The 66,284-nt window shown below is 38.0% G+C and overlaps 1 long non-coding RNA gene across 1 annotated transcript; it reads right to left on the bottom strand.

Annotated features, from left to right (window-relative positions):
• Positions 1–6,651: 6,651 nt before the first annotated feature.
• LOC112975743 lies at positions 6,652–44,668 on the bottom strand. Its single transcript, XR_003256733.1, has 3 exons — positions 44,600–44,668; positions 42,862–42,929; positions 6,652–6,964 (listed from the first exon to the last, which is right to left on the bottom strand). It is a non-coding gene; the product is annotated as an uncharacterized LOC112975743 (long non-coding RNA).
• Positions 44,669–66,284: the final 21,616 nt, after the last annotated feature.

The raw sequence follows: 66,284 nt of genomic DNA, 5'->3' as shown, positions 1-66,284 counted from the left end.
AGCCTCATTATCCCTGCTTACCATATTAAAAATCACGCCCTTTGCTGCATAACAATACGTAAATAAGGGGGGCATACCCCCAACAACCACGCAAATGGCAATCTGGCCAATGAAGTATGTCTGCCGCGCTTCCACATCCCACCTTCAGCAACTATAAAAGAGAGAACAGCTCACTAAAGTTTTTGGAAGGGAAGAAAATTGAACCGCCGACCTGTTCACCGGAGATTGCTGACGAGTGAGCCTCCTTCTCCCCTCCCCCAAACAGGGACACCTCTTTGGTAAGACTTGCGCCTCCGACAAACGTTGGACGTTACCCGGGAAAATATATTATTATTGAAAGCGCTTAATTGTTAGTTTGAGCTCATAGACAGAAAATTTGTAGCAGCAAGTGCATTTATCAACAGCAATTCCGAACCTGTTGTATCTGTCGCTTTAATAAAATCTTATTCTTTTCACTTTGTGAAACTGTCTCAGGGAAAGTCCTCAAACAGGGGGGCTCTGGCAGGCAAACGTAAATTATAAAGATAAGGAAGGGCCTTCCGTCCCTCCCTTTCACGTGACACCTCCTTTGGTAAAATCATTTATTTTTGGATGAAGGGAATGTACATCTAAATAATAGAGGCTTTAGTAAAGCATTGGATGCAGCACTATATGAAAAAATAGTAATGTAACTGGAAAAGAGAAAGGGCTACATCAAGCACTGCCAAATATATTAAAAACAAACAAAAGTATGAAGGGGATATTGTCTGACACTGCTTTGGAAAGCAAGCCACAAAGGAATTTGCTCATTGACTGATTTTGCTCAAAATTTTATAATCTGTTTTATTTTAATTATTTTCATTAATTTATTCAACACAAAAAATAAATGAATTAAGAAACTGGTCAATACTATAAAGCTGGGAAGATAATCAGTTCAAGAGATACTTGGAATATCACCTAGGAAGAACTAGATGACCTTGAGGCATGAAGAAACAGAAATAAAACAGTAAAATAAAATGCAAGGTCATAAATTGAAGAAACGACAGGAATTTCTACCATAAGTTGTAAGTTCATCAACTAGAACTGAAAGAGGAGACGAACATACATAGATTAGCTGATTGCAGCAATACCAATAATCAACAATGAGAAGCAGGTATAGAAAATGTAATTAAAAGATGTTTCATCCAAGCTTTTTCTAGTTGAACTAGAGAGATATAAATGCCATGTGTTCACCATAACGTGAAGCCTAATTTAAAATATGGCTCTTACCACTCATGTTTAGATACAATGAACTCCGACTAGAACAGATGCAGAGAATAAGCACTGGTATGCTGTGAGCAATGAGTAGCCCATCATGTGAGACCAGACTTGATGCTTTTAGTCAAGTAAAATGAAGACTAAGATGAAGCTGTTATCTATAAGTCTGGGGTAAACAACAGGGGAAAAAATGTTTTAACTTAGAGTATGACAATCATGTAATAGGATGGAAATTGTAATTAATAGATCAGGAAAATTCTAGTTTCTAGCCTGTCAGGTAGAGAGGTCTGGAACAGCTTTTTTAGAGGGGAGAGATTCTCAGACTTCAGTTTTGACCGAGTTGAAGCTGAATCCCATTAGCACACACTACTGTTACTAAATTACAGACAATCATGGGCTTACAGAAATCAAGAGGCAAAGTTACTTTATTGGTAGAAGTCACTGATTTCTTGTTTACCTTCAGTCATTCTGGCAGAAGCAGGATGATGCGAGTCCATCGAGTTGCCCCAGAACATACCTGTGACACTTCGACCTCCATCCATCTGCTCCCGTAAGGCGAGTTGTTTGGCACCATTTAGATGAAGCAAAATCTGTCATAGCAAGTGTATTCTTATGTACAACTACTAAAATGCATTTTCCCCCTAATGTTTACCAAAAACTGTAGAACACAGAAAAAATTCGTTATGTGTAGAGAACCAATGAAAAGTAGATAACCATTCGTGGATGAGGCAAAGTAGCAAATAAAAGAGGACCCCACTCCAGCTAAGCTGCATCAGGACTGATAAAAAACAACCCGTGCAATGGCTCACAGAGTGATGGGATGTGTACAGATAGCCTGCCATACAGCTCAGTGGGACTAATGGATATTTTAATGCAGGCGCAATGAGATCTGAACATCGGAAAAGCTCAAACTCTGGATGGTAACTTCTCCCTACTTCCTTAAATAAAGTGCTATTCCTTGTACTTAGGAGCCTGGTCTGTTCAGATCAGTCCACTTGCAACAACAGACATCATTTTGGAGAAACTTTTAAAGAAACATCCTTCCCATCCTTATTTTATCTATCTGACATTATATAATTTTGTAGTCATCAGTTAATGTTAAGATACATTTTTTGTTAGCTACACGTTACTTTTGTCACCCTTATATCAATGCTTTCTACCATATTACTATGGTTACATTATTATTATATTTCAATATTCTACTTCATTTTTACTTAAAAGCAACCTGAGTAAACAATATAAACAACTCAAACCTGATATGACTTTATTCTCCTTTTTAGCCAACAAATAAGATCACTCCCCCTTCAGCTGAGTGGGTTAATTTCTATGTGTCAACATAGCTACTATATAACTCATAATAACTTGTTAAAGAGATATGGAGCACTGACAAAATGAAGGGGGTTCAGTGAGCAGCCAATGAGCACTACAGGTTCATACAGCTGTTCAGCTACCACACTCATTTACAGTCCTTGCCTCCAAAAGGGCGTAAGTGGAAGCTTTATCCATCCTGAAATAATGTAGTGACACTTCAGTGAAAAGAATCATTAAACTAAGAGGGGTTAAAAAAATAAGGATCATAGGCTTAAAAGAAATACATTTTGCCGATGAACATGATTGCTTTAAGATGTGCAAAATTAGTTCCTGGAGAAATCATACAAGAAGCAATATATTTTGAAGTCAGCGAGTGTTTGATCTGTCTCAATATCTTAAAAAGTTGATTCCTATGGACTTGGGTAGTAATAACATCATGTGAATTAAAAATAGCTAAAAGAACATGACAAATAGGAATGATTAAAAGAAATGTATCAATTTGTGATAGTTCAGCATAATTGCTCACATAGAGAAGATTAGATCAGTATCTTAGACTGATAGATAGAAATACCAAACCATCAAAGGGGAGATGCAGCTGGTGACAACGGAATATTTAGACCAGTGCAACATCACTTGAACAAATCAGTGTCCTAATCTGCTTTCTGGGTACAGCCCAGACAATCTAGAATTACCCAGAATAGGTCAGCCTATTTGAACTGACATCTACATCTGCATCAGACTCCCAGAAGAATATGCTCTAGGGCATCTCAAACAGTGCTGACATCAGGTGGATAGGATACATCACTGTGCAGTTTCTGTCCTTCTTGCACGTAAATACAATTCCCAAATAATTCTGGTAGTGGAAAAGAGGATAATACTGGTCATTAAAGGTCACTGATGGTCAAAAAAATGCTATTGAAGAACTAATGTATGTATTGAAACAAAACATACCTTGCAATTTTTTTCCCTTTTGGTTGGATGAAAGTAATGTTGCTTATTTATACAGCAATAATCATATGTTCTCTTCTGTTAACTTTGATAATAAATACATAGAAAATAAATAATGTAACAAGGGCCTTTATGATATTTGTTTTGTATTTCATAATGCATCTCTTATGTTTTCATTAGTATTACTCTCTTGTTATGAACCATGAAAGTTCCTTGGTGGAGACAGATGGACTTATTTTATTTAGATAAAATAGTTAAGATATAAATGATAATGCTCAGGCTCATTCTACAGTTTTCCTTTGGTGCCAAAGATTATGTGCTATAAACATAAAAACAAAGTCAATCCTCACCGGTATCAGCAAGTATTCCTCTAAAATGTCCATGTATCAGGAAATGGGATGTTCACTGAGGTCTGTTCTGCTGGTGACAGAACAATTCCAGCAACAGAACTGACAATGTATTGTTTTGTATAGTGGGACCGATGCTGCTGCTACAAGCGCTGAATAGCTCCTTACCGATTCATATAGTCACATTGGCTTAGAGAAGATTAGTTTCTGGAAGGAAGCATACTCCAAGGTAGATCAGTCTTACGCCTAGAGGCAATACTTGAAAATAATATCAGATAGACAGATTAGAAGTCAAAGTGAAAGGCAACACAGCTTAAAGTTTCCCAAATTACTAGTTACTTTGATCGTTAAGCTTCAGATTCCTCTGTGCACCCCTCCTAAGWACATCAGATCTTTTCTCCTGAGAAATTTACAGAGCAGGGAGTAGTAATTTGACTCTAGCCCACTGTTAGCCCAGCCTTGTGTACTGCTCACTCCGTCTCACGTGTCTTCCAGCTGGGAGCAACCGTACTGCCAGAACCCCAAAACATTATAACTACTTCTGCTTTCTATATTTTGATTTTTTTCCATATACTGACTCTTCTTTGTATAACATGCAACATAAAAAAAAGTGCAATTTTGGTACTGTCCAACTTTCACACCATGAAAGTTGGCTGTCCCTTTTGCCACATATCCTTCTGCTTCATATGTTATTCACTCTCAAAAGAAACTTTAAAAGAAAACATAAAATCCTCTATTTCCCACCAAGCATTTCAACAAATGTAATGACAGGAAGCTATAGAGAAAGTGAAGGACTAAGTAGTTCCATGGCCTTATACATTGGAATAAGATCTTGTTTGAATGCAAAATTCCAGTTCTGTAAAAATTTCTAAAAAATAAAGAATTTTTGTTAGAGCTCATTCCCCTTTTCAAATTAGATTGTTACACCATGCTTAGAGAAAAAGAAACAAAATAGCCTTTTATAGTGATTTAATTGTTTTGTTTTGATAAAGAGTTTTGATTTTACTTTGTCCACGCAACTTCAATACAACCCAACAGAATATATATTACCATGTTGTGTTATATAAAATATAATTGCCTATGTATATAGTTACACTGTACATGTTTCAATGGGAAATTACAAGCTACAAACAGGCAGCACTAATTTACAAGCTAATTAAAATGTAATTGAAAAATTGCCAGTTAAAACATTAGGGAAAACTTGGAAAGCTTTTAACAGTGAGAAATCCAAGATTTTGGAAGTCTAGATAGCCCTTTTGCTTCTGGTTATCTGGTGGGAATAGCTATTCACTCCTCCCACCTGAAAGATACATTTACTGATTCTAATGAAATCAACTTCTTTTAGTAAAAAAATCTTTCTGCCAGGTCTGATAAAAAGCAATAGTGGTTGATGTAACCTGAAAATACTGTAAAAAATAGAAAATATGAGACATTAAAAGAAAAAAAATCCCCAGAACTTAGACTATTTAGAATACATATTTCCAAGTCCAATATAATACTAGCAACTTTGTTGTGAGTACTCACCTGAATGTGAAAGCAGAACTAAAGACCAGAAGGTACATACTGTGTGAGGGCAGTCTAAGAGATTTGTTAGTTAGTTAAAAGACTAATATTTTAAGAATTTTCAAGAATGAGAAACAAAATTTCCTAAAAACTGCATAATTTTTACTCTTGCTACATTCAGTGTTAAAAATTGGTTTTATACCAAATTTATAATTTTCTAGTGGGTGATTTGTCTAAACACCAAAAGAAGTTACACTTATGTCAGTACGACCATCCTCACTTATCCTAATCTTGCTGCATCACTAAAAGCAATAAGCGATAAAAGACTAAGACTGCAACCTATAGATGAATTTTGACATAGAAAACATTATTCTTGTCCTCCTTTTAGTCTCGGTCATACCTGCCTTGCTCCCCTTATTCTCCAAAAGTGAAATATTACCTCTGAGGTTATATTTGTCACCTTTGTAGAATTATTTATGAAGAAATGACAGATCATACTTTTTGCTCTCTTCTAGATCTCTGCTACCTTGTATCTACTCCAATGGGTCTGAGAATCCACCATGGAAATCCAGTAGCATTATTAAGGTCCTATGACACTCCATTGTGCCTCTCGGTCTCCTTTCTTTTTGTGGTCAAAACCTCACTTTCAAGAAGTGTTTTCTTTACGGATGGCTGGTTTTCAGGGAAGAAGCTTAATTGCTTATACATCAAGTGTGAAGGCTCCCTCTGTCATCTGAGTAAAGAGACAAACACATCCACAGCTGATTTGCCCCATCTGAAAATAGGATGGGATGAATCACCATGTGAAGGTGCCACTATCTTCAGTGGTTGCTAGAATTTACACAGCCAGCTTTGCCTGGCAGCTAAGGTTAGATGAGATAAATGTCATCCTTAGTAACATCCTTACTCAATTCCCAGTGCCTGTACAGGGGCCAGTAACACCTATGAGTTTGTAGATAGACTGTAGTTGCTGTAAATTTTCTGGCACTTTCCTAAAGAGAAAAAATACACAGTGTTTCCTAACCATGGTCAGAGACTAGATTCACCTCTGGAAAATTGTTGTRTATCTCATTCACACTACTAAGAAACCAAGAACAAATTAGATGAATTTATTTCAGCTACTTTGTACTTCTCCAGGTGGAAATGACAACACAAAAATCAGCCAATGAAAGAATATCATTTCCCCAAATTATTCTTAAAATGACTGTGGATAATATTTATACATCTGCCAGATTTCCTCTCCTCAGTGAAACAGAGCTCTCTAGCTAACAAGAAAGCTTCCAAAAGTTTTGCATTTATTTTCAGTTTAGATAAGCACATTGAATTTCAAACATTCTTATAAAAATTTATGTAACCCTTCGAAGGCTGGATTTAGATCTCGTTTACACAGATTTGATCTGTGTCACTCTACTGAATTCAGTAGCAGTACTTCTAAGCTACATTGCAATAAATGAGATTCAGACCTCTGAAGTTTGCGGATTGGAGCGGATTCAATGCAAGAATTGCCTGTCTTTCAAGGTTCCCAACACTTCTGATTCCAGCTGGAAACTTCTCAATAGCAGCCTCTCTCAAGGTATCTTGGCATTTCTAGTGCTGGCCAGCTCCCAGAAATTCAAGGGCTATAAAAATGAGAAAGAGAAAATATATTGAAACATTTCAGAATCTCCATGAAATCTGTATCACATCTGGAAATGGGACCATTTTTGCATAGGAAGGAAAGTCAAAGTGAACAGAGCTGTTTAAATTCCAGACCCATTCCCTGTCCTTACCCAAATTTTCCTCCAATCTATTGCTGAGTGCAAAATAATGTTTCATTTCAAGATGCATAGTGACTCAAATACCAGAGTTCAGTTCCTTGCTTTCAAAAGTGCTTTTATGCAATGAAGAAATGAAAGGTACTAAGATAAAATCATGTTACATTCTTTAAATCTGTCCACATGTATTATGTTGAGGACTTGACCAGTCCTTCACATGTCTAAGAGAAGACAACAAGAGGAAGGAGGTTCCTATATACCACAGAAGCTCAGCTGTGTTGAACTTCTCAGCAGAGATTCAGTTAAATTCTTGTCAAGTATTTATGTAAAGATAGCACATGCATTTGTGCTTATCAACCAAATTTTTAACCTTATTCTTGAGTTTACACACTATGTTTCTCAGTCAATTATCTCTACTAAACAGATAAACTTTATCTGTTGAGCAATATATTTTTCTCCCAATGGTACTTGCAATGCAAAAACAGCTGATTATAATGATAGAATCAAAAATGGGGGAGGAGAGAACAGTGTTTTCCCCAATTTGTGCATGAAACTCATGATTAATTAACTCAATTTTCTTTGGGTTTTCTTTACATACTTGATGTTCTTTATGTCCATCATTGAACTGTGAAATCTGACCCAAACTTTAATGCTTCGGAGTTGAGTTTACAGTTGAAAGCAATATCTCATTGGTGAAAGCAGCTTGAATAAATACATCTTCCCTTCCTTAAGCATTTGGAAACAAAAATTGTGGAATTTGTTCACTGCTTTAAAGAGCATTTCTAAAGCCTCTCCCCAGCCAATTTAAGTTCTGCCTACTCTTTCACTCCCAGCTGCACATTCCCACCTCCTCCTTTGGCTTAGAATTGGAGCTCATCTGGCCACATAACCAGCCAGTTCAAGGTGCTGGTTTGGTTGAAAGCCACCTGAAAATATACATTTATTTATATAAATATATATTCCAACCAGATCAACTAGAAAATCCAACATTAATTAAGAAAGCAAATTTGATTTTAAACCTTTTTTCAGCTTTACTTAACAACAAAATTACCTGTAACTGACTTAACTTTGGCATCACTAGAAAAATGGAGAAAAGACATTCTTTCATACATTGCCTTTTTTAGGAACTCATTTCACAGAGAGAAAAATATCATTCTCCCAGCCAGAGTGTACTGGCTGAAAAGATTTAGAGGACCAGATTTAAAGTTACTCAGGGAGAGATAAGTCAATATAAAAGCTAAGAGGGAAGAAGCTGTTGTGTTTCTGTAGGACAAAGACTGAAATGTTTAAGCTTGAGTCCTGATAGAAAAATGAGTGGACAAGGAATATTTTTTTAAGAAACATTCTTTTTTTATTTAAAGAGCACTAACGTATCACTACTAACATATCAAGCTTGAAAACTTGGGGAGAAATGTATTAGTTGGGATGAAAATTACTTAGTACTTTTTTTTTTAAATGAACAAAAATGACAGACGTAAAAGCAAACTAAGCCCCAAATTGCTGATGATTTGGTTTAAAACAGGAACTTGAACCTGCTTGTTCAGTTTCCTGCTAAGGTAATGTTCTGCATTGTCTTTTTCTCTCATGAAAACAAAACAATAAAATCTGAAATTATGTTGTAGGCAGGGAAAAATTTTCTGTCTAAGTCTAGAAGAAACAAAATAGAAAGAGATCATTAGGCACTTAACCCCATTCCCCCACCCCAAATCTGTACTCTTAACCTGGTCTCTGGCTGTGTGCAGGCAATAGCCCCACTTGCATACAAGCTATGTATATGCCTCCCACCCTTTCTGTACTAGCCACTTCAACTTGGGTAACTTCAGTCACAGAATAAAGAATCAATACATAACTAAAGGAAATTATTTCAGTATTGCTAAATTCAGACAAAAACTCTGAGCCAAGTCCTCAAACCGAAGAGATCTGAGCATGGGGCTTTATTTGCCATTTGCATTTTGAGCCTATAGAGCGGCAAGCTTTCCTCCAAAAGCAGAACAGTAAGAGAACAAATGTTACGTAGAGAGAGGACATACAATATATAATCACACAGCTTCAGACAACAGAGCTGTAAGACCTACAAAGTCCAGATGTAGTGGATGTCTGTTCTAGCATTTCCAATTTTTCATTTGTCTTGCCTTCCTGGAGCTGTTATCACCTGAGGCTTCACCCTCTCTAAGAGAGTAGCAGTCTGCTGTGTGTATTAGCTCTGTTTGCAAGAAACTGGCAAAAGGGAATCAGACTTTCCATGGGTCTTTAGAGCTGTTGCAGACAGGACACAGAAAATACACACAGTTAAACTAGGGTAAAGGAAGGACCAAGGTGGAGGTGCACAGTTTTGAGAGCAAGGGGGATATTTTTTCTCATTGTCTGAAAATTTCTGTTCATTAAAGGGAGGACAGGTGCAAGCCTTGTGTTGATAGCCATTTAAAAGAAAAGAAACTTTGCTCTACCTATGAAAGCATCATAGTTCAACCACAAGGACAGGGTTCCTATTTATCTTTTAGCTTCAGTTAAGCAGTGCTTGCTAAAGCCTCTCCTGCTTTAAAACATTAATGAGAAGAGCTGMACAGTGACTTCAGTAGCTTGAACTGCCAATGAAGGGATGCGGAATAATCCCTTACAAATTATGGGCTTAAACACACGAGTTAACAAGTGTGCTTGCCCACAGAAACGTCACATTACAACAGAGATTTTCACTTAAGCCATGACTGACAGGAGACTTGGGATGACTCCCTGTCATGATGGAAAACCACTCCTCAATCCCGAATAATATTTCCCAATGTTCTCTGGTAATAAAATTACAGTTTAAAGGGCAACATGTCACAGGCTGCTTTCCTAACTGTGAAAAGAGGGTGGACATGTCTCTACCTAACTAACGGCTTCAGCTCCATGACAAGGATCTCAGTTCTTAACACATCTTACTTAAAACCCCACCCCAGGGATCTATTTTTTAGCTCATGTAGCCACAGAAAAAGTTTGCAAACATTTATAGACTCCAACTTTAGAAAGAAAAAAATGTAAATAAAATAAACATGCTGGTTTTAAAAAAATCAGGATTTGGGGGGACATAGCTCTTGATACTTCCAGCTTGCAATATTGATGTTACCCCCTCCCTTTTCATTTTGTCTAGCATTATTAGCCATAAGCAGTCCATTTGTCTACAGCTTTGTGACTTTGCTATGATCAGGGGTAGGGGAGCAATCCCTGGATGTCCTGCTCTCTTCCTCCCATGCAGTCATCACAAGGCACCAGGTGAAACAACTGCTAACAGCTTTGGGCAGAGGAAAAATCAGCAGTAGCCATATACTGCAAACAATAGGCTTTGCTGTATTGTTTGCATATATCTGTGTTGCACTAGGAGAATGTTAGAGGGAGTCACAGAAAGTACCTGGCTCCATATAAACCCATACCTTGCAACATGGTACTGCAAGGCAGCAAACACCCAGCATAAATGAAGAAGGAATAAGAGACAGGAGTTGTCCTTGACCACCCCTAATCCCCCAGGAAAAAAATTATTCTCAAATCTACTCATTTCATGCTTCCCCATCACTTTATTTTGTCTACAAAGCTGGCAAGCTTTGAGTCAACTCTTCAACAGTCAACAGTTTGATATACATTTATACGGTATCTTGATCCAGTTAGGAGTGAAGGAATATTGCAATAAAAATTAACAAGAAAACTGAACAGATCAGCAATCCCAAGAGATAACACTTAGGTAAGAAAGGAAAGAGACAATGTCAAAATTATCTCAGCTGACGGTAGGTTTCTACAAAAAGAATTCTCAATGCTGGCAAAATCAGTACAAAAGAAAAACAGCAAGTTCGTTCACACTGAATTTCACATGAAGCTGAAAAGTAGCAGTTTTTCAAAACACTAAGTCCTGTATTAGTGTCCAAGAGAAAAATATCTTGAGAATTTTCCCCATGAAACATATAGGAAGATTGGATTCAAAAAGAACCACATTTCCACACAAACAAAAAAACAAACAAACTTCCTTGCTTTGCTTCATTTGTAGGAACCCGCAAAACTCTGGTGGACTTTAGGGCATATTCCTGACCAGCGACGTAACATACTTCAAATCACAGTACCGAACTAAACATTAATAAACTCTGGTTTTCTGTTTTGTTATTTTTCTAGCTGATCACTGTTCACAGGAAAGAAGCTATTGGCAGGTACCTTTAACATTTTATTTATTTAAACATTAACTTACCAAAAAAAAGACATAAAATATTATCCTAGTGCAAATTTTGTTCAGTTTTCAAATTAGCTCGTCATTTTCAAAAAATAAAAATGTAAGTGGCAAAATATTTCTCCATAATAAATTTATAGAAAAAACTATAAAAATACCAGCTGTTCCTGACAAAACCTTGAAGCAAAATTAACACTTCTGCACAATTTTAGCAGCTGCAACCTCTAGGCAGTATCTGAGTTGATGACCAAAAATAGCTATTATGCACATCTGATATTGACTGAAATAAGGAGGCTTCTGACACTATACTGCAGTCTGATTGGAAAGTAAGATGGCACACAGAGGTCAGCTTTTCTGAAGGCAAGAAAAGTCAGTCTTGCAGGCAACGTTAGTATGAATTCAATAGAAATAATATTTAGCCCAACAGTCTCGATCAAGGTGCTGCCCTGCTAGCACTGCATTTTTTGTAGGAATGAATTAGGGGTCACTGAGCCAGGCTGCTGAGGTTGTGCTAGTTGTCACCAAGGAAAAAATTTCACAAACAAAGAAACTCGGTGAACTTAAATTTCACACTAAGGCAGACACAAAGCACTCTAGAAATAAGTCACTAAAGTACTGACTTGGGGCTGAATATAGAATTAGAAGTGCTATATTTAACCTACCTATGTTTTTAAATTGACACTCACATTCAGAATAAGATACACTGTGCTTGTGTCTATTCTGGAGTTCAGCCAACATCTGCTTTGACACTAGGTTCCCCTAATGAAGGGTTGTCATCAACATTTACTTTTGACTGCATTGGAGAACTACCAATCATAACTAGTAGCAAGAGCTGGGTTCATCCTGTTATCTAGGGTTTCTTCTAAATGAAGCATGAACTTCAGCTGAAGTCATACTGAAACGTCTTGACAGGGGAAACTGAAGTCCAGTTATGTTCATACTTTTCAAAGATACTTGCTTTTCCTTCCTTTCTTCCAGCTCAACAAATGACCTGGGAACATGAGCAATTCTGTCTGGGAAAACACTGTAATCAGCCAAATGGGATAATTTCTCACACAAATACCACATTACCACTCTGCTAGTGGTTCCTTGGTCTATAACTGCAGCTCCTATCCGACTCACTGGAAGCACAGCACCAAGTCAGGCACAGCCTGCAGCTCTAAGCCAGGTGACCAGGACAATCCAAAGATGAATTATTACAGCCTCTTGCAGACCCCCAAAAACAATCCTTCACTATTACCACTCTCTCCTTCCCTTGCCTGCCTAACCTAGGCCTAGTAAAGTCTCAGAATACCCAATTTCCACTTCCACAAGACTAAAATGCTTGTGGGCATAGGTTTTCAAATGACTGCAGGTGCATAGCCTCCACTCCATATAACACAGGAAATCTGCGATAACAATTTCTTTGCAAATGTCAGCAAACAGAATTTCCCCTCGACTTTTCCCTTTTATTCAGAGCAGGATCCAGAAAGAAGAAATCAGTGATTTAACCTGATAGCAGAAAGAACTATATTATCAATTGCCTTATTTACTCTAGAGGGAATCAATCAGCATCTGTTCCGTCAATTTTGCTAGTCAGCATTTCTCCCTCCATCCCAGTCTGTTTCATTTTAACCCTGTCTAATACTCTGTTCAGTTATGAAGTACTAGATCCTCACATTTATTTAGATTCTTAGTTTCCTGTGAAAACAAATGGCAAGCTGGTACTTAATATCTTCAAGGGGCTGGCTCCTGAAGTCTGAATGCCCATTTCCTAACAAATCAGAGAAATATAAGCAGGCATGCCAATGGAGATGAGCAAATATTTAGCAGCAAACAAAAGAATGATGTGTTCTAGGTAGATTTCTCCTCCTAATCAAGTGATATTGAGTTTGTTTTTTTCATTTCATAGTACCTAAACAAGCAGAACCAAGCACCCTTTTTATCATAATGAATTCAGTTATGCAGGCAGCCATTTACAGACAGATAGCTTTGGGGGAAAAAAGGCTCGAAAAATACTTTAAAGAGTCAAGCAAAAGACAATTCAACCAGTGCAAAACAGTTTAGTTAATTTCTCTTAGGCCTATTCTACAAAAAAAAAAAAAAAAAAAAAAAAGCAGTTTTATTGCTCAGAATCTATCATAACAACTTACTGAGGCAGCAGTGAAGGAGAACTTACCTTCCCTCCTTGATCCTCTGATGCCCTCTCAAAACAGTGACCAGGGAGGAAAGAAGAATGGCTGAATCTACAAACCACTTTTAATACAGATTTACATTGTTATGTGGTAAGTCAGTCATTGGCATCCCACTAAGAAATGCCATCAACAAATTTCACCAAACAGGATATATTTTCTTGAAAGTAGTAACTCTGACATGGCCACCAAAGAGACCGCTACCCAATAAATTTTCTCACACAGAATAGATCACCTTAACTAAAAGCCCAGAAAAGCAAAACAAAAGCCTTACAAATGGCTTTAAAATGGTTTCTTAAGGCAGAAGAAACTAGATGCTCATTAAACACACTACCAAATAATATCCATCTAGGATTATGGCCTATGGTCCTCTAAATGTAAACAATATCACAGAGGAAGTCCCCATTCCTTGTTCTGCTGTTTCACATTTTATTTGAACAAACACATGCTAAGGCAATTGCATCTTCAAAATAATATACCACCTATCAATCAATAACTCTATTGAAATATCACATACCAAAAGCCACGGTAACTTCAACAATTTGTTGCTGGGCTTTGCAAGCATGCCACATTCACCTGACTGCATATTAGGGAGAAAAAAGTATACATTCAATTAATCCACAAAATGATTTACAGGAAATAACCACAAATAAAAAAAAATACACATACATCATTTGAAAAAAGAAATGCCAAGATGGTGTCAATACATTTAATACCCCAAAAGTTGCTAGAATAGCAAAAACCATGCATGAATAAAGAGGGGAATATGCTACAGGGAAAAGCAATAGGTTCATTTTGTCCTTAGGCCAGTGGAATCTAATCAAGAGTCTGTGCTACTTTTGCACATTTTAGAGAACATCACCAGAGAATTTAGGTTGTAAGAGGTCTGCACAGTACAGGAAAGAAATTAAATAGATGTTGTTTTTATACTCACTCACAGTTAAATAAATGACTTCTCTGTCAGGCTTGACAAAGTAGATAGTGTAAATAATTCCCAAAGATAACTTGCTAACACATAGCTAGTTGGGTTGATTCAGCAATTGGCAATGATAACTCAGTCTGATCTTCAGGGTATGGTTTAAGTCCCACTACAGAAGATTGTGACCTATTGTAAGAACTGATCATTTACCATGGTAACATATATTACCAGTGCAGACATTGCAGAATCTCACAATGGCTATTTGTATCACTGTATCAGAATGGGAAGATCTATATAGAACATAATGGAGAAAAAGAAGCCATAACATCAGTCCAGAACATCCCAAAGAAAACAAAACCACAAAATATATCTCTCTTATAAATCCTAATTATAACCTCATGGACCTGATGTTGGGATCTAATTTAAATATATTATATGGACAAAACTTTGCTATTTGCTGTCTTATTGCCTATTACTTGTATTAAAGCAGCAGCTCAGAGTCACGGAAAAAATCCTTCTGAATGTGAAAGTGTGAAGATTACCACTGCTACAACTCAGACAACAATTTGTTTGGCCAAAGGAGATCGCTGCTGCACAGCACCAGCTCCAAAGTATTTTGTGCATTTTCTGCCACGTGTTTGATTTCTGCCCTATTATCTTTAGCCACCTGTCATTCTCTCCATTTTGAAACTCAAATAGCCCCTGCTGCTGCTCTAAACTGCTTTATCTAGCATGGCCAATAAGCATGAGGGTGATAAATGGCACCCTGACAGCTGGGCATGCCTCAGGGAGAAGAAAGACCAGAATAAATGGAATCAAGCTTGTTTAGTGCCAGTCTTGTTGATAACTCTCAGCATAAAAGCCTGAAGTTCATATTCATCGCTGACTACTTCACAGCAACCCTTCCTATACTAAAGGCTAGCTGAATCACAACCTCTCAAAGGTATCCAGCAGCAGCGGATGTAAATACTTCTATCAATACTGTATTTTCTTCTAAAAAAGGGCTAGAGAGATTTAACACCTGCAAGCAGAATGTGAAAAATCAACCACCTGCTGCACAATAACCCACTTTTCCTCCCATTGACAATGAGAGGAGGGAAGGTCCCAAAAGCAGTCAGAGAGAGGCACGAGCCCAGTGCGTGACCCTACAGCACCTGGTACAAAGGTCCCCCGGCAGCACTGCTAGCAGAAGAAACATTTTGCAGCATCCTCTGTGAGGCTTAATATCTCAACCACAGGAGTATCACAAAGACTTTAAAGTAGCCAGGGACAATAGATCCGGTGACTCAGCCCAAACACTCACGTCAGTGCAGTCTCCTTCCCAACCAACTGATGCAACACCATAAAAAAGGGAGGGAGAGACGATATTCGAACGGTGCTGCTGAAATTCTCAAAGCTCTGATTCACGCATAGCCCTTGTTGCTGAATGTACTTTAGGGGATAAAGCAGCTTGAATTTCACTTTTCAGAACTGAGAAACAGTTATACATAAAGAAGAGATTTAGAACATAAACAAAAGTTTTGATGGGCAGCAAAAAGCTTGATCTTATTTTCCTTTTAGACTTTTTCTGCCTTCCTTCTCCTAATGCTTTGGGGGGGGGGGGGGGGGGGTGGTATCCCTCTTTTTATTCAAGAAAAAGTTATAAGTGCTACCTTGAACAAGTCAGGGAAAATGAATTATGCATTTTTTTCTATGCATACATGTGTGTATATATAAATACATATATGTATATATTAATAAGATAAAACCTTTACCCAAGGAATACACTATACTTCACATGATATTCACCCCATGAGGAAAGGGTGAAAGAGAAGATGATACATAACAGATGCTACAATCTTCCCTTAGTGTAAGGTCCTCAGCTCCTAAGGTAATAAAGGTAGTAAAAAAAAATATAGAGAGAATAACGTAACATAGAAGTCTATAAAGTCTATAAAGTAGCAGAAGTCTATAACATGGAATGAGAAGCAGTTAGTTATGAAAACAGCCAGACCTTGGTGATACAGATGGCAGAGCTGCTGCTGCTGCTAAACACAATCCATATTAGGTGTAAAATTTAAGAGTATTATTTTCACAATTTGCAAAAGCATATCGGATGCTTTCCAGGACAAATAGAAAGACATGGGCTATGACCTCAAGGGTTTTCAGAGACTTGACATGACAAGTGAGGATCACAAACAATATCAAGGGGATAAAGTGAAGAATGCTAATGGAATATTACAGCTGAGGTATTAGGCATCACAAAAGGCAAGAGATTTAAGATGTAAGCTTTCCGCAGCTATGTGGCAGCTCTGCCATGTTGCACAGCCTGCATGTATCACATTAACCACAGCTTGTTAGCATCTACATTTCATAAAGAAAAAAAATTCAAATACTGCTTTTGCCCACTGTAGGTTTCTACATCAGGTGCAATTCAGGTATCCAGTGCTATGAATTTTAGTTCTGTGGGTAGTGCATTTGAGAAGTAAGCACCCAGCAAGCAGGTGATTGAGAGCCTCTGTGGCAGCAGTTTCACCAACACCAAAACACATCATGTAAGTATCTCCCCTTCTATCCAATCATCTTCCGACATCAACCAGAAGCCACTTTGTCTCCAGAAACATCTCCATGAAAAAAATTTTGTTAGATGAACACCTCAGCAGAAAATCAGATGACAGATTTGCTGTCAGAGGAGACTTTTCAGCCACTACCCACCAATTTGGACTAAATAAAAAACAGCAGAAACGAAATGAAAGGCTTCAGCTACCAATTTCTTGAGTGCTATCCACTGGAGGTAACTTTAAATGAGTATGGTGGAGACACACAAACAAAGCAGCGGAAGTAGAACCTTCTAAGTCTATATTTTAGAACATTTAAAACACCAACAGCACCAATGGATTTAGCCTTTAGTATGGTCTTCGTGACAGCTATTACAACACAATGTGCACAAATGGCTTCAAACAGCAGTCATTAATATTTCAGAAATTCAAGAGAAGAAAAAGACTATCACAAGGACAAAGTTACAAAATAATGAGGTTATTAAAGGAAGACTGCAATCACAGGGATAAACAAAGTACAGCTGACTGAAGCAGGTTCAACAGCAAAGGCATTAGAAGAAATTTGCTATAATCTGGCTATAAAGGCTGGTTAAAATACTACAAGAGTATTTGAATACCTTAAATTCCACCTAAAGGAGATTACTGCTATGCTATTGTACTTACAGAAGGAACTGGCTTTTCTAATAACCCACAGAAACCCATTTCACAACAGGTGAACAGAATTATATAAAAGCCTTTCCATCTATGAGGGTAAAAAGCTTTATAAGCAAAATACAGAGATTAGAAGGAGAAGACAGGATTGAGAACAGAAGAGAAGAAAAAACAACTTTAATTTCTGCCACAGGAAATAAAAAGCACATCCAGCTACTGCACAAAATAGCTGACTGCAATTTGCATAAATAAATAACTTAGTATTTCATGCCAGCTCTTTTCATTTATCTCATTTTATTCACAACCTCCAGCTCACCTGACCTCTATATGCTTCAACTACACTTAGATGCAAAATCCACTTCCGTATAAATTAGCTTCCCCATTACAATATTCCCAAGCACGTTTATGCACTTGTAGAAAAATAGTACATTGGAGCGTTAGGGCACTCATAACTTTTCCCTCAAACAATAATAACAATAACAAACAATCATAATAAGAATACCAGCAGTAGCAACTATTTGGTCAAGATCACAACTCAGCAAATGTTTCATTTTTTGATTCAGCACCCTAAACAGGAAGTGGGCAGGGAAAATTTAGAGTAGAATGTGACTGTATGCCACTTCAGGTATCTATAGCAGAAGGAAGCAATGGATATGGGGAGGATGAGGGCACTGTTTGCAAAACCAGGTCGGTTGGTGCCAGTAGAGCGTTTGATTTGGACACTCACCTTGTTCTGCTGAAAAAACAGCTTGTATTTTCTCTCTTGCGTGAAACAGTTTAAGTCCACATCATCACACATGAGAGACAGGGTTTTCACTGTCTCCTGCTGAATACGTTCCAAGATACTTTGTACAAGATACTTAAATATCCACTGAGCCATAGGAAGGAATGACAGTATTATCTAGTGGTTGTAGCAATGCAGAACACTCACGTTCTAGTCCCTGCTCCATGAATATTAAGTGCATTATGAAGTGGAACAGAGTCAACAGAAAATACTGAGAGCAGCCTGTCCATGCATACAGTACAAGACGGTGCTTAGGGTGCTGTCTGCAATGGTGGATTTGGACTGAGATCTCTCACTTCTCTAGAAATTTGCCCAACTATAGCATCTCTCGTTAGATGAATGAGTATTTAAATATCTGATACGAAGTGAAGCAGCACCCAAATAAAATAAAAAAACAACACCCCTTCAGTCACACATAGTCTGTAGCGTGACACTTGGAACATTCTCATGGAAGAGGAGGATTCAAATCCCTCATCTACTTGGCAAAAAAGGGGAGTGCCACTAGATGGAAATATTTGCTAAATTCCAAACAAATCCAGGAATAATTTAAGGCAGTTTAACTACTCAGAAGCATTTAGCTCCATTCTGATCTAAATCTGCATTACAATTTCTGTTATTCTTGGACATCCCATAAAATAAACCACTTAAGTATAGAATACAAATAATTAAGTTAACTTAAGGATTCTTCACAATTTCAAATTTCCAGTAATAATACAATGTGATGATATATGTTATGTAAATTTAACTGCTGTAATAAAGGTTTTATTATATTCTTAGTGTTAATTACCTTATTTTAGACAAAAAGAAATAAAATGCAGTATACAGTTAGTTTTTACATACAGTTTTATTATGCTTACCAAAGTCTATGGGCTTTAGTGCAGCTCTCTGCTGTGAAAGAGAATTTTATAGGGCTTCCCCACCTTTTTTTTCTTTAAACTTAGTCATACACTTTAAAAAATAAGCTTTTAAAAATCAAGCAGATTAAATAGTTGAAGGAAAATTCTGTTATCAGTTTTGTTTCTTTTTCGTCTTCCAAAAGTGGAAAGTGATCATCTGTTCCACAATAGTTAAAGCCACAATTGTCTTTTATGTCCCTGCCTCCTCTCTTCAGGTTCTGCTTTTCCTCTTTCCCAACTTTGAACCTTTTCCTTCTCTCAGTTCCTCATTCTCTTCTCCTCCATCTATTATTTTTTAAATTCTATTGTCATTTGAATAGGGCTTATCACTTAAATAGGCCTTAATTGTTCCTGCAGAATGAACTCAGGGAAGAGGAAAGAGAGGGCAGGGATGAGAAAGGAAGTAGTGCCTCGGCAATTGCAATTGTCTAACTGAATTCTACATCTTGTCCTTGATTCACTGAAACTCTTTTGTACTTTTACAGGCCATTTCATAGCAGATGGTAACTACTGTCACTTCCAGTAGCCACAGACCCCACAAATACACTTATACATTTAAATGTATAAATACATTTATATGGGCTCAAGATGGTATGAAGCATTCAAGCGGAGAAAACATGAATTGTAAGGATAATTTTATCATATCCTATAACTTGTTTAGAGTTGTTGTTCTTATTATTTACACGATGTCATTGACGTGGTCACATCCCTCAGCAGGTAGTGTAGCTAGGGTACAACCACACAAAGGATATACATGTCCAGGGCAGACATAGAAATGGTCTGTAAGTTAAGCTCACAGCATCACCTTTTCAGCCTTCACATTCTTTAAATGAACGAATAACAGGTTTCATTTTCTGTGGTGCTTTTCGGAAAAGGTATAATTAATTTTACTCAAAGACACAAATAGTCCCTCCTTCTGAAAAACACAGATAGAATGAAAAAGAATGAACCGGAGCCAACATAATTGTCCATCCCACTGTCATGCAAACAAACTGATGTCTGTGCAGCAAGCATGAGTGTTTCAGCCTTGCTTCTGCCAATGAGTATTATTGGGCCTCCACAGTGAGCATTAAAGGAGGAAAGAGCTATAGCAAACGGAATTAAGGAGAAAGAAAATGGACAAAAAGAAACAATCACATTAGTCATTCTTTAATTCCTTATAATGTTGACGCTAAGTCATTCCTTCATGTGGTCATTTAATAGAAAATCCAGAAGATTAGGATCTTGATGTGTTATTTCTAACTCCTTTCAAAAGGGAGATGGTCAAGTTTAGAAAGGTTCTCTCTGCAACCTGCAACTCTGCAACTTGTTTCTAGTGCGCTAATACAATTACTGTAGGAACAAGTCTAAATGGTAAACTTGCAAAGGTTCCAAAAGAAGGAACACATTTAGAGAAGCATAAAATAACAAATGATTCGCCTTGCCTTCTTGCCACTGTTAATGATGCACTTACGTTCCCATGGGTTCTCATGATTTTAAAATAAAACAAAGGCCCTTTTAGTTTTTCAGGAACATTATTTCATGGGGAATTAAATATTTTTTAAGTGTTAGAATTATGCCTATGCACATTACATTCAGGGAAACAGATTAAGTCAGATTAAAAGACAACAAAGGCAAGGTCCTAATCTGTTCCTCAAACTCAGCTTTTCAGAAGATTTATAAATAGTAAAATGTTATTATTTTTCAAGTTTTAGAATGCCTACAAATTATGAAAGATGGCCTACTGAAAAAAATCTGGCTATTCTTGTGGCAATTTCTATGTGTTTCTGGATACAAGACTATTTAAAGAATCACCAAAAGATCCTGTATTCTACAGTTTTCAAACCACTCTTCTCATACCAGTGTCAGTGAGCTCTAGCTGTAACGGAAGTTCAATTTATAACATATTTTCCAAGTTACTGGGAAATTCATTCCCGAGCAAAACAGCATTTGTTTCAGAACTGCAGAGCTCATACCACTCTTTGTGAACTTAAATTTTGAATTGTAAAAGGAAGAAAGAAGCAAATAAAATAATAGAAATTTGTGGAGTTGGGGCATGTATCCACTAGAGTATTGAAAATTTTACATAATAATAATGACAGAATTTAGGACCTATTTAAAAAGAAAAAAAAAGGGGAAAAAAAGGAAAAAAAGGAAAAAAAAGGAAAAAAGAAAAAAAAGAAAAAAAGAAACAAGGTTTTAACTTGGCTATTCAGTAGGACAATTCCCTTTAAAACCAAACTTGTTCATATTCACATACACCATGAAGGTTTTGAAATACCTGAATCAGTTTAGGAAGTGGACTTGACCGTCGCTGTGAAAAGTTAATTTCTTCAGTAAATGTGCAATTAGGGTCAACTCAGGGAAATGAGTTACTTTATGAAGTGGGGGAGAACATCTTGGAAATTATTACAATACGTTTTCTATAAATCAGTAGTGTAGTTCCACCTGGATTAATATATAGCCTATTCCAAACAGAACAATGCAGAATTAGATGGCATTCAAAGAAAGGTAGTAAGAATTATCAACCTGGAGAAACTCTGATGAAGAGACACCAAAAAGACAGGTAGGTCTCTATTCAAGAATAAATTACAATAAGGAAATGGTAGCATTTATTAAAATGAGCAATACGGAGAAGATAGCTTAGCAGCTTCTCTCACAAGAACACAGAATATTCAACTGAATTAAATGAATCTATTTCAAAACCAATTTTAAAACTTTTTCACAATTTAATTAAACATTCTGAAAATCATTTACACAAGAATGTATGGACATCCAGTATTTAGCAAGATTCAAGAAATACCTGCAATTCATATAGGCAACGACAGCAGTCAGTGTTGTTAGATAACATCTTTGCTTTTGGAGAGGTTATGAAGCCTAATGTTCCCAAGCTTAAGTCAGTCTATTTACAAAATACAGACTGACAATGAGTAGGATGACAAATTACCCTATACTGGCTACCGGCAGTTCTTACACTGTCAAAACACCTTTTGGCACTAATTATTGTTGAAAGCAGCAGAACATGCAAGGCAAACCTTGGCCCAATTAAGTCTGTCAATTCTTATATTCTTTGGTAAAACTCATCTTTCTTTCTGAGTTCTTTTACTTTAATCAATATGTCTTTATTTATAACCCAGAAAGGATATGGCATTATATGAGCTGTTAAAGCAAGTAGAATGGCCACCTCCCTGAATGCAAAAAGCAGTAACTACTTACAGAAGGTTTCATGCTTTTTACTAGTTCATTATTCAGAGTGGCAACTACAGGGGAAAAAAAAATCTGCTCTTAAAAATGCTGGATTCTTTTGGATTTCTCCTGAATGGTGTGGAGCCAGTATGGCAATATAACTTGAGACTACATTAACTACAGCAGATCAGATCCTCTGTAAAAGCAAATACAGCTAGTCAGAAACATCTTTTCCAATCCACAGACAGCTACCATTGCAGCAAGGTTCTCTGGAAGGAAAGACACAAGAGACTAACCAAAGAAACTAGAAATGATTTTTAAGGCTCAAAAGCATTGAAGTAAAGGAGTTGCTTTCCCATTCTCCCTCCCTACAAAATGTTATTAGGAAAAAGTAAATAGGTATTACTTGCTCTTGCCAGAGTAGGTTGAAAAATCTCTCTTCTTTTCTCTCCTGATAACATATGCTAATATTCACATAGCAAGAGAAGTGAGAAGATCCATGTCAACTTTGGTTGATAAAACCACCAATATGAGTATATATGTAAAAAACATAAAAAATATATATATAAACTGAGACCTAATTAGAACAAACCACTAAAAGAGGTATAAACATCATGAAAGAGGGAAAAAATCCAGATGTCCGCAGAAAGTAGGAAAAAAGATCCTTGAGTAAAGCCATTTTATAATCAACAACTACTGTACTTTATGCTATACCAGCATATTTTTAAACCTGCTTCTATTTAGAGGTAATCCAGAGTTCACTACAGTTGCAGCACTCGCTCCATTTTAAGTACTTGGTGAGAAAGAAGACAGATGTAGAAAGCAGTATATGACTGGGTCTGATCACCTTTATGTTGTGATTAGTCCATGCTAACATCTCAAATGCTGTAAATAAGCATAAAAGAATTCTACACTGCAGCAGAATGAAATAAATTTTGAATATTTCTGGCTCCTATTTTTACACTTTCCCCGCAAGCAAACGAATTCAGTAGTTTGTTCGGGTTACTCTTCCTAATTTTGATGTTACATAAATGCTGTACATGTGTGATACCACATAAGCAGTTCACAGTGAGGAACTAGGAAACACTAACCTCAAAGTCTCAAGTAAACAACCTGCACAACAAACATTTTGTTCCAACTTTCTCTGCTCTTGTTCCAGCTGTCAGTTTCCAGTCCTTGCTGGAAAGCTGCAATAGGAGTAGCTAAATAAACAAATCTTATAAATCAAAAGTAAAAGACAGAGTGGGAGACACACTGAAGAAAAATCTTTGTCACACATATGGTTCTTGTATATGTTTATAATTCAGTATTTCTTGGCTTTGTTTAAACAAACAAGTGGCTTTCAGAGATTCATGGGATCAGAAGAGCGCTCAAAAAGTCATCTGTTTAGCTCCCTGCCCGAATTACTTAAGTCATTCCTGACATATTTTTGTTTTATAGACCCTTCATAAAAGAGGTGCAATAATAGAGACCACACAACTTCCAAAGGCACTGTAATTCAATTGTATTAGAGAAACTTGAATTTTCCAATGCTACAGTGTAAGCCTGTTATTATTACAATCCATCAGCAATACAGAAGAGAATTTATTATTCTTCCTCTTCCAGGTCTTCATATGTGACCTTAGCCCCCTTAGTCTTCTCTTCAAGTCAAACAATGCTGTCTTTTACGCTTTCCCCCCAAATCATGTTCCTCTGACCTCTGAATATTGTCTGCTAGATTCTCTTCAGCTGGTCTACATCTTTCTGTACCAAAAAGATGCTTTATGCTACCTAATGCCTTACAATTGCAGAACAGAGTAAAAAGGATTACACAGCTCATCCTGAGGCTATATTCCCATATATTTATTCTGGCTTAGCATTTCCAAGTTTTGCAGCAGCAGGATGTTAACTTCTGTTGGCCTTATGATCCACAACTGATCTTTTTGCACAGTACCGCTACCTAATTAAGGGTATTTGYGCTATTTTAAGATCATATGTCTAAAGTAGTTTGGAATAAATAACGTGGATGTGCTTTCTCAGCTTTTGTCATATGGTGACAAAATTTGTCTTGTAATTCAGTGAGATATTACCATAGGTCTCCAATACGCAAGTATCACACATAAAGACTGTGAAGGGAAGAGGTTATTTTATTAATTTCAGAGCAGAACAGCTCTTGCAGAAATGTTAATAATATAGATACATAATAATAGTTGTAAGGTTCCTTTATATACCTCAGGACCAAAACAGCAAAAAGAAGTAATTAACTGTGAGATGAAAGTGAAGATGGTGAAGGCAAGGGTCTCATAAGGGAAAGACTACTGAAAGAAAGTCAAGGATAGCCTTTTTTTTTTTCCTTCTGAGTACACTGCAGGGCAGGAGACACAAACTGAAACAATAGGGGCATTCAATCTTTGTCCTGATAGATATGTAACTTACACTCTGCAATAGGTTATTTTATTACTGGACATGCCAAGAAACTCTCAGACTGCTGTTCCAGCCTGCAGTTCTTAATGTATGCTGTTTTGGCTGAATCTGAAAAAATAAACAAACATGACAGCAGCATCCATAATTTAATCATCACAGTTTCTCAGGGTTTTCCAATTTCCAGCACACTGAAAAGATCTCATGTCACATACGCTTTCAAGGGAGCCATCTGAACTTGGATCAGGAGCAAAAGCTCTAACCTAGCATAATGAATTTCATTACCTGTTAATTAGCAAGCAAGAACATCTGAAAAAGGATCTGAAGTAAGTTATATATTGAAAGTTAGTGAAAAAGAGATGGGAAAACTGGACAATATTTACATTTGAATTATGTATCCTACAACAACACTAGAAACGGGTATTAAATCTAAGAAATGGACTGTTAAAGGATTAGCATTAAAAAATCTAGYGTCACCATGCTCATACTATTGAGACTGAGGGAAAAATAGTGGGTCAAAGCTGTTATTCTATGCATACTAGATTATACCTAGATACATACTAGATTATACCCTTGATGATTATACTCAAACCTTCATGCCCATAACAGGAATGCCCAAAACACATAATTTGATCAACATTGGTAAAAAATAATTTAGAATTTAGTAAACCAAGTTCAGGATTAGTCTGAAACAATATACATGAGCTGTCACCAATGGAGGGGAAGTGCATTTCTGATACACAAGTTCACTAATAGGTGTAGTCTGTATGACCGTAACACATGACCACAGTATACAGATCTCCATTTCTAGAAAGCTTTCAGATGGTATTCCATACACTAAAGACTAAAAAGAAGAGGATAAGTAGAGAGGCGAAGGAAGAAAACACCATGTTGAAGTTAACCTTCCTCTGTGTTGAAGGCCAAATTACAGTCTCTTATGAACGCATTGATACATAACCTATTTTCAGGTTGCTCTATGCCAGAAAGCACCAGTAAGAGTATCAACTCCACAGGAAAGCTGGTGCAAATCAAGTGTGATACATAATGTTGACCAGCACAAAAGTCAGTGATTAGGCAGAGAAAAAAAGTCATCTACAATAATCCCATCATGGTAACATTGGAAAAGTATTTGCTGGGGAAAAGGGTGGATGGGGGTGGGGGGAAGAAATAAACAAGCTGAAAAAGAAAAGTCCAGCTGGTCTCCTTCTTAAAAATCCAAGATGCTTTTAAGGGACCTTGTCCTCTCTCAGAACATATATAAGGTCTATCTTCTCCCTGGTCCCCTATTGCCACAGAACCTGCAGGGATAATTCTGTCTATTGGAGTTCTGCAGCAAATGTGAATTACATTAGCCAGTGGGTTCAAAAACTTAAAAGCAAAAGAACAGACATGCGCGCACGCGCGTACACACACACACACACACACACACACACAAACAGAAGTACATGTATACACACATACACATTTTGTTTCCTTAGAAGAAGAAGCAGTAATGCTCAGTGCTCCTCAATTTCAGAAAGAGAAATCTTCTCAATGTACTGTACCAAATTTGCACTCTAGAGGTAGGTTGGGGAAGAGGAGGATTGGCATTTGGCCGGAGGTGGGGGAGTTGTTGTTGTTGTTGTTGTTCTTCCAGAAGTATATTTGTTTCTCTCTATTACCAATAAACATTCACCTAAAGATTTTGGCATTTAGTTTTGGAATTTCCACAGTGTAAGAAGAACCTTTGCTGTCTCCCCTTCTTGTGCTCCTAACAGCATCAACTGCAAATTAAGTAGGCTTCAAGCACAACCTACACTCATACCCAAGGCTGTTTTCATCTTTTGAAGCAGACTTAAAAATGAAATTCAGCATTCTACTATCTTAATATTCTGTTCACTGAGACTGACTAATTTATTTGCTTTAAAGACTCCAGAAAGCCCTCCTGTAATTGAGGACTGAAGTAAACATCTTTGTAATTCTGAGACGCTATCCTTCTGTGAGGTTGTAGTTATTTCATGATAACATCCTTCTGGATCCCCACAGAGGTGTCAGCAAAAATGTTAGTTGATGCATACTAACTGCAATGTAAGATACAGAGCCTCCTAGAAATATAGGCAAAAAGTCCATACCTTCTGGTCTTACCTGTTATCATTTCTATTTTGTACATTTTGTGTATTTCAGTATATCCTAGACATAAATAAACCTTATGAGTTAATATCAAAATATGGTTTGCAGTTGGCGCAAATATAGTTGCTCTATTATTTCCATTTGTTTTTAACAAAAATCTGACCATTTTCTTTTGTTCTGAAAGAACTACCTCATCCTATAAATGTTCACTTCAACGGAATGTTTCATAACATATCTGTAATAATGCCTAGAAAATTACAGAACTTTGAAATATAAACTGCAAGTTTAGCAAGAGTGTGTGTTGAAAGTTAAGATGTCAGTCAAGTACATCTCCATACCAGCACACAGCAAATAAGTGAAAGAAATGGATTCTTTTCTGATGCAGACAAACTGTATCAGTATCATATCAACCACTCTAGAGTTTCAGCACAATTTCCTTCCCACCCCCATCAACTCTATCTAGCTCTGCTTCACTGAATCAGCCTCTAAAGGAGAAATGTCAAATTAAAATCTAGTGAGGAGAAGAAATGAATTTGTGTACTGTTTATATAGCAATATATTCAGCAGCATATTGTGGGATGTTATGACCTAAAGCTGTAGAATGCAAGCAACAAAGAACTTCCAGCAGGCTCCAGGGAAACTCATAATTATAAAGTCTTCTTAGACAAGGATAATAAAAACATAGTTAGAGTAAACAGACTTAGGATAAAACACAAGGAGAAAAATAGAAATAATGACTGCAAGACCACAGTACAGACATTATTTGTAGAGAATGCAGAGGAATTAGCAGTGAGATAATAGAAATGTCATAGCAATAGAATTAGAGGTCATTAAGACCTTTCCTGATACTGCATGCATTTGTGAAATGTCATATACAAACTTAAGAGAGATGTATGGGAGTTCGATCTTTATTTTACGCAGACCATTTCTCAAGCAACTTTTATATAACTTTGTTAATGATGACAGTAAAATACTCCTAGGCTTCTATAATTAAAGGTATATTGCTTTTTCTCATTACTTCCTCGAAGCTGTTGGCTGCAAATTCAGACAGCGTGGACATCTCAGCCTGATCAGGCAATGCATCTTAAAACATATTTAGATTGTGATTTATGGGTAGAGAGGTTAGCTAGCTAAAAGTTAGAAGGAGCAGATTTAAAAAATTATTTCAGTAAGGAGACCCCTGATAGCCTTTAAGAGAATATCCAACCTATTTACCTTTTGTTTATGGTGTGTGTGTTAATTATATATAATTACATATATTAAAAGCTGTATGTAAACATCTCACTGATCTTCTTTCAGTGCTTTGGAGCTATTTTATCTATTCTTTACTGTAATCCAGAAACCTTCAAAATACAAACTCAGTCTTCTAAAAATATACTTTGCTCCCCTTTATCTTTTTATTTATAAATGGAGAAAGAAGGGAACAAAAATAGGTAATAATGATAATAAAACTATGATAAAAATACTCCATTAGCGATAAGATGTCCTGTTCATGTTCCAATAAGTATTTTAGTGACTTTATTTTTAAAGGAGTTAAGATGGATTTAAATATTTGATATAATCCCAGTTAAAACTCTTAAAAGCAAGGCTATGGAAGTCATTGGACTCATCTTGGATGTAAGACCACATTACTAACACACATCTCAATCATGGCTTCCTTCCATTGCCTTCCAAGGATTCCTCATGCAGAATACCTGCTAAAAGTGAGAAAGCATCCACCTACAACTATATTGCCATTTCTTACAAATCCTGAATTATCTGAGCAACATTAGAGAGCACTACTTTTTGATACAGCAGCACAAGTAAAGTGAAATAGGTAGTCACAATTAAGATTTGCCTTATGAAGGGTTCTGTTCAAAGAGCTCAAAGGTCAATACTATTTACAGAGGTTCCTTTTTTTTTTTTTTACCTCATTCATAACCTACAGAATATGAAGCCTTCTCTATAGACATAATCCATTTTAACATAACTAAGTTTTAATAAATTGATGGTCACTTTACTGTAGTTTAGTTCTATTATGCCAAACAGGAAACAATAAATAGGATCAGGAAATCAAACTATGTCCATGCAGAAACTACCCATCCAGCTGTTTGCTAGGTTAAGGAAATAGAAAAGCTTAGAAAATGCAAAGAATGCTGCTTGAAGCAATCATTTTTATTTATGTTTAAAATCAATAAATAAAGTTTACTAGAAAATCCTTATACAACTCAGTCCTGATTCATAAACTACATACCACAAATCTGAATCAGATATACTGTATTCTACATATAACATTAAAGTTTAAAAGCTGGCCTTAAGTGAGAGAGTGATTTTATCATTAAATACTGCATTTCTGGATTCTGGAGTTATAGTCTTGTTGCTAACAACCAAACTACTGGACCATGAGGCCAAACAGAATTTCAGGGCCAACAAACACTGGATTATTCTCAGTCCATTAAAACTGCAGAAACACCTGTGCTTACCATTGTTCCATGCCTGTAAATCAGTCGGCTAAAAGGACAGTCTTTCTGATTCTGTGTAAGTATATAGGCACAAGCAGCCAAACTAATGCTTATATTGACTTTTCCTCCTACCAGAACTTTTAGTTTTCATATGCATTGCTTCAGTTTGGAAAGGAATTGGATCCTGTGGGCCTTCATTTTCTCCAGTCTTACCCACCCCCCCCACGCCCCGGGAGCTAAATTTCTTCTTCTGACACCATGTAACATAACATCTAAGTACTGATAAAAGCTTTTATTTCCCAGTAATTCACATAACCAGCATTTAAGTGGGAGGCATGGCTCTCCATTTTCTCCAAAGCTATCAGAAATTTTTTTTTGTGTTTTATGGGGGAGATGTACTGTACAATCTGCCAGTCCTTCCGCCTCCCCTAAAAAAAGACAAGACCCACTGGAAGGAATTCACATCCAAGATTTACCAAGTCAAAATGASAGATCGGTTCTTCAATTCCAAAACATTCTAGTCACAGCTAAGTAGCAACGTGATTTTCCTTTAACACTGTTCTCATCATTTGGATTCATTATAGAGTAACACAGTTACAGCATTTTAGAAGCAATGACTTTTTTTTCTCTCTCTCTTTGCTTTTAAATGAACAGAGAGAAAATATTGCTTTGAAAACATATTAGGCCAGACTTTGCCCAAGGTTACAACTGGTGCAGGCTTTTGATTGAAGTTTGCACACAGCATTTGCATGTGACATCCCTCTTTGCTTTATTCCAATTCATTCAAAAAGAGCTGCTTAACTTCCCTTAATCATCCTGCATTTCTGATGTTTCAAAGCAGTTTGGCCTTAGCCAAATATAAACCTCCAGCTCTGACAAATCAGGCACGGGAACTGCCTGTCCCACTCCCGCACTGTTATTAGGACAGTCCTGAATCGTTGCTGGGAGTGCTGACAGCAGCCCACAGCCACACCAGCAAGCGTGAAGTGCTGCACTGGAAGAGGGAGCTGCCTACTAATAAAAATAACATTTGTTTTCTTTTTCTTGTGACAGCTGCCAGAGCATAAATCTAAGTATTTTACACTTCTTTTTTTCAACTAAATTAAGCAAGACAGGTGCCTCATACACCATGGGAATTGAGGAACAAATCCAGACAAACAATAGTAGGAGCTAGTCTTTCCAAAGGTACAATACAAAGGGACAGCAATAAAAAAAAAAATACTGTAACAGTGAATTCTCTAGAAGAGCTCCCTATCCTGGTTACATGCCACACCATAGATTCAGTAGCTACTGAACTGTAAAATACCACATATTTTTCTTAGTCTTCATGTTTTTGGATAGAGATCCACTGCATCTTTATTATACTCATATTAATGAAAAATAAATATTTTGTGGGTGACAAAGGCAGTACGCAGGTCTCTCTAGAGTTTCAGGATAAATTTTTTCTTTGCATCTACCATACAGCCTCAATGACACTGACTCAGCTTTGTAAACAGGACCTTAAATTCCACTGTCCTTAAGGAATAAATGGATTTAGATACCTCCAGATGAGCAATAAATTTAAAACCATCTTGCAAACTATTATGAGTTACAGTAATCTTTAAAAAGGCAAGGTAAATATTTCAGAACGGTTACTGAAGTGCATGACTGCTTCCTTACCTGAAATGCAACCTGTCAGTCAGTGTACAAGGGAAGAGTAAACTTTGAAAGTCTTTCAGAAGCTAGAAATACATTTACAGAAGATGTGCAAATGCTCTTGCCTCGCTGCCCTTGTAACAAACCTCTGATCCTACTGTTTGTTTGCTTCTTGTTTGATTTTTCCATGCTGCCTCACACCTCACATTAGTCATGTGCATCAGAGCAAAACAAGTGCAAACAGTTATTATGGTCTGCTACACCTATTTTGTACAAGCATAAGTGGCTATACAAAACATCGAGGCCTTGGAGAAGTAGGCACTGTAGACGTCTCAAGTGGTCGAAGGGACCTGGGCACCTAACTCCAAGGCGTATATTAGGTACACAGGTATGATTCAGCCCCCAGGAATCATAATGATCTGAAGAAACTTCTAAGATAACATACCTTCTGGGTCATACAAATGAATACATAAACAAAACTGAAATTAATAGAGAAGAGAAAACTACATAAGTTTTGCTTGTATAATGCATATAGAGTTTACAGCAGTTGTGTTTTGTATTTGTTGCTATTAATGCAGTTTTTGTCCATATATAAGCAGCCATATCTTACATATGGTACATATGGTAATCTTTAGCTCTGGGTTGGCTGGCCTACTAAACAAAATATATTGCAGTTTTAAGTAACATAACTCCTCCACTCCTACTGTGACCCATCTGCAGCTTAGACATTAGTTCCCCTTGTGGTAACCCTCACTGAGGCATAGCTAACACAGCTTTGCACACCTTCTGCCTCTGGAAACTATAGCTGCACGGTAAAACGCACAAAGGGAATAGTCATGCCATCTTAACTTTAGCTGCCAAACTGAGGAGTCTAATCAACTTCATTTTCACTACATTCAACGGAGAAAAGGTAGCACCTGTACTCTGCATGGACTATACAGCGAGTCTAGGTTTCTAAAGTTTGTGAGCGTGAATTCCCCTCTTTATCACATTATCTCAGAGCAATTGTATTTTTATTCGGTTTTTGATTTTTCAGAAGTGCGTTTCCATATCAAAAAGAGTAAAACATCACAAGAAACAAGCGCTGCAATGCTGCTGGGCCAGTCTATAATCTAGGATGTTGCATAAAAACTAGTGGTGCTTAGCCACCCCTTGAGGTGCTAGAAGCCTAAAAATATCCCAACTCTTGTTTGGTGTGATGAACTACTAAGGGGAATTTAGGCATTTATTCAAATGTGAATTGCTGTAAGAGCTCAATAAATTTCCCTTAACCCCACAATTGTCTTTGGAACCCCAAAAAAGATTCAAGGTGGACCTTTGACTTTTATTCAATTAGAGAATCTTTATAGATTTTACTCCAGTCATTTGGTGGGTAAAAGTGAAAGCAAGCTTAGAAAACTTTGGCTTCTATTAAGCCAGGTTTGCTAAGGAAATGAAAAACAGCTAAGTCAGTTAATCATTGGCTAAGTAGCAGCTCCACTTTGGAGTCAGGAGATTGGTTAGGTAAGAAGCAAGCAGAAGGTCAGATATGTTTGCCTTTCTGCTTACTGCTGGAAGATAACATTTAATGGGGTGGAAGCACAAAATGCAGCTACAGACAGATTTTGCTTATTGCTTGTGATGCCATGAGGAAAAGAACCGTTAGAGGTCCTGCTCTGAAAAGGCAGACCCAAGAGGAAGTTTGAAGAGAAAGAACATCAAAAGGGATCAGGGTATTTGTTTAAATGCAGTTCACTGGGGCTCCAGGCAGCAACAACGATGCCAGGACTTTTTCCAGCATCAGACTATAAATCAGTGCCTGGCAGGCTGGCGGATAAAAGCGTGTCTCAGAGGGACACTGTCAACACAGAACCAGAAGATCTCCAGGAGAAAGGCAATATCTGGCATTTAGCTAATGGCCTCACTGTAAGAGATCGCTACTTGTGCATACTCTCCTGAACCAGAGCTTTGCAGGGGTTTTATTTAGCTAGGAAAAGCTGGGTTTTTTAGTGTTTATTTCCATGCCCTGAAGGTTACTCAAGCTGGGTTCGGTTGAACTGCCAAGGAAACCCTCTTTGCAGAGAGACCCTTAGCTCTCACCAAGGAGCGCTCAGACTTAGGAGCAGATGAATTAAACCCTTCCAACACATTTTAACTGCTTCCTACATGTCAGCAGGGGAGGCAGCCTGCCACAGCCAGGTCACGGGCCACTCTCTCCTGTACAGAGAAAAACCTTTTAGCAAGAGTGGAAAGGAAGCAGCAAGACAGTACCCAGGAGTCATGCCTGAGGGTCCTCTCTCTAGGTACTAACCAAATGGCTTTCACGGACATCAGAAAGTCATGAAACAAAACCAAAAAGTGACTGCCTACTGAACCTATTTGAACAAGAATTATCCATTAGCTTTAACAGTTCTTCARCCTCCTTTACTTTCATTTCCATCCCAAAACAGATCTAAGAACTGCCACCATATGCTGTTAGCATTTATTCATTTACACATTAGTGCTTCCTTCTACCGACACAGATGCCACTGCCATTTGCAGAACTCGCGAGTTCTCACTTTCTTTCTTTTCCTACCATATATTAAACTAAAACCGATAGTCCAGAATTCAGCAACTGGTGCTGTGGATGCTGCAACATCTAATTACAAGAAACCAGAATCTGAATTTCGGTATTAGAATTTTCCATATATCCAGAATAAATTCCTGTTGTTAAATATATTAACAAATTAAAAGAGAGAGGAGCACATTGCAGTTTACAATAAAAGATTATTTAACACCTCCTTCCTTTCACCTCCCCCCACAGAAATTGTCAGAGCAGTAGCTGCTCTCGCATTTTTGAAAAGCAATATCAGCCAGCAAGTCTACATTTTAAAAGAGCATTAACTAGAGAAAAGTAGATAAAGCAACACCAGAAATGTTTTAAGTGTTAATATACTTTATAAGGCACTAGTAAAACCTCATCCCTAATACTGTGTACAGTCCTCATCTCCCAGGAGGAATAAAAATTAATTCAGACTGGAACAGGTACAGGGAAAGGTTTCTGAGATGATCAAGGGAATTGAGAACTGATTTTAGTATAGAAGACTTAAAGAAGGCTGGTTCATTCATTCAGTGAAATGAAGGCTGAGAGTGGATATTCAAGCTCTCTATAAATACATCAAAAGGTAAACACAAGGGAGGGAAAAGGAACTATTCAAACTTAAGGACAACGCTGGCACAGAAGCAAATGGATATGAAGTGACCATGAATAAATTTTAGCTAGAGGTGAGAAGAACGTTTCTAAACATCAAAGGAACAGAGCTTTGGAAGGTTCTTTGAGTGCCAGTAGAGAGGGAAAACACCTTAATTAAGTCTAAGACGGAGCTCAATAAATTTATCAAGTAATAGCAGCAAGTCAGATTAAATGACGGTGGCCTTTTGTTTTGCATCCCCATTTTTTCAGAATTGAAGCTGAGGGTATTTGTAAATATTTGCACATATGGTATACAAGAACTAAGGTAAGCCTCAAATATATACAGCTCTTTTTCACTTCCATGAGAGCAGTAATTCACATTACCTTCAGAAGACATCGTGGTAAACTACAAAGTCAAGACAACATGAGGCACAGAGCTAGTTTACTCAAAAATCACCAGATTAAGTCCACCTGCAACGGGTGGCAGTTCTCAGGGAATGCAAAGTTTTAGCTCTTGGACCTATATGGACCATCTAAGCACATGGCCAAACTCCTCAGATTGAAAGGATAAAGGATTCCTGTTTGATTCAGCCTGGAGAGATTAATGTGCAATTGGTCAATAATCCTTTCTCTCATTTGATTTCATGTGGTTTTTTTTAAATGCTGCTGCACTGCTGAGATTGGTGAAAACATGTTCCAACATCTGTGAATCACTGATAATCTCAAGGTAACTCCGGGCTATTTATATATCCAGTCAGAAATCCAGACATAAATAAGGCATTTTGGAGACAGCCTGAATATTCAGTGGAAAAGGCACATCCCTAACTTCAGTTTGGAAATGAGCATAAAAATGAGAAAGTAAACTAAACAGATTCTTTTGAATGACTCAGAGAGGTAAACATAGCCTGAAAAGGATAACTCTTAAGGTTGTTCTATCATCAGTTAGAAAAGAAAAACAAATGCCACTGATATTTTTTTACAAAATGATCTGTCAAGGTGAAAGCGCAGCCATGTTTATTCCAAGGCATGAGGCAAATTCTCCTTCAGAAGCTTCAGCAGCAGCATATGAAACATTTCACTGACTTGGTTGGGATGTTTGCTTTGCTTTTGAAGAAGCTCAGCTATCAGTTCTGTAGTTTCACCTTGATTAGAAAGGTGAGAATAGCAAAAATAATATTAGAGTCATGCAGCAAGCTGGAGATTAACATAACTGAAATAGCAGTGACTGCTATTTCAGCGTAAGAGTTTAGCTGTCATTACTAACTTTCAAGAACTGGTGCATTTTCTGTTTTGGGGGAGGGCTTTTGAAAGGGGCAGGGGGGAAGAGGAAGAGTTAAAAATGTCCAGACCCTGGTCTCCTACCAAGTTAATCTTTGTTTGGAAAGGTGAGCAAAACACATTCCTTCTGAAAAAGGGCATAGCCAAGTTAGCAAAGGGTATGATCTGCTTGCTGTGAACAGCTGGAAATTTCACCTTCCAAATCTCTTGTTACCAAAGCATCCTACAATGCTGATTACGGCCTTGATTTCCCCCTCTGACATCTGTCTGTAATGGTGGGTATTTTGCTGCGTGTGCTAAGCTTCCAATTTGAGAACAGGGAGGCGTTCAGTAGAGCGTGGTGTGCTGAGCGGACGTTCTGGGGAGCATTTTGGACCAAATTTCTACTCTAAGTGCCTGTAATTGAGGGGGCTGTTTAATGACCCTGAAAGTCCCTTCTGAAGCCTGTTCCTCATTAACCTCCTATTTGTTATCAGCAGCTTTTACAGAAATTTGACCTCAGTGGAGCTCACTGATTCACACCACTTGGCCCAAAGAGAAGGATTTTGTAGGTAATTAAGTAGTTTGGATGTGTTTTAAGAGTAATTTACAGAGTTACAGATTCCTCCAAGCTTGAAGGAAATGAAGGGGAAAAAAAAGACAATAAAAAAATAAATGGACCTTTATGCCCTAAGGATTCATGTTCCAAGAATGCTCATACACAACATTTGGTAGTTAACTGGACACCATACAGTTTAAGTATAATTTATATAACAAGTAAAACAAGTAAACTTGTTTTTACTATTGAGAAATTCAGGACACACATTCAAAAGAGCCCTTACGTTTTGAAGGTCTATGAATTTTCATTATCTGGCTAGCTTCTCCAGATATCACCTCCTCAGACCCTTCTCTAACCTCTAAACAAATGCACAACTAGGATAAAAAGCTGGTCCCCTCCAGCTCCTGCCTCTCAAGCAACATCCTCTATCTTTCTGCATAATCTCTTTATTTTCAAAATTATTTTCTGCTTCTCACATATAATTTTAAATTCATCTATTTCTGGGTTTACTGTGAACACTGCAAAGACAGCAGTTTTGCAATATTTCATGACGCTGAGATTGAATGCACTGCCTTTCAGCATCTCCTGTTGCTGTCATTAAACATATTCTCAACAAAATCAGCTCCCAGAGCTTAGGCTACTGTGACTGTTGTGAAAGACCACACACAACCAGATTACATTAATAACATAATTGCCATCAAGAATTGTAAGATACCCCATAAACTTTTCCTTGGTAAGGAATTTTTATCTTTCGTTTTCCTTAAAGCTTAGGTTAGCACGCTATCTTTAGATACACGCTATGGCTATTAGGATAACACGCTGTCTTTTAACCGACTATCTTTAGAGCAAACATCAGTACTTCCTACTAAGAGTTTATTGTTCAAAGCTCACCCCTTTTTTGGTTTAGATGTTATCAATAATTCATTAAGTAACCAAATTTCAAATTCATCAAAGATTGGGGTTTTCCATATCATTTCCCACAGGCTTTTTCTGGTCTAGCTCCCTTGTTCACATCCTTTGTGAAATCATAGTTTCTGGTTGTCCTGAGGGTAATATGATATATGGCTACACCGATACTAGTAAACCAAGCAGAGCCAGGACTCAGTCCCTGGCCTGAAGGACCAAAAGCACAGTCTGGCAAGGTCCGTATTATTAAAATTGCAATTTCCAGAGGGGTAGCAACATGCAAAGAGCCAAGTGAGAACCGTGCCCAGGAATTGGTCTGACCAGTGATGATTGGTTTGGGCCAGAAACTGTGAGAGACCGTCTATCAGTTTTACAGGGTAGACAGGCAAGTCTCATGCCCAGATCTGTACCCTGGTACCTTTTAATTTACTAGCAGGGACATTGCCAGGAAGTCAAAAGAATTTTAATACTACTGGTCAGAGATTTACCGTTCATGTCTTATCTGAACACACTAATTGGACTAACTCATTACAGATTCTCAAACCATTGGCTCTCCATAGAATGGGGTTGAATCAGTTTATCCACAGCAGTTTTCAATAGCTAAATTAAACATGTATATGATGCACTTTCACAATAGAGGGGGATGAACACAAGTACCACATGTAACATCCCTCTAGTGCTATTCCTTTCTAYGGAGATTTGTACTTTTTTGTTTCCATTAATTATTTCCCCTGTGAGTTTTGATCTCATGGCAAAATATTTCAATAAAAGGTAAATTAAAAAAGGATTTGAGGAAGAGTTATTGAGAATTAGAATTTTCAGTGTCTCAGCGTAAGGATTTAGTTGTTTTCTTGGCTGGCTTCTCACTTTTCCTGATTATAGAAACTTAGATGTCCATTCAGTAAGCCATGCTATATATTAAACCTCATGAGTACGGAAAATCCAGTCTCATGCAACTGAAGCATGCCAGCCAACTGTCCAAAACAACAAAACAGCCACCTCATCAGTCACTTACTAAGGGATTAGGAACTTGAGAGGGGAGCAAGACTATGGTCGAGTGAATAAAGGGTAGACAAGAAATAATCAAACATAGACTATTTTCCAGTCTCTGCTTCTGACTCATTCTGAGATTTCAGACAAGCCCCTTAACCTCTTTACACTTCAGCTCCTTTATCTGTAATTTGTAAAATGGAAATAGCACTGTCTTTGTAAAGTATGTGGAGACATATGGATAAAAAGCATGGTGGTACTGTCATTATAGCAGTTACTGACTGGATATGATGCCACTGATTCCTTGTAGTACATCAGTGTTTACATTCATCCACAAACACTACAAACATAAGCAAAGTTGACAAGCCATTTTGGGCAAAAAAAGTGGAACCAACCCTGGAAACTGAAGACACATGTTTTCCTTCCAACATAGATAGTATGCTAATACAAGCTGATAAATTTTCAGATACAGTCATTCCATCCTTCCTGTTCTTGCCAGCTTGTATTTCAAAACTTCCTCTTTTAAGTGTATTTCTCACCATACATCCTTTGCAGTGAATACATAAAGGTAGGTAATAGTATACAAAACCATGCAAATAAGAAATCAAATCCTATTAATACTGCTGGAGCAAGTCCAGAGAAGGGCCACAAAGAAGATTAAGGGACTGGAGCATCTCTCATATGAGAAGAGGCTGAGAGAGCTGGAACTCTTCAGCCTGGAGAAGAGAAGGCTCAGGGGGATCTTATATTGATAAGATTGTGTATAAATATCTGATGGAAGGAACTAAAGAAGACAGAGCCAAACTCTTCTCAGTGGTGCCCAGTGACAGGACAAGAGACAACAGGCACAAACTGGAACACAGGAAGCTCCGTCTGAGCATACAAAAACACTTCTTCACTGTGAGGGTGGTTGAACACTGGAGCAGGTTGCTCAGAGAAGTTATGGAGTCTTCATCCCTGGAGATGCTGAAAACCTGACTGGGCAAGGTCCTGGCTAACTTGCTCTGGGTGACCCTGCTTGAGTAGTGTGCTTGGACCAGATAATCCTCCTTCCAACCTCAGCTATTCTGAATTCAAGATGCTTAACTTCCCAGTGTTCCATAGTCTGTAACTGTGCATCAAGATGGCCAGAAACAGCTTTCAGATTAAAAATAGATTTTTCTATTCTGCCATAGAAATAAAGACATTTTTGAGGTTTTTTTTTAAGTAAAAACTGGACAATGATACAGAAAAAAATCCAGCTATCTTGCAGTTAAGACATTCAGTTTTAGGAAAAGAGGTTCAAATCCATCCTTTTTTTTTTTTTTTCCAGTTTGGGAAAGACTTTGAACTTGGGCCACACATGTTCCAGGTAAACAGGTGACCAGGTGACTTGGGCCAGAAGGCCACTAATAGTTCAGAGACCGATTGATCACTCTGGTTCAAGTAGAAATTACAACCAGAATATGACAGTTTTGTCAAACACAGTTAGTGCTTGCAAATAAAAATCATTCTTAATTAATCAACTTTTCTGATCCCCCCCAAAAAAAGTCTAACTTTCCTCTGAAAACCCTCACCTATTTCTAATCGATCAATATGGTTAGTCCTCACAGCATCAAAAGAGCAATGTGTTCACTGACAAATAGGTGTCTGTACAATTGTTTTCACACATGCATCTGCCATTAAATGGAAAAAATTAGCCAGTCTGCAGCACTGGCACTAGAGTTTTATCTCCCTTGATGCCACAGCCTCATACAGCTTATGGCCTACTAATATGTAGATCTATTTTACTTGATTTTCCTTCAATTAGAGCTGCGAAAAATTTTTGTAAGTTCATAGAAAGTTATTTTTGGCTGATATTTTCTGGAAAGAGTCAAAGTTATTTATTAAAATAATTTCAGCATGAAACAGTCAGTCTCTCACATTCAGTGGTTCCCTTTGTAAATTTTTTTTTAATGTCAAATATTCGTCCAAAGAAGCTCATTTGAATCACAAGAAACAAGCACTAAATAAAAATGTAAAAGTCGATTCTATTTCACCAGCAAAATTGAAAACTTTTTTTTTGAACTCATGAGAAGTCATATTTCCTTTTCTGCTAAGTCAAAAAACCCAAGTAGTCATTTATTCATGCAGCTATATGTCCCACAAACACTTTATGTCCCTTAGAAGATGTCACTTCTCTCCCTTCCAGATTTTGAAGTTTGTCTTCCATTTTGTCTTTTAGCTTAGAGCTGTCTAATCTCATCTACAAACATAAATGTAACTATAGCACCCCAGCTGACTATTCAAAGATCTACCTTAATTCTTTCTTATTCAATTCTAAATATAATCTTGTCTATCTGAGCTAATACCTGATTTCATATCAAGCTTAACATGGCTATAAGAAATCCATCAACAATTTTCTTAGACTTTCATTGATAAATCTCATCTGAAGCACCCTGGGTACCTACCCTATCTTACGATGCTCATAAACAGAGCATTGTCTTCAAAGTAAACCTCTCCTTAGACCTCACATTTACTTTTTGCAGTTTCTTTTCACATAACATGCTCAAGCTATTGAGCTAAGCACCCTTATATCTTCAGGCTTCCACCAAAGGTCAAATACTGCAGACCTTTCCTATAGCCTTGGAAAAAACTTGTCTTTTCCCATACCTAGTTAGTAATGATGCCTGGTGATCATTTCTTCTGGCTCTCATATCTCTCTCTGAATCACTTTCTTAGCTCTGCCATCTACTGCATTGCACATCAGGTATTTACCCTCACTCTACCAGCTCTTCACAATTTAGTTCAATCCTCATAATTATCTCTTACTCAGTTTTAAGAAGCTGACTCCAATCAGCCCATTGAAAATGGAAGCTATCCAACTTTTTTTTTTTTTTTTTTTACTTTCTTTCCTATTATGCTTTTCCTTCTTAGGAAAATCTGAATCATTCACAGACTCCTTCATTATTCTCCGCTGGATTGCTCCTTAAGTCTTTCCTTTGATATGTCACTAGGCTGATAATGTACAGAAGCCAGAATGTATCCTGCTGAATAACGTTCATGTATAGTGATTAATGTTAGCTTTACTTTGCATCCCTGGTATTCTGCAAAGGTAAGAAAGTGACAAAGATAGGTTTATGTTCACAAAAAATAAATTAACAGTTCTGCACACATCTTGGTATACTTATGTATAACTGTAGTGATGTTACATGCAGAAAGCTAWCAAGATCCAGAACTGGTCTTTTGCATCCAATTATACAAATCTGATAGAAGGCTATTGATAATTGTACATGCACACTTGGTTAGTTTCTTTTCCCAGCCTTGTAAAGCAACAACAGAAGTCTCAAGGTTATCGACGTTCAATAACTAGCATTCTTTAGGAGACTCCCATGCTCAACATGGTGTCACAATTGGTTTAACTCCTCTGTGCAACACATGTTCATGCTATTAGAAAGATCCGTCTTTGAAAATAAAGTATTAGAGCATTCAGCAAATTCTGAAACTATCCAAAAAAGTGGATTTATTTTCTATATGCTACTTTCACAGCAGAGATCTTTAACAGGGTCCAAGAGAGGCAGCACGATGCAGCTCCTGCATGTGGATGTGGCTAAGGTGAGATGTCAATTGTAGTGCCTTCCTTTCCCGTGAGCAATATATATTCCTTATTGCTTCCTTTGAGTCTTTATATCAGAGCTAGCCTTCAGCAACAGAGAGAAATGGACTCAACTAGAAAGAAAGAAAGGGATAAAATAACAACAGCAAAAAGTGTTGCCCATTCATCTGAAGACATGTTGGCAGAAAAGTGGCATTGCTTCAGCAAACAGGGCCTCCCAGAAGGTTCAAGATAGCTGGCAAAAACTGTGGAGAAGAGCTGCCAAAAGAAATAAAACAGTGGACTATAAATTTTAAAGTATCAACCAGACCATAGAGGAATCAACAGAAGTTGGAGAATTTATTAAGATTAATCAATCTAATTGAGAATTAGGCAGATCCCTGTGCTTACCTTCCATGTGAGAAAGCCAATAAGAACAAAAAAGGGAAACTGCTTTGCCAGCAATGTGATGAACTTGAGTTCAAAGTCAAAGTAATAACAGACAAAAACAGGGGATTTTAGTGATGCAACAAATCACTTCTAAAGGATTATTATATTGCTATCTGACAAAACCTGCAGTATGTGCAGCAAGGTTTACAAAAGTATACCTTGTATAAGCTAGATACATCAACACAATCTCTATCATTTTCATCAACATTCTCCAGACATATAAATAATTTTACCCATAGTTATCTATAAATAGAGGTTAGCTAATAACAAAAATTGGGGAAAAAATGGTATTTTTCCAAACAGCTAGTAAATCCACTGACAGTGGTAGTACAGTCCTAAAGGGAACCCAAAACAACCCAAAAATTAATTCCATCTTGCAGAAGTTTACTTTGAAAAAAGCTAGAAAGGTTCTGTGGCAAAACAAAAGGCAGTTAACTTTTGTTCTGTAAAATTCAAAGGCATATTTCTTCCAAATAACAATAACCTAGAAATCAGCCCTAGAATCCTCACTATATCATTTCGAGAAATCAGTATATTTTAGCTTTCTCATGAATACATATTTTTCATATCTATCATCCCAGTATTCATCTATCATTCAACCTAACCCTAATCATAGCCAATGAAAATATTTAACTGATACTAAATAGTAATAATAACCTTGAAATCAGAAGGCCAAGTACACTGGTTCTGGGATATCCGCAATGCATGCCTCAGAGGACAAGGAGGAAGAAAACAAGACAAGTTAAAGAAATTAGAAGCCAGGCAGAATAGGAAGAAATACATTTATGTATCATCTTTCATACATTCTACAGTGCTATATAAATCACCAATGTCTGCATATGCAGCAGCTCTCACATTCATTAAAATAATTCAGAATCGGTCTAAGACCTGCCTTATTGAGAAGGGGAACATTGTCAGGATAGCAGAGACTCCTTTACATTCCCTTAAGGGCTCACGCCATGGCTCCAGCCTGAGTAAATGGTAACATGCATCTGTGCTTACCTGAAACTTCATTGCTTCACATAAGGTCCACAAATTCATTACAATAGGTATTTGCACCTGTGTGCAGCCTGAGGGGAAAAAAAAGAAAAAAAAAAGTCAGTCATAGGCAGCACAAAAAGACCACCCTGGGCAATTCCCTCCAGATAAAATAAATCTGCATAGCCAGAATAATGTGATTCTACTTTTCTACTTTACAGGTAGCATTAAAATATTCTTTGAGGAGGAGACATGCAAAAGGATGGACAGAAGGACATGCAAAACTTCCTCCAACTGAAACAAAACTTTGGAAGCCAACTACTCTCTCTGTTCTGGACACTGTGATGAGCTGTGCTACAGGCCACAAACACATCACGATGGAGTTTTCATATGCACCTGCCTCTGGGCTACACAGCAGGATCAGACTACAGTTAAGTGTAGACATCCAAAATGAAGCCTATTACATATCGTCCCTTGCAGAACAATGCAGGAAAAATACTCCTGCCAACAACAAATTAGTGGCTTGCAATGACAGACAAGTAATTCTGAGTTTTACCGTGTTTATTCTAACTTTTGCTGTCTAGGTCCAAGCTTTTTTTCAGGCCAGTCCAAGGACCAAGCACTATACAAACAGATTCTGATATCCTGATAACTGACAGATAAAGATGGAACCTTATACTTCCCTGGCAGCTTCCAGCTATCTCAAGCATACAAGTGTTACTTTGGGGTTACTTTACATACTGATACAACTTGCCACATGACCATCATCCATTTTGACAACACTGGTAAGGACTACAACTTGACTTTTCCATCATCACTGAAAAATCCTCAATTTTCCCAAATTTCTTTTAACAGAACTGGGATCCAATTTACCAGATTTCCATGCCTAAAGCTTAGTTCACCTGCCTGAAACCAATATTATCCCTCGTAYTGATATCACATGATACAAAAATGGCATTAAACCACGTCATTTCCTACAACACTCATTTCCTACAATGCTCACTTATGTGAGTGTTACTCATGAGGGCTGGCATAAGCACATAACAGCTAAAGAACAGAAGAATTTGAGCAGGGGAAAATATGTTTGCTTGTTCTGACTGGTCCAAAGCTACCTGTGAGCTTTTACAACTGAAGATTTGAAGATTTGTCTAGATTCAGTCGCTTCTGAAGGGTCTGTACACTTTTTGTGCACATTTTATCTTCCTAGAAAGGAGACACACTGAAGACAGCTTCATTTAGCCTCCACAGTGTCATCAAGCTAAATGTAGCTTAGCACCTAGCTCTAAGATGGAGGTAGGTTGAGGGTGGAAGAGGAGAAATAGGAGAAGAAAACAGGAGGAATAAAAGAGCATCTGCTTTTTCCTCTCTCATCTCTTGAGCCAACTATTTTAGAGGGAAAGCTGAAAATGGTGAGATGAGAAAACCTGTAAAAGAAACTGGGAGAAACAACCCAGACAAAATCACCTCAGTAAGATATGGCATAGTGAACAACAACACCAGAGGTGAAGAGAATCAGATTTTTTTTTTGATATTTTAAAAGCATGGCAAGGAATCTGTCCATCTGTTACATCTCCCCAGGAAGTATAAAGAGAGATTTACCACTACAGCTCCTCTGGGGAACCCCTCCCAACCCAGGAGTTACTATACTGTAAATAGGCTATCCCGTAGGTTTGGCATATAAATATGTGAATATACTTGAATTCCTAACCTTTAAATTTGACATGTGTTTTTTTTCTAAGGAATAAGAAGGTGGTGTACTCACCAGTGGGTGTACAATGTGTTTGTCTCTGTGCCTAAAGGACTCACTGCCCATCTGTGGCTTCGTCTTTTCTGTACTGATCCGCCACGCTGCTTACTGTCAAAACAAGTGCTAGAGATTATTCAGCAAGCTGCACTCTATGCCTGTGAACAACAGAATTGTATTTATTYATTCTTTCATTCAGACACTGTAATTTAAGAGCACAAATTAAACAGGACTCTGGTATTTGCTCATGAATATCTGAAGTGGCTAGTGGTTCTCATTATCCCTAAGGAGTCTAAGCTAAGCCTCTTCCTTCACTCCCATGGGCATTGTCTTGATCATTAAGGAGAAAGAATTCTTCCTCCTCTTTTATTGAATGACCCAGGCTCTACATGATGACTCAGGGAGCTGTAAGCAGTGTCTCTGCCTTGTGACCCCCTCCCTCTGCAAGAAAAGATCAGGCACAATTAAGGAGTTGGCTACAATGTCCTCTTCATTGCCTCTACAGAGGGTACAAGAGGCACCGTCTAATCTTTAAGTCCTGTTAACATGTCCCAGTAAATAGATATATAACCCTCCCTGTGGCTGTCTGCATTCACCGCTTAGATTAATTTGTCTCTTCTGAAGAACCTTGTGCCAAAAATTGGCAACCTTCTTTTGGTCTTGACTCTAAGAGGGACAATTAAGAGTGAAAAAATATTATGAGCTTACTCTAGCAGAGCAAAATAATTATAAAGTTGGAAACAAGATGGCAAAAGATAAGAAGAACTAGTACAGTGCAGTCTTAGATTAAACTTGAATAATGTAACTCCTCAGTTGGCCAAGTAACACCTCATGAGGTGATCTAAGATGTCTCTCCACAACAAAGATCCACAGACAACTCACCCCAGTGCTAGTAGACAGAACTGAATCCAATTCATATCCCCAAAACACACATATGCAAGACTTTCTCTTAAAAACTTTGAAGCATATATTGCAAGACTGGCTGCTTCTCCCGTCTAACCTTTTTCAGAAAACTAGACTATAGCTCCTTGAGCCTGTGGACACCAACACAGCTTTCAGTCTAGGCTCACTGGGGACAGCACCACCTTTTATGTGAACATAGTTCATTAGCCTGCCAATTTCCCATTTTTAACTCTCCGTTCCACCTGGAAAGTAAGCTGAAGAGATCACTGACTAGCCAGATGCCATAATGTACCCTGTAAAATACCTCTTTTGCAACAGTAAAAAGTGTCTTCAAAAGGTATTGMCTGCCCAACAATACTGTTAATAAAGGAGTCTGCAATAGACAGCATGGGCTTCTTATTGTATTTCACTGGCATCTAGCAGAGACCAAGTGCAATAAAAATAACACAAATTCCATACTTAACAAGGATGTACAAGAAGATGGTGCTCTAACCACTGTCAGAATTCATCAGCTCAACTGAGCAGGTTGAAATCAAGGGGCCTGTATGAAATCTCCTGCATCTTCCATTCATACCTGTGGGCCAGGAAGAAAGCTGGGATGTAGTCCAGCTCTGTGGTTAAGGACTATGCTTGTTGGGTCCAGCTAGGGGCACTTTGGCACAAGTGCTGGATTTAGCAGTCTTGAAGCTCTAGTTACCTCTGCTGATATAGAAAAGAAGCTGCTGCCTGTTCAGCTCTGCCTGTTTCTGTGTCAGGCTGGGGAGGACGCAGAGCTGCAGCAACCCTCCGCAGGCTGACCAGCAGGGACCATGGTGCAACCCTGCCCAGCAAGGCCAGCTTTCCCAGTCCTTCAGACTGACTGAGTGCAGGGCAGTGAGGAGAAACCATCACAGTATGCCAGGCTCTCAAGCAAATATCTCTGTCTTCAGAGATGTATTTGAATACTGCAAAGCAGAAACATCTCATTTTTTTCTTTTGGCTGTGAACCCATTTCTAGTTTTTCTTCTTCTGTCAGGCTGTGAATCCCAAGCACTATAACTAGTAGTGGAACATGTCAGGCTCATAATCCTGCTTATCCTGGCACAGCCCCACTAGGGGTCATGACTCCTCTCTGGAAATTGCTGATGTTCAGTTAATAAGACCTGGGGTCACTCATTGCTCAGTGACAACAGAACAGAGCATTAAGGCAGCATGCTGCATCTGTGCACTGAAAATACCACAATCAGCAGTTTGGGGGGGGGGAGGGTGGAAAACACATCTAGTAATGATTACTGCACAATGTGAACACCCAAATGGGCTGACACAAGGTTGTAATCTTATTTCTGGAGTTTTCAGTGATCAACCTTTTAACTTTAATTCTTTCTTTCTTTCTTACTGCCACTTTGTGTGGAAGAAATAGTAGTGGAAAAATGACGGCACAAAATGGAAGGAGATTGTAATTACAGTCTCCACACACTGATGCAGTACTCCAGATTTCAGAAAGAACATCCTGAGGAGAAAGTTCACAAAATATGTATAGTCTCTCAATATGATTCTGTACCATCCTCCCTCTCAGAGATGGTATCAGTCTTTCAGATTAACTGCTCCTCATTCAGCCACATCCTCAAAGGTACTGTGGTTCCCTTCATAAATGATTCAGGCAGTAACAGTATTCAGAACTTAACTCCTTGATGAAGAAGGAGCAGCAGCTTGCTCATTTGGAGTAAGTGATTGCATCCTCCTGTCTGTCACTCAGTGGTGCTTGTGGTATCCATATGGGGGACTAGGATACAGGTCTCCCTGTGTTGCTGCTCACTTCCAGGTTTTGATCACTTTAAAAGAGTGACAACTGCTGCATTTTGACAAGGAGATAGAACGTCATAAATCAGCAGCCAGTGGTAAAAGCAAAAGAATAAAGTGGGTCTGTGTGCGAGTCTGCGCAACTTTTGCCCATCTACCTTCAAAACTTGAGGCTAAGGAGAGCACACAACGAGAATGCTTACGCTGCCTTAAGACCCAATTCCATATTGCACACCCAAGGAAGAGAAACTGAGATATGCTGCACAGGAGACCAATAAGGAAACGTGGAAGTGGCAACGAAGAAAAGCACAAAGCAGACAGACAGCAAGGGACCATAACCCAAGAGGGATAAGGACTGTAGGCCAGCAGGCTGGGAAGGAGAACAGAATGATCTGCTGACAGCAGAGAAAGACTAAGATTTACCACCAGCACTAGGAAAAGGTAGTGACTACAGGCCTCATCGTAAGAATTGACAAGTCTGTCACCCAAAACTGTTGCAGCCAAGGAAGATGTATGATATCTGCCATGAGCAAAAGGTATGAGATATGCGCCTGAGGCAAGAAAGAATACTGATAGGAAGTGGGGGTGTGGAATGCACAGGGAAAAAATAAATAAATAAAATCACCAAATTGTCCTTCACATTGGAACAAATGATCCTGCCAGATTCCCGCTGGAACAAAATCAAGAATAGCTCTGCCCACTAGAAATGAGGTTCAAAACAAGATGATCTGTATGGTAACTATTTCTGTCTGTAAGGGGAGAGGGCTTGAGATTGAAAAGGAAGTGAGGGTCAACAGACAACTGAGGAATTTGTATCTGTGGAAGGTTTCAGATGGGCAGTCTTTGGGAGGAATTAATGGAAAACAGGCACTTGAAAAAGGGATTTCAACCACAATACCTGGCAAACTGATGCACCAGGATCAAGTTTGATGTGATTTAAAGTAAATAAACCAGAGAGAAGGACTATTAGAAGAGAGTGCCAAACTTCATGCTAGCTGTGAATACATACAAAAAGGAAAATGCAAAATAAATGGAAACATTATGCATTAAACTAATGCCTGAGAGTAGAAGAGAAAGAACAAGACAAGAGAAAAAACATACATGTTAATGGAAGTGGTAGAGTCAGCAAGGCAAGGTGGTTAATGTGTAGTGTATCTATAAGCAAAATTGGAAGAGATACAAGTCCATATAGTCTACATATAAGAGCAAGCGAGGAACCAGAATTTGAAAAAGGACCCGCAATCAAATACCATAAGACTCTCAAAACCACAGATATACAATTCAGTACAAACATAGTTACAATTCACATAAATATATTAAAGGGTGCTTCCTATCCCAGAAACGTGGAAATAAAAGCAAAGATGAACATGAAAAATATAAATGAGTTGTGGTAGGTAGTGGAGGAACAGGAAGGGCTAAACAAAATAAAACAGAATCTCTAACCAAAAAAACAAAAATAAAAAAGCCAGCCAACCCAAAACCTTAAAGCAACCATATAAATCACAGGTCAGGGAAACACTCTGCCTAAAAGACAGATCCAGCCATAAAAAGCTTGGAGAGATCACACAGAAAGCCTCTTATCTGTATAAGGAAAGACCTGAGTGAGCCAGTGAGTTAAAGATGATTTTGGCTGCAGTAGGAATATGTCTTATTGGTCGTTGTCACAGAGGAGTGATGCACTTCACTTGGAAGAGAGAAGTAGCACTATGTTTTTTGTGGTAAGATAGTGACTTAACAAAGTTCAATCGTAAATAAGAACGATTTAACGAGGTTCGATTGGCAAGGTTCACTCAGTTATTTACTGCATGAAGGACAGGGTCAGATGCACGTGCAACAGAGACCCTCCCATTGAGTCATGAGGTTCAGACTGGACCTCCTTACTTTCCAAACTCCTTGGAGGAGTCTGGGTGCAGCCGGATGCAATCCTAGTCCCAGACTTGGTCAACGGTTTATGCCTAAATGAGTGTGTGCAAAGGAGACCCGCTTATTGAGTCACGAGGTTCAGAAAGGACCCCTTTGCTTTCTAAACTCCTTCTGAGAGGAGCCTAGGCGCAGATGGATCTGAACCTAGTCTCAGACTTGGTCAACAGTTTATGTCTAATGGATTACATGCACAATTAATCATAGACATAACTCAGCAAAGTTTTGCGAAGTTTGCAGAAGTTCAGCATGCTATTAATCACTTACCGAGGATCTGTGGTGGGTAAGGAATCTCTCAACCTCAAGGAGTAACCTTGAGAGGCGTCCCTGCGCAAGGGGAGATTCTGCAGTGCAGCCCACTGCCATGCAGGAGAGCTCAGTGTGCTCCGGACTGCCCCTTATTTATTGGGGGGGGGGGGAGATGATTAACTTATAGTCATATTTGCAAGCTAGACGGGTCTTAGCTGGCACATGCTCAGTTAGCCCCTGCCTATGTGCTGTTTACAGGGAGGTCAGGTTGTGGGGGAGAGAGCACATCGAGGGGGGAAGGAGCATACCGTCACAGTCATAAGGAGGACCACATTGTTGTTTACCTACCAAATGCAATTGTGGTTTGATGCTTCTGGGATTCTGAACAGAATGGCAAAATAAGCTGGTAGTAGTCCAACAGAACGACAGTGCCGTCCATATGGATAGCATAGGGAAAGGCAAGGAGAGATGCTCCAGGGGCAGAGTTTGAACCAGAGAGGAAACTGAAGACTAGGACCTCCCTGACAACATTCTTGTAGCTGGTCCTGCTCTCACATGTAGGACCAGGGATACATCGCATATGGAAACTTTGTAAAGAAGAGAGAGGTTAGCTTCATTAGGAACTGAGGAAACTTCTGAAATTAAAGATTTCCACAGAGACAGGGCTTTAGCTAAACTGAAATGTGAAAGGTTAGGAGGATTTTTAAAGTAGAGAATTGCGAAAGAGCACATACTTTAAGAGGATACATCCTCTCAGGTAGAGTCACAAGAGCTCTGTACCCTTAGTAGAAGGGTAAAGGAAAAACTGGGAAAACTCAAAACTCTGTATGTTTACTATGTTCTACTATAATAAAAATGAAGGATAAAAAAAGGAGTGGGTTAAAGAAGGCAAAAAAAAAAAACAGCTAAGAAGCAAAAGAATAACCTGCACGAATGCTTGCAAAACAGAAAAAATGCCATACAAAGCTATGTACAGCATTATCAGGCAACAGCGATACATGGCTGCATCTGGAACTACATGTTTCCATACACACAGCAGAAGGTGTCAGCGCTGCACGTGCTCGTCTTTGTAAGGTCTCAGTTAAGTGTGATACTTCTTTGCACAGAGGCCCATTAGAAGGAGGGCTGCTAGTCCTTCCCTTGGGCAGCTACCAAAGCATGGGGAAGCAGAGACAGATGCGGCACAGGGGAAAGCCACAGCAAGGAGCCAAGTCTGCAGCTCATGCACAGCTAGGTTGCAGCGAGAAGCCAGGATGCCAGGCTCGGAGGCGTCAGCAGGCTCAGTGTAGCAGTGCTGCAACTCAAAGTTGCTGAGTTAGTTGAAGTCAGGCCCAGAAGCAAAGACCTGCCTGCAAAGAGAAAGTGGGAAGGGGGAAGGTTGTATAAGCTCAGTTTTCTCCTGTTCTGCTTTCTCTAGCTGATTTGAATTTTCTGTATTTAAAAAAAAGTTATGATTTTAGTTTACAATCAGATGAGATTGGGGTGGGGGGGTAGGGGTAGTATATGCACTTCAGCAATCTGGCAAACTCATGGCCTGGTCATAGCGCAACAGTACAACACCCTAGTCCGTTCTTACCTCTGAAACAAGATCCAAAAGTCAAGAGCAAATAATTCAGCCTCAAATTTGCCATTGTATGCTCTGAACACAAGTAGGGAAGAAAGCTGGCATATTTTCCTTGCATAAGATTAACTGGATGCATATCTGGATCCATCTCATTCCCCACCCATAAAACTCCAGCTAATACTTAGCTTTGGTGAAGGGAAGCAGCTCCACTCAATAATGTGGTTTAGCAGCTAGCCCTCAAAGCAGCAGTGTTAGCACAACCAAGGAGCAGCACAGGGGGAGGAATGAGAAGCCAGGGGCAGCGGCAACTCCAGAAGCCGTCCTTACCAGTGAAGGGAAAGATAGCAAAGCTATGCCACGCGGTAGAAGAGTCTAGAGCATTTTTACATGCCTGGGCTGACTCTGAGGGGTTAGAGAGAGTTCATTCTTCCCAAAGTCATGTTCACAAATAATTGCACCTCTAGGATGCTTAAGGAGGAGCATTGATGTGCATGTAGCAAAGTGCAAAAATGGAACAGTTAAGACATCCAAACATGAGTCTTTCTCTGTGCTTAGACCATGAAGATAAAAAAAATATGTACAAGACTGAAACAGAACAACAAGTTTTAAAAGATACAGAATTTAATCTCGAACTATCAATGCAAATGTCTTCATCACAAGTGGGTTTCTGAGCCTCAGAGCAACTCAGTTAACTACATACACATATATACTATTTTTGGTGAGGCATCACCCCATTAGCCTGTCATGGTCACCTTGCCCCCAGCACTGGGGTTGGGGTGGGGGGAAGGGGAGAACAAACACATTTCTTTTCATAGGCCTTTCCACCAAAACAACTATCTAAAATTGTTCCTCAGCATACATCCTGCAAGATATTCAAATTCAGTGAGAAATTTAAAATGTAGAAGGGAAGATGCAATTTATTTTTTGAATGACAGAATGTTTACTAATTTATTCTGTTGCTTGCAAGATAGAAAAACAGTGGATTCATGATGCAAATGAATTATAACTTGTTGCAGTTTTTTAAAGGAAAATATCAATTTCAAGCTAGAAAAATGGAAGTTTGTCTAAAATCCAAATATAAACAGAACAGAAGAATAGAAAATTAAGTAGCTATTTCTTTCTTCCTGGATCAACAGTCATGGGAACGGTACTCTTTTTAAGGGAAGAAGCATTACTTTGCAGCAACTCTGAGTGATCCAGGAAATACATTAATAACCTCCCAAATAAATTCAGTTCAATCTCTGCAGCAGATATTGCTGGAATACAAAGTGGGGAGGGAGAAGAAAGTATGGATTCTCACTAGCAAGTTCTGAAGATGAGTGCGATGAATCCTCTAAAGAGGCAGAGATTACAGGTTAACTTTTAATATTAAGACAAATAAAGCTAGAATGTGCTTACTGCACTGTAGCAATGCAGCATCTGCAAAGTGCCTTACTGGGACAGAGGACTGGAAATCACCTGGTTCAATAAACTGAGAATAAGTTAAGTCTTGTATTTGGCAGAAAGAATGCTAATCCCTTTCAGGAAAAAGTTTTTTCTTCTTTCCTTTTATCAAGAGTGCCCTACTGGAAAGTGAATGAAGAATGACAGATTTAAATCTGTCTACAGTCTATTATCCACTACAATAACTTTTATCAAGTTATCAAAACAAATCTGTCAAAAAGGTGCTGTATTTCTACTAGGGCTGTAAGGGGAGACAAAGTGAAATCCTCCAACCCCCTTGCAATGCAAAAGCATTCATCACACAAAGCATCAGCAAAGCACTGCTTTGTAGATATGCCTGTGTTTAATCAGCAATCTGCCTCTTGTCCATAATCATCTTTCTTAAACTAAAATAACAGTGTTTCAGCAGTACAGAGTAAATATTTACTAAGGTTTCTTTACAAAGCATCGTCTTTTTCTAAGTTGTGCTCTTCGTTGCCTGCTTTGCATTTCATTGTAGGTTATTATGGCACAGGAGTGAAACTTGTCATCATCAGCCGCACAATGTCAGCAGCTGGGAAACGTTCATGCTACTAACTAGCAATTATGCGCCCAGCATTGTTAGATCTCAACAAGTCTTTGTGAAGGCTTCTGAACTCCGGTTCCAGCTCCTGGTACAAGCTATTAATGACAAATACAAATCAGGGTCTGAAATGCTTTTTCAAATCCAGGTGATTCAACCTGGGAGATTACCATTCACTTTACTATAGCTCCAGTCAAGGAGCTTGGGAATGTGCTGATTTACATGGGACCCCACTGGCATTGCCGAGGTGGTACTTGGTCAATCACTAAATCAAGATGTGATTTTCAAAGAAAATGTGGTGTGCTGTACCAGTGCTCATACATGATATCTTTAGGCAAATGCATCAACGATTTCTGACACTAATGACTAGTTACTAAGTCACTCAACTGTAACTCAAATTGTCACTTTTTTCTCCCAAGGTGAAGTCTGTATTCCTCACATGTGAAGGGTTTTTCTCTCCCCCCCCCTCCCCCGCCCCGGCCCTAAATGTATTGGGGAAAAAGAGATACAAGCCTATCTTCTGTTGACAGAAAACTTGCAAGAGATTTCCTGTCATGTATAATATTTTTACACTTTTCTCACTCACTAGTTCTGCATTCTGTAACAAATCTTGTTATACTAGTCTTTTTTCTTCCTTCTTTCAGTTAGGCAATAGAAACTTTGAGTGATAAAAACATCACCATTGTTAAGTTGACTGAAAATACTGTAGTTAACAAAACAGAAATCCACTTTCAAATACTTTTAGCTTATTGTCATGTTACTATGGCAGCAGGCAAAATTATGTGCAGTTAAATAAAGTCATTTTTAGAGGAGAATAAATTATTGCAGTTCATGCAGCTTTAAAAGAAGACTAATATCTACCATTAACCTAAATTATATTATTCCACCTAAAAATTGAGAAAATTTTCTCAGAAACCTTACTCACTATTAGTCATTCTTTCACTATCATCTTCAAATTTTTTTACTTATAATAGCTATCTATCTCCCAGTGGAATCATAAAAATAACAATCAAAAAACAAAACAAAAAATACAAAACAAAAATCTCCGCAATCTTCACAGATGAGATCATTTGTAATGATTTTTTTCTACTTCTTGTTCTTTTGATTTCTTATTATATAGTCAAGCGTAGTAAAATACGTCATCCATAAACAGATTAGAGTTATTAGCAATATTAACTGTCTCCAAGTATTTGAACACTTACTCTGAGTTAATGAACTATACCAGGTACTTAGACTGTTTATTTTAATCAGTGCTTTGTCATGAGCACTTGAGGACTATATACCAGATAATAAACCAAAAGACATTTTTTGGCGTAACTTCTACAAGCATATTCTTTCTCCTCTGGGGAAAGGAAAAAAAAATACAGAGAGAAAGGGGGTAAACAGAAGTTTGTAATTTTCTGACTTATCACAAGCAGAGGCTAGACTTGAAAGTGTTGTGGAGAGTCCACAATAGTCTCTAACCAAGATTCAAGTTTGAGAAGAGCTGGTGTTCAGCCCAGGATAAAAGGCTGTCCAGTTCAAGCTAGAAACTCACTCCACAGTACTGCACATGTACTGCTGCAGAACTTAATTCCAAGTAGTAAGCTCTGCTTGGCAATGCCTATGTCCTTAATGGCAATCACGTAAGACTGGGATGGAGTCATCTGCACATTCTTGGCTGAGAATCCCCTCCTGAACATTCACAGTTTAGGAACATATGGGCCCCCATGTCAGCTTACACTCATGCCCATCTGTTCAGATGGCATGGAGTCTGCTCGCGAGTTGGTCAGATGGTTGCTCTAGGGTGCATGTGGCATGCAATGATGGGTTTAGATGAGCAGCCTGCGCAATACTGAAAATGCCTTTTCTGCTACAGGAAACCTCTCATCTATACCAGCAGTCAAGCATTGGCACCACATGCCTCCTTACACTTGATCAAAGCTGTTTGAATCCCTTTGCCAGAAAAGAAAAGAAAGCTATCAGCTGACTACTCTGGTTGATTGTAGGAAACAGAGCTGTCTGAGTAATAGAAATGCAAAAAGCACACTTACTCAAGAAACACAGCAGTCTTGGCTAATCATGCAAATTTAAGGCACAGAGTGGCCCAGAGGACCATGTAGAACCACAACTGAGTAATTCAGTGAAGATTAAGGCATTGCATGTAATACCTTGAAAATACCTAGAAACATCTTTTCACATTAGCTTTCATGTTTCACTGTTACTGGAAAAACATGGGGAATAGGTGTAAGTGACAGCAAAAAAGATCATCTTATAGGCACAGTCAGCACCTAGGCAATGGTATGACAACCTCACAGCACAGTAGCATTCAGAATGTAGGAACTTAAATTTCTTATAACATGCTTGGCCTATAAATCAGGACTAGGTTTTGCAGAAGTTGCTCCCTAGAAATACCCCTCAGGCACATTAGTAATTGAGAGGGTCATACACTGAGTTTAACTCGGGCGGCCCATGGCATCTAGGAGGAAACTTCACATCTTGCAGGATATTGGACACAAGGTTAATTTTCAACATCTGTCCAGTAGCATCCCATTGAAGAAAAGACATACTGTCTCCAATAAGATCTGGCAAGCAGATAGGGAAGACGAGTGAAGAGATGATCTGTTTTCCTATACATAGCAATTCAGCATCCCATCAGATTGTACCAGAAAAGATTTATAGAACAGACTACCATTTACATATATCAGGACTGCCTTTCTGGGAAAAAAAATGTACATTTATATCTGAAGACAGATTGGTCCTAGCAGGGGTAGGAGAAATTGTAGGAGAAATTGTCAGCCTTTACTATAGCTGTTGCTCTTCCATTCAGTTCAAATATGATCGCTGACCAGTGACAGACTACTCTGCCAGATGACAGAATTTTCACTGCTAGTATTTTCCACTAGTATTTTCACAAATTAAAACAGCTTTTTCAGACAGTACTTTTCTGAATCACATTAGAATTTTTCCCCAAGCACACATGACTTCATAACAAATGTTTGATAATCCCACAGATAAAATGTTCTAGAAAGGATACACATGCAGAAAGAAATCTGAGCTGCAGATGACAAACTCTTCTGAAGACTGTTTATCCAAACTACTTAGTAATTAATATAGTCACAAAACCATGATGAGCTTGCACAATTTGGTGGCCAAGAATGAATTAAACTAGTAGCTAATGTTGCTTAAAATGTCTAATCAGAACTCCTCTAAACTGCAGCCCTGAAGTTCTATTTCAGTAGAGATTAAATTAGGAGACAGCTGAATCACTTAATGAAAGTAAATCCACAAATAAAAACAAATCTAAAGGAAATAATTATTCAGTAAGCAGTGGTGATTTATCCAAGTCTAATACAATTAATGCTACTCAAACAACATAAAACATTTCACTCAAATATTTGTTTAAATTCTTTAGGTAATTCACACTACCACCTGTGTTCCCTTTCTATAAACCTGAAGTAGCAAAGCTTTGTCTGTAAGTTTAGTGGAAAGTGAATTTCAAAGTCTGGTCTATGATCATAAATGAAAACCTGTTTTAAAATTTGCTCATGAAGCAATACAAATAATGAGCACCTTCAAGAAAATTGAAATAAAATATTGTAGAAGAAAAGTAACCATGCACAGCATGGTATCAGCCTCTTTACTTGTGTTATTCTGAGACAATTTTCCTTTGTGTTCACTGTTTTTCTTATCAAATAAGGCAATAAGCAACAGTGCTGTAGTACTTGTGATCAGAACTAAGGGTCAATGTGATCTTTTCTTGATATCAAGTTGGAAATAAATCCTACAGATTTATGTTGGTTTGCTCCTCAGGTTTAGCAGGCCGTATCAGATTAAAGTGCAAGGAGAATGCTTCAGTGAAGAAGTGTCCATTTTGCCTTGCACCTTCTTTCTAGCATTTCAAAAATTCCTCTTCAAGAGCAGAGGAAACTATAGCAATATTAAATATATTAAAAACACCAACTCATTAAATTTGTCCTTTTACCTTAGGTATCTGCAGAACAATGACAAATGCATTTATTTGTATCATTTATATTCTAGGGACAGGGGAAGCCCTTACTTTCCTGAAGATGCATAGACCCAACAGCATACAGTGATTCTCAAGCCACTTGGCTTTAGCTTCTAGAGAATATCATTATCTAGAAGAAGAGGGGAAGATACCAAGCCTGAATGTAGTGCCATGCAAATGACTTGCAATCTGATAAATATGCAGGGGAGGAAGGAATAATTTAAAACAAAACATATGGGACATATGCGAGTGAAAGCAGCATCATTAAAGCCAAGTTTCTTCAAACAACAGACAAAATTAGAATGCCAGATTGTCCACTGAAAGCCTAATATTAATAAATTCTGAATGCACTGCATTACTACATTATGAAAAAGATGGTATTTTCACATTCTAAAAAGATTCCATTAGATTAATTACTATTTTGGATGTTCAATAATGGATGCCACAGGAGTTAATATAGACAGGTTCTGGAATACTTTTTTCTCCTGCTTGGTTAAAATAATCATTGTATGCAATTCTTATGTTTTCCTCTTGCAAACAAACAAAACCAGTAACAAATTATCTACAGGTTGCCCTGAAAAATACCACTGAAAACTGAGTTTTTGAACAAAAATCCACAAGTCTGTGGAAAATTAAGTTTAACTTTCCTTCTTCTGACCCTTGATTGAATAGACATAAAATGGATATAATTAAATGCCTATTTACCAGTCAAGGTTGCAGTTAGTCTGTTAACTGTGACAAATGCAACATCCTGCTCTTTTTAGGTCCTTTACTGTAATACATGAGCATGTCTGGGTAGTCACTGATTTTTAGAATAGCAGCAAGTTATATTTGAAGAAAAGAGATGAGAAAAAGGGGGATGAAGTTGGCTGGTTGCAGTATTCCAGTGACAAATCCTATGGAAAGGTTTTGATCAACAACTATCGGTTTATGAGTGATTTTAATGACTGTAAGAGTTTCAGCTGCTGTTCAAGATGAGGAAAACCTTACCTCCATTTGATCAAAGGACAGTGAGAAAGAAAGCCTGAAGACTGCAAAAGAAGGGAGCTACTCAGAAAGAAACAACGTGGAAAAAAGGAAAAAGTGTTTGGAAAGGAGTACATTTCCAGTTTAGTTTCTAGAATCAAGGTTTGTCAAATCCAGCCCTGATCTACAATCCCAGCTCAGGACACTCCAACTTATCTTCAGGTAGCAAAAGAAAGCATCTTTAAATTTTCCCAAAATAGCTGCTTCTTTGGTTTACATTTCACATGTGGGATCAGGTTTCTCTTCTGACACAAAAGGTATTTTAAGTAAAGAACTTCATATGTGATGCAGAGCAGTAGTAAAAGGAAATTCAAATCAAAGTGCCCAGAACATTATTCTCATTACAGTAAACACAATTCCCTTCTCTGCTAGTTTTTCACCCTCCTATTAATTTCACTTTAATCACAGGGGCATAAAATTAGTTCAACAGGGGAAAAAACAAGTACTATGAAGCAATGTGAACACTACTTCCATATTTCATGTCTGTTTTCAGGGAGGACCATCTATATATAATCTGAACAGGAATTTTGTTAAAACTTGGCGGCATATGTCTGCTGTTCATAACTGCCATTTTGCAGTCCCAGGTAAAGTCTAAAGGAGGAAAAATCTGGCTCAGAGAATATCTACTTCAGCTTAAAAGAAGGTTCTCTGCAACACAGATGGTGATCCACTGACCCTTCAGCAGAGCGTACCTTCGACTTCAAAGCGCGCCAGCTGTCCAGCAGCTCCAAGTGCACAGCCAGCTGGCGCAGCACCTCAGAAGCAATGTGAGTGTGAAGTCCCATCTACATATACAGAATTAAACATAGTGATGAAGAGCAGAGAATGAGGGATTTGTAGTAAATTCACAGTTAATGCTGGAAATTAATCAAAATAATTTTAGCCACTGCTCTGGATCCAAAATCGAGAACATTCAAAGATGCCAGCCCTCCCAGATGCAATCCCTGAGAAAAACAGATGGGCAACTGAGACTTAATAGACTATTTTACTGAAATCAGATCAGTAGCGCTTACCCAATCTAAAAAGCAGAAAGGACCTGCACTTTTCCCCATCTCTACAGAGAAAAATCAATGCATAAGGAAATGCCATTCTTGAATAGCACTTGCACTAGGATATTGCTAACAGCTCCTTCTAACTATATATTACTAGGACTGTGCAGAGATGAATACTGGGATGCAGTACAGGAATGAAGAATTTAGGCATGTACGTGTGCTTCCAGAGCAGAAGTCTGAATACCCTATAAAATAGTCTGCTAGAAAGAATGATGGAAACCCCATTGCTCAGGTCAGTCAGAACTGGGCAGCAGAAAATTCTAGAAATGCATTAAGAATTTGGTCCTACATTCACTGGGACTGAAATTAAAACAAATGATCTTGTAAAATACCAACACAATAAGCCGTCAACCAGTCAGTATGTATATACTGATATACTGTGTGTATAATTCTATACACTAAAAACTGACTCTTCCACTATAAAGCCACAGTTCTCCAGGACTCTCTCTTTTCTTTGAAACATGGAGAAAGGGAGCCAAAAGTTCAGGCAGAAGTAATAGCTGCCTAAAGCCCACCTACAGCAAGATAGGTGTCTCCTGAGGAACTCTACTTGTCAGAACATCCCATTAAAAAAGGAAAAAATTATCCTCCAGCTCTATTTGGTTTACTGAGTCTGTCCTATCACTAAAAAGCAAAACGGGAGAGGGTGACATGGCTGGGAATACAAACCCATCCTGTCCCCACACCGGAGATACTGAAGAGCTGACACACTGCAACGATGGCCTCTGCCGGGTCAGCCCAGGACCTCCCTAACGAGTCCGGCAGATCGAAAGGAATCGCTCCATTTCCCCACAGTCGGGATTGCTGCAGACTGGAATTGATTATGCAAACCTGATCAGCAGACTTACTCATCCCAGAAACTTCATAATCCACTAAATAATATCTTATGAATYGGGCCTTATGTCAAGGTTTGTGATTAGCATGCCATTAAGGATTGGTTTGATTATTCTAATTATAAGAGGAATTTACTTAGACACTGTTAGAGAATATCGGACTGAAGCTGTCTAGAATTAATTGCTTAGCATAACTTGCTTAGCATTAGTAGCTAAATTTGCTGAAGCCTTAGGCCTCAGGCTGTGAACTTGCTGTGAACTTTTRCYTAGATAAGTAAAAGGGGGGCCCCAGAGCAGGTTCAAGCTGGAGGAATAAAGAAGTTACACTGACAGCAGGAGTAGCCAACCTTGAAGATAAGCAGCAGCCTGCCTAGAGACAATGGAGGGGCCCAAGGAAGAAGGGGAAGAACCCAGACCTAACTATTACTATTGGTCCAAACTATCACTTAAGGGGTGGGGAATTTAGATTGTAAGGGTATAATTGCCCAGGGATTTCTTTGTTCGGGGTCCCTCTTCAGAGGCACCCAGCTCGAGCTGTAATTACCGCACATGTATCATTAAATTTTATTTCTCTCCAATCTGATTTCGAACTTCTGCCTCAGCAGGAACCTAGGGTTGGACCCTGTTACGGAGGCCGGTGAGCCTGATTTTCCATAACAGACACAGACTTCAAAAAAGTGAAACCATGTGGGAAATTTCTTGCACTGCCACAGTAACGCTCATTCCTAACATATGCCATACATGGCATCAATTTATTTAAAATTAGATTACTTATCCTCACATAAGAAGAAGGGAGACATTCTGCAAAAGCAGTACTGATAGACAAGGGAAAGCCTTTCTACCACATCTAAAGTTTAAAAGCATTTGTCCTTGAATGGTGATGCTTTAAGTTGAATGGAGGTGTGTGCAAATGCCCACATCAATAAAAAAGATTTGTACACTGTTAAACACAGTCCTTGGAGGTAAGCTAATTAGTAAACTAGAGAGTTTTAAAACTCTCAAGTGCAATCTTTGAACTTAAAAAAAGATATCTACTAATGAAGTCCCCAGTGTTAACAGTCTAGATTTGGCAGCAGATATACTGCTATAGCTGAATTTCAACTATGTTGATACACAGACAGCAATAAGGAAAGTTGTATTTAAGGACAGAAGAAAAGATGAGCACATTTATAATTTACCCAGTGACCAGTATCTCTCCTCACAATTATTGGTGTTAAATCTGCAATGTGAAGAAGAGGAATCTAAATGTCCTATCACTAAAAGAGAAATGGCAAATAAGATATACATTTATGAATGATGGGTTTCAAGCAACATTTTGTTCACCTATATAAAATATGACAAAATTTGGTTTATGAAAGCAGTATAACTGTATACTTTCAGTGTATTGCAGAGAAAAAAAAATATAAGACTTCTCCTTTTTGGACTTACTTTCCGTAAAAAGGCTTTCTTTGCTGAGCTGTTTAGCCTAAAGTATTCAGGTTTACAACTAAATGAGGATTAGAATTTCAAATGTAATAAAAATTGTAAGCAGGGTAAATATTCAATTTGGAGCTCCATACAGATTTCATAATTGTCTTAATCTTGACAATAAGAGAAGGATTTTATCTGGAACAGTGTTACTCATTCCTTATTAGGAAAACATGATTTATCACATTGCAACTAAGACGCTGGCTATATGAGCTGCATTATTTAATAAACATGATACTTTCATATGTTGTTATGATTTCTTCTCTCTCTTTCACTACAAAGCCTGGAAAATTAAACCCTAGTGGCTTCAGGGGACAATCGCAACAAATCAGGCTTTGAAGTTACCAGCTTCACAGAACTTGTCACAAGTTAGAAATGCAGATGGAAAGGAAAAGCAAGAACGTAAGGGAGACCAGGCATATGCAGGAGAAGAGAATTAAGTTGTTCCTTTTGTATCTGCAAAAAGTCTTTTCAGCACACATACTTCACACTACTTTTGTCTCCTGAGTTGAAGGTTGACACCTGTGGCTTTGTAGTAGAAGAGGGAAGGAAGCACTTCCCGGCTACTTTAGAGAGTAAAGCTAACAGCACAAGAAAAACCTGCCTTCCAAGTTCTGCATGCAATTTTATTTTTTCATTTCATTATTCCTCATTTAAAGCAAATTTGGAGTTTCTGTTTTTGCTAGGTTTTGGTAGCAACACACTTTTTTCTTGCTGTACTTTTAACTTAAACTTGCCTTGCTGACATGTCTATTCTTTTATCTGCCAGATGGGACTAGCTTCAAAGGAACATTTATGTTTATTCAGTCTTCATTGTTCTGCAGTTTTATTGGTATTTAGTGAATACTTTAATTTAGGGATGCACAAAACACGTTTTGGAATGTGTTAAAGTCATCTGGGAAGAGGGAAAAGTGGCTGACATTAAATTTATCGCAACAGATGGGTTTCATACAAGCTATTCAAAAAAAAAAAAAGCATATTGCCAATATAAACCAAAAGATGTCACAGGGTCACTACAAATGTTCTCATCCACAGAGAAAACAAAGACCACATTAAAGTTGGACAATCTGAACTCCCTATCGCTTGGTTAATTGTTCTTGTGATGGTTTTGGAGGGCACAAAACTCATTCTTATCATTCTTTTCTGTCAGTCATGCTTATGCTTCACAGAGAGCCTGAAATTATTCATTAGTTACTTACTAGGCACTGGCTCAGAAACACTTTTTCCAGGAGGCTTCTGAGTTATTTGCTGCTTACAGTAACTAATCCCATTATTTTCCTTCCAGGACATCTGAAAAAACAGTATTTTGTAAGTGTAAAACATAGCTGCAAAAGCATTAACTTATCTGTGACACGTTCACAGTTGCATTAGAGAGCTAGCTAGAGATCACTTGTTTGCACTAATACAATCATTAAAAAGTCAAGTTTTGCATGTACAAAGAGTGACTGCAAAACTTATCTAGAGAACTAAAGTAGTCTAGAATACTACAGAAATAAAAAACAAAAAACTTGTCCCCAAAGTAGATAATCTGAAAGGACTTCCTTGTTGATATTGTCTTCTCATAGATTTGTTTTAAATTATTTCAGTGTTGTTTTTTCTGACATAGAGAGGTGTTAAGAGATGAATATCAGGTTACAATTGCCTTCAGGCAGGGAAAAAAAGAGGGCAGGAAGACAGACATTTTATATATTCCTGTTCTCAACAAAAACGTAAGAATGACTGTATGGCTCAGAACAAAGTCAGCTTAGTCCAGCGTCCTGTCTAACAGTGGGCAATAACAGATGTGTAGGAAACAAGAGGACAATAAACATTATACTCTCAGCTTTCAGAAATCTATGACTTAAGGTCTTAGTAAGCCGCTGTTCACATCTTTGAGTTTAGTAACTCTTGATGGATTTTTTTTTTTTTTTTTGGTATTCCATGAATTTATTCAGTCATGCTTTTTACCTGTTTCAGTAAGGGTTTTGTTTGCTTGCTTGCTTTAAACAGACTTCTTGATCACTTTCTTTGATTTCCCCTACTTCTTTTAAAGTGAAAAAGAAGAGTGAATAACAATTCTCAAGTTTCCTCCTCCAGCCAAGCCATGAGTGCATCCTGGATCTGTTGTATTGTATTGATGACTTCTCTTTGATCACTATTCCTTTCCTATATAATTCCTATCATTCCACAGCTGAGCACCAAGCTAACAATCTGATGGAGCTACCTACAGTGACTTTCATTTTGTAGGCAAGATCACAAAACTTGTGGCTGACTGGTTGGTAATATGCACATACTGTATTTTCATGCATATAAGATGCATTTCAGATATGTTACATTCATATAGAAGATCAGGTATTTAAAAAGCAGTCATGTGCTAATCCACACCCTTATACAGCCTGCAGAAAATCAGAGGTGCAGAGTGAGGGAATCAGTCATAAAAATTATTGAGTTCGGGAGGAGGTGACAGAGTTAGAACCTCCGGGGAGAGAGACAAGGACGAAGGCCATAAATGCACAGGAAGGCTGCAGCAGATCTTCCTCTTGGATTATTTGCTCTTATGTATTACTCTCACTGTCACTCAAACACAAGACCTGGGGGATCCTAGTCATTCATTTTGCCAGTGAGGATATTTTAGGGAGAGAAGGGGTTGTCCTGTTGATTTAACAGATACTTCATAGGTATTTATCCACCTACAGGTACAGCTATTTCTCTACAGATACTCCAGAAATATAAGTTTAAAAACACATGAGATAGAAGGAAGCACACAGCAGGGGTGAGACAGCAATAGAGACAAAAAAAGCCTTTCTGGATCACTTATGCATTCAAGATTTGAGAGCCAAATAAACCGATAAAATAATCTCGAAAGCTCACACATGATGTATCTGTAATGATTAACAATCAAGAAGTACATTTGTTCCCTCCTATTTTTAAGCCCCCTAAGTCCCCCTCAAACTGCATATTTTTGCTGAATTCAATATATGTTTTAAAAAGTACAAGTGCTTATTTTTTAAGAGGTTCTCAGAATAAAAATGCCAAATATAAACACCTACAAATTCTCCAGGCCTTATTTCATTTTGAACTTTTGCATAGCACTCTTGAGATTACATCCAGGCTAAAAAGAGTTCTGAACTATGCTACCAGGTTTTTCATCTCCCTACCAAAGACTTCTTCCAAATACACAGCTCATTAGAACCTAATAAACAAAGTTCTGTATTATTACCATTATACCTAATTAAAATATATATTTTAAATAATAATATATATAATACATATAGTTGTGTATAATAATTATATATATTATAATTATATAATAATTACAATTATATAATAATTACAACTATGTAATAATTATAATAATTATTATATTTTAAATAATAATAAAGCTCTTTTCAGAGCTTTATTGCATACCATAAAGCTTCTACTAGAAGGTTATACATAAATTACAAATATACAAAAAAAATAGAGAGTTGCTCTTTTTCATTATAGACAATAGCTCTGGAATGAGCCTGAATCTTTTGGCTTTACATTAAATAATCATAGAGGATGTGGAGGAAAGGAAAAAACTTGACTAAGGCCGCTGTCAGAGCACATGCTGGGATGTGAGAGAATCGAGTCCAATGAATATTTAACTACTAATACAAAAAGGGAAAGAAGGAAGCCAAATAAGCAAAGCAATATGACACTTTTCTGGTATTTGGGAAACTTAAGTTCAAGCCCCTGTACCATGCAATCAGCACAAGGACAAGCCAAGGGAACAAGAAGAGGAAGGTAGGTGAAACAAAGGAAATATTGGTCTTGGGAGAGTGCTATTATCTCTGGCAAGAGATTAGAACCGATTATATTATGAATACCTAGTTATTTATGTCTTTAATTTGCTTTGCAATAGAATATACAAAGGTGCAGAATTCTTTACATTAGAGAAGCAAAGACAACAATACCTGCACACAACAGCATCAAAAGTGCCAGGATAGCACCACCACTCTTTATACACAATGGAACCTTGGACCGCAGGAGTAATTTTTGTTTTCATGATAAACAAAGCTTTTTCAATGATCAGTTGAAAACTAAGATAACTCCCAAGAAAGCAAAATACCATCACAGATCTCACCTCATTATGTTCCAAAGCTAGTAGTGTGCACTTCTGTGACCTGGTCTCCTCTAACCGACGCTTCACAACATGTTCTGTAACATTGACCCAAATTGCTATTAAACTTCCCTGCACATAAAGAATTCTTCCTCCAGGGACAGAATGAGAAAAAGGAAACTGCCTGTCAGTCATTACACACAGTTCCTTCCTAATAAGCAGTGGGATGAGGGCACACTAAGGATAAAGCAGTATTCAGCTTCATTTAGGAGCTGCACTCAATATTAGGAAAGGGTCTTCAAGGGTCTTCACACCAAAGCTGTTTGGATGAAATAATGTTGTGGCACAGGATACGGAGAATGAAAGGGAAGCAGTAGCCTCCTGAGGCATTCCTGTTTCAGAATCACCTTGTGTTTGTTTTGCTTATATTTTGTATTTATGTTTAAGAATTTTTCTGTTGTATTTATGTCCACCTTAGGTAAATTAGACCACTAGACCTGTGCTTAAACTATTCCCTTCCTCTTTTCCCCTTGGGCTTATATTATCTCTGATGATTTTCCTTCTACACCTCTCTCTGATTTTACCTTTAATCAGTAAGGAGTGTCTTGCAAATAGATTCAAGTTATTAAGATTCTACATGCCTCCAAGTCTTTCAGGAATTTCATTCCCAAACTGTAGTCTGGTCAGCTCACAAGCCCTTCACACACCAAAAAGGGCATAGTTATATCCCAGGGGGAAATATATAGCTGCTACCACACTTGGGTTCTGACTGAGGAACTTGAAGATCAAGACAGTACCTGAGATACTGAAATACTTGAATAATTCCTTTTGGAAGTTCACAAGTAAGGTTCATT

This window comes from Apteryx rowi, unplaced genomic scaffold (assembly GCF_003343035.1).
Source record: "Apteryx rowi isolate R43461 unplaced genomic scaffold, aptRow1 scaffold_688, whole genome shotgun sequence".
In the NCBI taxonomy this organism is placed as follows: Eukaryota; Metazoa; Chordata; class Aves; order Apterygiformes; family Apterygidae; genus Apteryx; species Apteryx rowi.
Note: the sequence above shows the minus strand (reverse complement) of the source record. Positions and strands in the feature narration are given on the sequence as shown.